The sequence below is a fragment of the Lytechinus pictus genome, chromosome 7 (assembly GCF_037042905.1).
Source record: "Lytechinus pictus isolate F3 Inbred chromosome 7, Lp3.0, whole genome shotgun sequence".
Classification (NCBI taxonomy): Eukaryota; Metazoa; Echinodermata; class Echinoidea; order Temnopleuroida; family Toxopneustidae; genus Lytechinus; species Lytechinus pictus.
In genome coordinates, this window is record NC_087251.1 from 5205422 (window position 1) to 5266369 (window position 60948).

General features: G+C 35.1%; 2 protein-coding genes across 7 annotated transcripts; one reads left to right on the forward strand and one right to left on the reverse strand.

Moving 5' to 3' along the window:
- The first annotated feature begins 6756 nt into the window (after nucleotides 1-6756).
- Nucleotides 6757-40221, forward strand: LOC129265103 (tyramine receptor Ser-2-like). 3 transcript variants are annotated; one of them, XM_064101735.1, is made up of 2 exons: nucleotides 6757-6918; nucleotides 36786-40221. In XM_064101735.1, exon 2 carries the CDS (start codon nucleotides 36878-36880, stop codon nucleotides 38246-38248), a length of 1371 nt encoding a protein of 456 aa, XP_063957805.1. In that variant the 5' UTR covers nucleotides 6757-6918; nucleotides 36786-36877; the 3' UTR covers nucleotides 38249-40221. The 3 variants fall into 3 exon arrangements, with proteins under 3 accessions (XP_063957805.1, XP_063957804.1, XP_054759068.1); XM_064101734.1 differs by lacking the exon at nucleotides 6757-6918 and adding an exon at nucleotides 22348-22514; XM_054903093.2 differs by lacking the exon at nucleotides 6757-6918 and adding an exon at nucleotides 31783-32110.
- A 3149-nt stretch (nucleotides 40222-43370) lies between these two features.
- Nucleotides 43371-53181, reverse strand: LOC129265102 (uncharacterized). 4 transcript variants are annotated; one of them, XM_054903092.2, is made up of 4 exons: nucleotides 52676-53181; nucleotides 48194-48390; nucleotides 47226-47292; nucleotides 43371-45293 (listed from the first exon to the last, which is right to left on the reverse strand). In XM_054903092.2, exons 3-4 carry the CDS (start codon nucleotides 47271-47273, stop codon nucleotides 44145-44147), a joined length of 1197 nt encoding a protein of 398 aa, XP_054759067.2. In that variant the 5' UTR covers nucleotides 47274-47292; nucleotides 48194-48390; nucleotides 52676-53181; the 3' UTR covers nucleotides 43371-44144. The 4 variants fall into 4 exon arrangements, with proteins under 4 accessions (XP_054759067.2, XP_063957807.1, XP_063957806.1 ...); XM_064101737.1 differs by having other exon boundaries at nucleotides 53081-53172; XM_064101736.1 differs by having other exon boundaries at nucleotides 52940-53172.
- Nucleotides 53182-60948: the final 7767 nt, after the last annotated feature.

Consider the following 60948-nt stretch of genomic DNA (forward strand, 5'->3'; position numbering starts at 1 on the left):
CTCCTTTCCCTATTTCCTCTTCCTTATTTGTCTCCTCCCTTTCCTTCTCCTCCCATTCCTTCTCCTCCCTTTCCTTCTCCTCCCTTTCCAACTCCACTTCCTGATCTTCCCTTCCATCCCATCTTCCATTCCACCCCTCTGCCCATTTTCCCTTCTTCTTCCTCATAATATTTATTGCATTACCCTTCCCACTTTCCCTTTCTATTTCCCTCTTTCTGATTTTCCCTAGAGCTCCCTCCCTTTCCCTCCAGATTCCAGTTCTTTCACTTATCTTTCTCCATCTTTTCTAATTTCTCCCATAGCATTTTCTCTCTACATGTAAAGTTATCTCTATTTTCTCTTTTATAATCAGTCACTAATATATATTTTGTGTGGTCACTCATCCTTGTTTTGTTTCTTATATCATGAAATCGTCTCCAATTCTGTGTTTATCCTTTGTAATTATACTTATTTATATCACATTTCTTCTTATAGCTTCACTGTCTGTCATTTAGCTGTGATTATGAATAGAATTTAAGAAGTATTTTTAGATTCTTAAAATATACATGCCACTTCATCTGCTAAAGCTGTCCATGACTTACATTTCACTTTTATACTATCTGACTCATGCTGTCTTTCATCAGAACATTCTAGATATGTTTAGAAGTACATGTATACGACATGGAAACATAATTTCTTGTAAGGAATACATTAATTCAGTCTTATCCTACCATATTTGATGAGGTGTGGTAACTCTTATAGAGCTAGGTAGGCTCAAGATCATGCAACCTGTGTCCTTTAGTGAAGACCCAGAGTTGTTGGTCCTCTGGTTGCCGACTAACAAGCATTTGTGCTTTCTTAGGGGGTGTTGCAAGAAAATATTTGCAATCAGTTGCCAATTTTCTGTTGCAATTTTGCAAGTGATATATCAATTATAGCTGAAGCAAATCGGATTTCACTTCTTGTCACAGGAAGTGTAATTGAATGGCAAGACATATGATTGACTTTGGGATCCAAAATAGACTTGCAATAGATCACAATTAATTTTCTTTCAACATCCTATTAGCCAGGTAAAACAATCACTAATCTACCACTGATAGAAGCAAAATACAGAGGCTTTGTTAATCTTAAGTAGATATCAAGCTATCTCACTCTGAATAATGAATTTTCTCTGCATAAAGGCCCGGTCCCACTGCACTGACGGATGCAAAGAGGATGTAAAACATACAAAAAATTTGCGACCTATTCATGAGACAAAACCATCATTGAGAAGGCAAACCCCTGTTACAAACCATAGAAAACCTAAATCACCCTGGGCCAGTTATTTAAGTATCTAAACATGAGTTTCTTGACCTCGATGGGTAAAAAAACACTAAACCGCAATTACATATGCAGCGTGCTGATTCGAGCAAACTCGCTCGCCATTGCATGCAGTCATTTTTAGCTCATCACGCCCGAAGGGCCAGATGAGCTTATGCCGTGGCGTGGCATCCGTCGTCTGTCGTCCGTCCACAATTTCAAAATGCTTCTTCTTCGCCATTTCAAGTCCGATTTCAATTCTGTTTGCTTTATATGATAGCACTAGGTGGGGGATTCAAAAATTCTACACAGAATTTTGAAACTCATTAAATATGCTAATTTATGCACATTTTTCAAAATTCACAAAAAATGCTTCTTCTTTATTTATTGACCGATTTTGAATTTTTTGCTTCTATCTGGTAGAGCTTTATGAGGTGCACCAAAGTTCTACACAGAATTTTGAAATTTTGACTAGAACAATTTTTTTGCTAATTTATGCAAAATTAATTTATGCATATTTTTAAAAATTCACACAAAATGCTTCTTCATTTGTTGACCGATTTTGATTTTTTTTCTTCCATCTGGTAGAGCTTCATGAGGTTCACCAAACTTATACACAGAATTTTTAAATTTGTAGTTGAGAATTATTTATGCTAATTAATGCAAAATTCATAAATCACAGAAAATGCCTCTTTATTTGTTGACTGAATTTCAAAATGCTTCTTCTTCGTCATTTCAAGTCTGATTTCAATTCTGTTTGCTTTATATGATAGCATTAGGTGGGGGATTCAAAACTTCTACACAGAATTTTGAAACTCATTAAATATGCTAATTTATGTGTATTTTTAAAAATTCACATAAAATGCTTCTTCTTGTTGACCGATTTTGATTTTTTTTTCTTTCATCTGGTAGAACTTAATGAGGTTCACCAAACTTCTACACAGAATTTTGAAATTTTCAGTAGAAAATTATTTATGCTAATTTATGCAAAATGTATTCATAAATCACAGAAAATGCCTCTTCTTCATTATTTCTTGACCGATTTTGATTTTCTTTCTTCCATCTGGTAGAGCTGCATGAGGTTCACCAAACTTGTACACAACATTTTGAAATCATGTCTAGAGGATTATTTATGCAAAGTTTATTCATAAATCACAAAAAATGTTTTTTTCTTCATTTATTGATCAATTTCAATTTTGTTTGCTTTATATGATAGCTTGAGGTGGAGATACAAAATTTCAATACAGACTTTTGAAACTCATTAAATATGCTAATTTATTCATATATTTTCAAAACTCACAAAAAATACTTATTTATTTCTTGATTTTGATTATTTTTATGAGGTTCACCAAGGTTCTACACAGAGTTTAGAAATTTTGACTAGAAAATTATTATGCTCAATTTATATGAAATTTATTCATAGATCACAAAGAAATGCATCTATGTCATTTCTTCATCAATTTCAATTCTATATCCTCAATTTATGTCACCAATGTAATTCACTTCAGTGTCAACTGGACTGAAATTAAAATTGTGTTAAATTTTGTTGCGAGATGCTGGATGAGCTCTACATCATTGATGTGCTAGTTATTTCTCTTTAATAGTTTCATTATTTTTGGGCTGATTTTCTTTGTTTAAAACTTAAAACAAATTAACATTGAATTTCAAAATACAATATGCCTTTAAAACTTGATTAAATAACAAATACAATAATTTAATTCCGAAAGGCCTACTACAGGCAGAGCTGCTCTTACGGAATATCCCAGCTGTTGTTTATGGTCTAACTCTCGGGCTTGGCCTGCAGAGGAGAAATGTTACATCAGAGGGATTATCAGGCAATTCAGGGTTGATAACGCTTGGGAATGAAATATCTTGGTTCCTCTGAGGATTTTGTTATCGGGGTATACGACAGCAGCAAAGCCCTGAGCTAGTGCGGTCCCCCTCCAACGAGGGTTTGACGTAATGGGAAAAACTTTATGCATCTGTTTTGTACTCACTGCATACGTGTTTCGTATGCTCTATCTATCGAGCATCTGTCCACTGTGATTTCATCCGCTCGAAATGTTTTGAGTTGCACAAAACTTATTCAACAGATGAATTTTCCACCGTGAACAATGTAAATCTGCAACATATACGAGCGACAAACTTCTAATGTTGGTTATTATCCATTAAACGTTTGCTGTATCCTCTCTGCACCCTCTTTGCATCCTCGCGACTCACATCCACTGCAGCTGAACAACGGAAAGAGGGAGGAAAGATAAGGTACATTCAACATTTATAAATCATTAATAGCACAGAAATAGAAAGGATGTAAGCGTATGCTTCTCGTATATAAAGTATTCAATCTCACAGTAACCCCTTCTGGGCTGTCATCTACTTCCATTCATCTGCTAGGTTTCCGATGAACATCCATTTATCATCCGCGCTACACACTGCCCACGTCCGTTCTTTTCCGTTATGTTTTGAACAATTTTGTCCATTTCTGGAGCGGATGAAAAGGGATGGAGTCACTCCAAAAATATTGCTTGTCCGCTGTGTCCGTTATGAATACGTTTTGCGTCTATCGGTCAGTGGGATGAGGCCTTTAAGAATTATGTTGTGCTTTATGTAATGTAGTTTCTGTGCAGTCTGCATAAAGAGTAGGCCTACTTATATTTATCAGCAATGTGCAAGGGGATGTTTTATAGTAAATGATAATGATTACCCACAATAATGATTAAATTCTATGTTTTTCTAATGCCCGATAATCATACAGTGCTCGATAGAAGGAGTGGATTAGCACTTTGAATAACAATACATGACGGATGTCTATGTGTGTAGTGGTGCTATTCCGGATGTAATTAATTCATCCTTGATTTTCCACATTGAAGCATTGTACAAACACAAAAAGTATCTTACTCTGATAACCCTTATTAAAAGTCATTGTAAGAGGCCCTTGGATGTCTTCCAAAATGGTCTTTGCTTTTCCATGAGTAAGTAAATATTGTGTAGTACTCATGTATGTAGTGATTGGATTGAATTTGGTGGATTCACAGTATGGTGCACCATCTATTGGTTGCAGTGAATACGCCAAATTTCTAACTTTGGGGTCGACATTGCGTGCAGGCATGGGCAGTGCACAGTGCGAGTGCTTCAAAAATGAAAACCATACGGCAAGCATTCACCAAAAACGGTCTAAATTTCGCAAAGATATATGGGGAAAAATATCCTACCTCCTGGACCCGAGTAAACAGAAAATCCGGTCGAGCCGCATCAGTGAATAATCGCATGCATGCATTCACTCTTATTACCAGCACGCGCACAGATGCTGACATTTTCTCATGATGCATTGCGAATTTCGGCCTATTCGCTGCAACCGATAGATGGCGCAACGTATTGTGAATTCACTTACTAAGCATCACTTACATAATACATATTGTTTATTTTTCCAATGATTACATGTATATAATTATAGTGAACATCTGTAACATCTCATATTAATTGTTGTTGGGGGAACAAGTTTAACATTATCATTATAACTTTATGGAAAGAAATGAAAAATGAGAATATGAAAGCTAAAAATAAGCAATCAGAAACAATTTTGATAAGCTTGTTTATAAAAATGAAATACAAGAAAGGGAATCAGAAATGGTTCAGTAGTTCTACTCACTTTGTACAGGGTTACAATTGAAAAAAAAAACACTTAAAAAAAAACTTAATTTCCTAAATGTATATCAGTTGAATCAATATTGTGTAGCATTAATGGTTTTTAAACATAAACAAAATAAAGTGCCGTATAATCTTGCCTCTAGGATCAAAGGTAAAATATTGATGCACAGTTATAACACTATAAATCCTGAAAATTATTATGTTGAAGAATGTAAAATGCAGCATCTTCCTTTTCTTTTAAATTCAAAGGACCTTGCATTTGGAATTCTCTTCCCCGTAACATCAAACAGATCTCATATTTAAATTCCTTTAAATCCAAGTTGAAAAACTTTCTTTTCAACTATCCAACATCTTAATTTAATTTATCCCATCATATTTCCTAATTATTATATGTTTATTTTATCAGTACAAGTCTTGAATTTTATATTTTACTGTCCATAGGCACTGCCTCGACAGAACATTTGCTTTGTTCTTTTGCAGCTTCCCATTTCATGTTCATTTTTATGCATGTACTGTAATTATCCTTATACAATCTTTGCCTTTTTTTAATCTTACTTGCATCTTACTATGTATCTTTGTTTCTTTGTTTCTTTATGTATTTTTGATGTTTTTTATATGCTCAATGTATTTTAATGGACTTGAATAAATAAATGAATGAATGAAATGCCAATATCCAGTTTTAAAAGCATAGAGAATTTACATCAGTTAACCGTTCATTCTATTGCAAGGAGAGAATTGTAGATCTTACAGAGATGCCACATCTTCCACTGACAAATCTTAATTTTGTGTTCTAACTAAGGATGTTCTTACCTGCTTTGTCTAAAAAAATGTTATTTAGGATGCTACCACAATTAGAAATACCAGGGCCCGCTGCATAAAAGTTGCTATTAATTTTATTATGAAATATAATTATAGCCATCCAATTCTCACTCCCATTGTAATGCTGATCACTTTCCAATTAGACTCAAGGACTCCATGCAAGTTACCATTGCATGGCAAAGTTACCATAGTGGTTGCCCCGGGAACCTCGACACGACGTCTTTAGACAGTGGTAACTTTAATGCAATGGGGCCCAGGTTGCCACTGTGATAGCACATTAGTTGTTACACATGGGTCTCTGAAAGAGAATATCAACAAAGTTATGTGTCCTTTACCAACTTTTTTCATCCAGGTTATGGGGATATTAATGTGAAAGCAATTTTTGATGAGAGGAAAAAAGGATTGCACATCTTTTATCATAGGAACATGATATATGCTTTTCACACTGCATTTCCTTAACCCATTACTATCTTTTTTGGTTTCACAATGTCTTTCTTAATCCCATACTATTTGCTTAGCCGGAGTTAACGCCCTTAACCACGGACTATCACACAGCTCATGAATATTGATGATTTTGCCACACAGAGCGTGATTAACGTGCAATTTCGATTTCTCTCATTGGCTAGTGCTTAGCCCCACTGTTCCTTAGCCTGGTTGGTTTCACGCTGCAGTTCTTAGCACCGCAAGTTGTGTGAAACCGAAGTGGGCTAAGCTTAACCCCGGGAAATTGGTGGGGCTAAGGCCCTCCCCCTTAGCCCTAGGGTTAAGGAAAATTTATGTAGTGTGAAAAGCATATGAGTCTGTACCAGAACCTATTTGGTTTAGTCAGGTGTGAATGCATTGCATATAAATTAGTTAATTATCACATATTTTCAGGCCTAAACACTTTCTCATAATTTATGGCATTTATTGCTGATCAGGAAGATGTGAATGTGCCTTGTGAGCAAGAGGTTTCTTGTCCATTTTATTGCTTTTATTTCAACTCTACCTTCTTTCAGGTAAAAGGTTTATGTCACAAGGGATTTGAATGAAAGCACACATCTTGTGCCAGTTAATCACTGAGCCAGTAAAAAGCATGGATTGTTGGGTAGTCATTAGTGCTTTGATCCATTGGGATTGATCAAGATGCTCTGGCTTCTGCCTAACATGGCTTGCTTTCTAATCGCCATTGTTGTAAGTGAATCTAGTTAATTAGTTTAAGATACGATATAATCTTTGCTAAACTATCCTGGGGGTTGAAGTTCTGGATCTGAGTGCACTTTACTGTTTCCTAGGTCAATTTGTAAAGCTTGTTCACGGTGCAACATGAATCAGAAACATTTTGTCTATGCATTATGATACAACGTAAAGAGTTGCAGAGACATATTTAGGGAGTCTTACTTTGCAAGAAAAAAAAATTGTGGACCAATCCCATTTAGCTCACAACTAATTTTGTTAAAACGTTGCAGGAATAGGTTCATGATATCATAGCCAGTATGCATGAGAGAGCTGATGTAATACACCTTATAATGTATATGTATGTCTATTATCTTTAGAGAGAGAGAGAGAGAGAGAGCTTCCTTCGATGCAAGAACTTCCTTAACACCACACTTAGCACATTGCATGCACACAAAAATGCCCTTAGCAGCACACATAATACATGTACTAGCAGAGCCCGTGGAAATTCCACGGGTTTTGGGGGTGTGATTAAGTTAAATAGAATTTGTTGTAGATTGACATGTTTATTCAAGATAGGGAAAGAAATAAACATTTGAATTTTTTAAGAGTTGTGGTTTGAAAGGAATGTGAAAGTTAGGTTTTTATTTGAAGTCGTAATTTGTTTTGAAAAATATATGATTGATTAAAGGTAATAGTGAGAGAGTAAAAAGTGATAGAGTATAGGATTATGGTTAATATAAGAAATACAGATAAGAGAATTAAAATGCTATTGAAGTCGGACGAATATGATATTTAGTTAAAGTAGCGTTTAAAAATATTGCCCCTAATTTTAACTATAAAAAGGGAAGTTTAAAAAGTATTTGGTTTTGGAGGATTTACATTAACCCTTTTATTTACTTGTTCAACGTATTTCATTGCTTTAGCTGATATTCATTTTATCGCCCCCGCTTTTTATTTATTTATTTTTTTACTCTTTTTTATTTCTATTGGTCCAAAAAAGTAAAGTAGGAAGAAAACATTTTAAAATGACGCAAGTTTATTTATTTTTATTTTATTTTTTATTTTTTGTCCCCTTTATCACTAAAAAAAAAGGATTAAAGAAAGAAAATAATAAGGAAATACAAAGGAAAGGAAGGACGAAAGAAAAGAAAGAAGTGAAAGGTAAAGAAAGGATAAATAAAAGGGAAAAAAGAAAGAACAAAGTGAAAGGAGTCAAAGGGAGAAATGTAAAATAAAAAGAAAAAAAGTATGAAAGCAATGGGGAAAAAACGAAGAAGCCGTAGTTGCGATATGGACTGAAGTTAGCGATCATAATGATGTGAACTTGCCGCGCGGACACACAGGCAGCGCAAACTGCCCCATCCTTCGCGAGGCAGGTTCACTTTAGGGCCGTCTGCACCATCCCGAGTTTTCAAATTAGCGCGCTATTTCTGATCCGGCAAATTATCCCGATCTGAAAAATCTCGAGATAGTTTGCAGTGGAGACGCAATTATCGCGCTAGTTCGTAGGATTAATCTCGAGATTGCAATCCCAAGTCAACTCGGGTTTATTTGCGAAATAGCGCGCTATTTTACGAATTATCCCGCTGGTGCAGACGCACTCGAGATTGGACTCGGGGTAATTTATTCATGACGTCAGTCCATAATGCAATTCGCGTTCCACTTCCGCCTTGGTCAAAACATAAACACGTGCGAAAGTCAACTTTATACATGCGAATAGATTTATCGCGAATATTAATAGCGTTCATCAATTGCCTAATCAGCAACGATGGTGTCCCACCAGTGAATGGATTTTGGGAGAGACCAGACCGAAGGGGGAGGCGCTCATCGACGATGGTCATATTCAATAACAACACTGACAGCAGTGTCGTCTTATTCCTTCGCAAAATGTGAGCAAATAGCATTTCTTTCCCCCTTCTCTCCCCCTCTCTCTCTCTCTGTCGTTGCCTCCTACTCCGCCATCATATTTAACGAAGAATACATCACTTCTTCACTCGCTGAGCTGAGAGGATTGTTGCATAACACTGGTCGAATTCGGCGAAAGTGCTAGTGAAAGGAGTACATTGCTTGCATATCGCGGGAAGTTATTCAAAAGCGCGGGCCGTTGAAACTCCAAGATCCGAAAGTGCGCATGCTCGGAATATCGGGTTTGTTGCCTCGCTCGAGCAGGAATCGCTGTCTTGCGATGGTGCAGACGGGGTTTCTTGAATCTCGAGATTAATCGCGAAGTGGGCCGATCGGGCTAAAATCTCGAGATTGAGCAAACTCGGGATGGTGCAGCACCGCCTATAGAATAAAATAAAATTATATTGTGCCAAAATTAATTGGCGAAAATTGCCCAGTGCGAAAATGCATTTCAGTTGTGACAGAATGCCAAAATCTCATTTCACGTTCACTTTAAATTCTACACATGATTCAAATCAAAGATCTCGCCATGTTTTATATATTTGTCCTTTTAAACGGTATTCGAATGTGGTTACGCCTTGTTTTTGTTTTCCACAGTAATTATTGCATGTATGAACAGAAGTGAAATATTTGTTGTGAAGCACTGTGTGAATGTTGTGTGATCATGGAGCTATGGTGTGATGGTATTCTAATTAATTCATCATTTTTGTTATGTGACTGTAAACCTGGTGGATGTGAGGGAGTGGCCTGGATGAAAGGAAAGTGAACATGTGTCCAATTACTGATTTGCATATGTGCATTCCCTACATTCCATGCAAAGAGTAAAGGAGAAGTCCACCCCACCAAAAAAATTAATTTGAATTTAAGGAAAAATAAAGTATTGCAGAAAATTTCATAAAAACTATGATTCAAAAGTTAAAAAATTACTATTTTGACATTGAGAAATTTGCCTAATTAAATTACAAAACAATTATATGCTCATCTTGGTCAATGTGCAAATTACAGAACCGATTATGTCACACACACACTCTAATTTCTTGTGTATTTTTTTTGTTTGATACATGTACATGACATGTATATTTCATTTTAATTTATTTATTTTCTTCAACAAATTTTGAGAGGGATTTTAATTCCTCCATTAACATTCGTAGTTTCCATGAATGTAATATATTGTGATTCGATGAGTTTTTATATCAAATTTGCTAAAATTGATATAATAAAATGCAACCAAAATTTAGAAAGTAATGTGATGTGAGTGACATAATCAACTCTATTTGCATACCATTGTTTTGTGTATATAACTGTTTTGTGTTAAAAAAGGGAAATTACTCTATTAATTCAAAGATTTTTTGTTGATGTGCACTTGACCTTTAACGCACTTCCCTTCCCACCCCTGCCCAAATAAGTGTAATCAAGAACTTGAAAATCAAAAGTGATTAAGAAGAAGTAAGATTTAATCATAGTTATTAATAGCTCCATGATTTAATAATACAGGCCTAAATAGAAATTCACATGAAAGTAAAAAGAGAATAAAGCTGGGTAGGAACGGGGAAGGAATATGATTTAAAGAAAAAGCAAAAAAAAATCCACATCACCCCCCGAAATTTTTTTTTTTTAAATACACGTTTCGGCGGATTCGATCCAGGGTCCCTGTACACGTCAAAACATTGTGCTTACGTAAGTCGCCACAGATCGCTTTCAAACTATTGTCGGGTTTTTAATGCTATATCAAATGTTGTAAGTCTGTGCGCCGCTGTTGACCAATCAGAACGCGGCGTTCGGAGCGAGACGACCCACGTGACGCGTCTGTCGTCTGCAACGGTCGAATGTTGGGCTACAACGCGCAAGTCTACGGGGATTTTTGGTGGAAGAATCGGACGACTATTTCGTCGTGCGAGGTCGTGATGGGCTTGGAGTGCGGCGAGTCCGTGAAGAGTGGCAGGCCTGACACGCGGTGCGATTTTGGAGCCTGGGCGTGGCGGATCCCGGGAGGAGATACGGTTCAATCGATCACCCCCCTCCGGGCTTAGAGTATTCATGTAATAGTTGGGCATTGGATAAGGGCATTTTTGGACCTATGTGGTGCACAAAAATGTTTCGCAAGAGAGTTCTTGCACCTGCATGATGAGTGTATGACATCTGCTCATCCAGTTGCATATATGATATTGGTTGTGTTGTGCCTATCACTTTTTATTTTCCAACCAAACAAATCTTCAAAATTTCATGCTTTTCTTACATCTAATTTTTGTGAAATCCTCAGATTTTATACGAGTTATTTTTTTATGATAATAAAGATGACAGAGGTTGAACAAGTTCTTCTTAAATTATGCACTATAGAATGATGGATACCACCACAAGACATTCTTTACACATCCAGGTGGGACAAGGAAATATGGCACCATGTCCGTGAGGCTTAGTTACAGATTTCTGTGAACTGTAAATGTATTCAATCAAGAGAATTGATCTAGCCAATTTACTTCAGTAAGGCTCCTTGCCAAACCCAACAGTATGTAAATCCTCATTGTAAATGAACTGATTGTATTTGTCATTAACCCTTCAGGTTCCAAAATCTTCATTCCCTATATGTTAAAAAGCAGGGTGTGCTTAACACTACCTTAGGCTAAAGTATGATTGGTGATTGGACTACTAGAAACTGAATAGGTGTCTAAAGCGTTGTGTGCATTTGCCGTTTGTATTTACATGTATTTGTATCATTTATTGCTGACCCTGTGAAACTATATTGTAAAAAAAAAATTATTGACCCCATTTTTACAACTTCTTCACACAATGAATGCTGCTTCAAATTAATAGTTATTGTAAATTCAGTGCTTATTGTACACTTCTGGATAACCTTTGTCACTTGCATTGAAAATCATATCAACCAACATTATTTATTTCTCTATGAGATATTGGTTGTCATGGTCATTCAATTTTCTTAAAGTTTATTTTAAGTTTTGGTAAATCCCCTCATGCATGTCATTATTCTATTTCATTACTAGATTATACTGATGCTTGCGCTTTAAAACAATTATGTGAAGAATATAAAATTAAAATAGGTTTTATTGGATAAAGTTTCTGATTTTACACAAAAATTTGATTTTTTCAGGTGCCTGATCAAATTAAAATATCTGCATTTTTTTGTCTGTTTTTATAAACACCAACACAAGAAATGGATTGGGCTGAGAATTTCAGGATATAATCCTTGTCAGTAGCTTTCTAGTGTACCATTACTAAACATAAAGAGTAAGTGCTCTAACTGCTATTTCAAATAAAAGTTTAATCATTACAGAGGGAGAGCTCTATATTTAAATTTAAATCCCAATTGGTGGTAAAATGCCATATTTAAATGGATGGTCCAGGCTGGAGATATTTATATCTAAATAAATAGAGTAAAATGCTGAAAATTTGATCAAAATCGGATAACAAATAACAAAGTTATTGAATTTTAAAGAATTTGCATTATTCTGGTTGAACAGTTCTAGGCATGTCTCATGAATATTCATTAGGTAGGCTGATGATGTCATATCCTCACTTGTTCTTTTGTATTTTATTATGTGAAATAAAGTTTATTCAAATTTTTTCTACCGAGAACTATAACAACTGGATTGACAACTGATTAAGTGCATTAGTTATTTATTACCCCAACTTATTTCATCATAATGGAGACACATCACTTACACATGTATGAAAAAATGAAACGATTATAATTTCATGTAATAACATTAGAAAAAGGAAAGTGGGGATGTGACATCATCAACCCACCTAATTAATATCCATGAAGACATGCCTAGAACTGTTCAACCAGAATAATGCAAATTCTTTAAAATTCAATAACTTTGTTATTTGTTATCCGATTTTGATCAAATTTTGAGCATTTTACTCTGTGAATTTTACTCTATTTATTTAGATATAAATATCTCCAGCCTGGACCATCCATTTAAATATGGCATTTTACCAACCATTGGGATTTAAATTTAAATATAAGTGTTTTCACAAAATGTTGGTAAACTTTAAAATTCAATAACTTTGTTATTTGTTATCCAATTTTTAATAAAATTTTCAGCATTTTGCTCTGTGAAAAATGCATTCAATGATGATTACGCTTTTGTGATATTGTAATATTTGATGATACTTTAGAAAATGTCATGATCAATTTGATGGAATTGTAAAGTTGGGCTTGAAAATTCCTTTAAAAGTTCCTCATTTAATTTTAGAAAATTTTATGTGATATTTTGGAAGCCATTCATAAGGCTTTGTATGATTTCTTCAAATATTGATGTGTGTGTGTGTATATATATGTATATTTGTACATATCTTCCTGGTGATGCTGGGATTGTATATGAACTTTTGTTGTAACGATGCAATTTTCATTAAATATCTGGAGTAAGTATGCAAGCTTCAAGGATTCAGTCTTTTATCAGTCATCATAATGAAGGTGGGAAAACTGTCAATTTCTCTGAAGCCATACAGTAGAATGTGTCGTATGAATTCCTCAAGAGATTCCTTGATTAATTTTCCAAGCCATACATTACTGCCTCCTTCAATATTTTTTATTCTTACAGTTTAGTGAAATTCATAACTCTCATCAACCAATTCACCACAAAATGGTGAACCAGACCAAGAAAGCAAAGTTTGATTCCGGTGCTGATTGGCATGTGGGTAGTGCCGGGTACAGAATATGTACATATTAATGACCTCATTCGCATATTGCTTCTGGTTGGTTGAAAAGGACCAAGGTGAACTTTACCCCCTTTTTATAGTTCGTTTTCGATGCTGGAGAGCGGCCCTCAGGTTTATATTTGTTTATAGTAAATAGTGGTAGTAAAATACGAGCTGTGATTGGCAAGATTGGTATCATGTGACCTCCCTTCAAAAAGTTATATTGTACCTCACTTTCGATTTTTGGAGGGTAAAACCTGTGATAATGAATGGGGAGAATAAAGATTAATGGCAAAAAAAAGCCCATTTAGCCAGTAAACCCTACGCGTCTACATTTACTGAGCGCATGCAATGCATTGAATCTTAATTTGTATTTGTCACTTTTTCCTGACACGTGCAAGGTACATTATGGACGGTACATTTTGGATGGTAAGTGTGCAAAGTTACAAACATTTGACATTCAGCCTCCCATTTTGCTCGCGTACAACAAGCTAAGTATGCGTTGTACAATTTACTATAATAATTAGTAAACGTTCTATCATACAATATTACTGGACTATATGAACTCCAAATATAATATCATGCCTCATGCAGGTTTATTTCACCTCAGACTTCGGCCTCGGTGAAATAAACCCCCACTCCGGATAATTTTATATTTGTTGTATATATAATCCAGTATGTTGTACAATACACTATTCATATAATATACTATAGCAAGCATGAAATTTCTTTTTTTTTTCATAGTGGCATTTAATTCATTTTATCAACTATTTCTTTCGTTAGCTGGTCAACAAATTTTTGATAAAGAAACTCACACTGTACTCAGGCTTACTCTTCCATCTTCGCTCATCTATGATAGATTAATAATAATATTATAGAGTGAATTTTCCTCAACTATAGCATTATTTACTGTTTGGCTGGTTGTTTATTTTCATATTGACAAGTAATGACATTTGTTTATTGCACAATCAATTTGTTTGTAGTGAATTTCTTGTGGTTTCATAGTAAAAATCAAGGAATGATTTAATCTTTTCTTGAAAACTTATAGAAAAAAATTAATGTCGAGTTGATTTAACACAAAATTTAAGAGAAAGTGCGCATAGATTCCAAGAAATGTCAAAGAATAGAATTGCATGTTTAAAATATAGATTTTAGGTAATACCAGCTTAGGGTATCATAATTGCATATACATGTATGGTCTTATCCTTAGAAAAGTGCTTGGTGGATTGGTGCTTGGTGGGGGCATACAACAGATATTTCTGGTGAATTATTATTTCTGTTTGGTTACTTTTTAATTGCTGAGCAACAATTATAAATGTGTATTGCTCTTGATGAGAATTGATCCTCTTTAATATATAAATTTGCTGTGCTCTAGAAGGAATGATTTGTATTCATGGCTTTGCCTACACATAAAGTAAAATGGTTTATCTCAGTTTATGTGGGTGTTTTCTCATGCATTTCATTTTCTTTCTGAAATATATTTATATATTGTGCAAATGACAGTGAAAGTTTTTGTACATTTTCATAATCCTCTTTGAAATAGAAAGCACTAATCCTCCTTGATGGCATAGCCAAATAGCAATTGAGCTGGGGTAGTGATATCCAAAGCCAATCGAAAGTGCTTCACGGATTTTTACTTTCTTGTTTGTTTAGGTTTTGATTTTCTTTCTTATAGGAGTTCATAAAATTGCATCAAAAGTCTGTCTAGAGCTGGGTTCAATAATGTGAGTTACTGGAGAATCATCTTAAATCCCAATATGTGTAGTGACTACTGAATACTTTTCCAATCTTTGATTCTATGTAAAAATTTGAATTGTACTTTTTGAAAATATCAAGTGCCGTCTATCTGTAATTCTTTTTTTTTTCTCTCTCTCTCTGATAAAGGGATCTTTTGAACATTTATTGTTATGGGCACCTGGGGGGGGGGGGGGTGTTCAAACATGGCTTGTTAAAAGGAATTTGAAATGTCCATGCTGCTGGTGTTCACACAGTGATGGAAAATGTCCTAGCCTCTATATACAGCTACCCCCCCCCCTTCTCAGATATATCTATCTCACAACATCCCTTAAGGGGTAACTAAAGTGCACCTGCTTCTGCTGCAGTTAAGTCTCTCTACCATTAAGAAATTCAAGGCTTCTTTGTTCAATCATTCCAATATCAATGTATAATCTTTCTCCTTCTCAATTTCCAGATAGCCATTTAGATAAGATGTATAAAGAATATAACAGCAAATTGTCTTTTATCTCAGAGAATTGGGGAAGGATTAAAAATAGCATCGACCTATAAATTTCACCCACTCTCTGGGAATATTGTTTGTCCACTACATTTTCACTTCCAAATGATATTTTAATTTTTTTTCAATAAATAATAGGTATTTTTATAGGACCTCGTTCTAAAATTATATCATTATACAGTATACATCCCCTCTTCAATCATTTATCCTTCATTTGGTAACTTTATTTCTACATGCAACTTCATTTTTAATTTGATACTCACATATCTTAATATAATCATTTTTTACAATTACTAGTATGCAGGTGTGGACATGAAAAGAAGCAAGAGCACCATATATTTTGTTTGTGATATGGTCTATTGAATGAGTTACAGTGTATAGCATTCATGTAAAGACTTTTACTTTCATTTTATGCAAAGAACTCTAAATAAATTTTTGACCAAAATTTATTGTCTGAAACGACGGTTTGGATGATTTGACAAGTGGCCTAAACAAGTGCACAGTCTATGTCATAGATTCAAGGTCTATTTAGAATATCCCTTTGTCTGAAATTCATTCTAATTCTGAACATTTTGAGTTGTTATTAGTATATGATATGTTATCCTGAAGCAATGCTTATTTTCTTCTTCTGGATAGGCCATGGAAATATGAAGTGTGTTGCCTGTGGCAAAATATGAGTAGTTTTGTCTTAGCTTGAATTTGCTATTTTAGTCTGAGGTATAAAATGAACTTCAAGGGAATTACATCCTATATTTTTGTGCGTGTCTATTGACTAACATGTAATGCTATAAACCCTTTCGCTTTTTTCATATCTGACAACATTGACAATTAGGCTGATTTGATAATATGATATGGTACCAGGAAAGCTGGGAATAAGGAACTTGGAAAATTACAAAACAGCGTGCAATAAAATTTACAACTTCATCTATTATTAGTTTTAAAAGCTCTTGTTTTTTCCTGTAAAAATGCAATTATTTCTTAGAATTTTATGGGAGTTATTAATGAAAGTATTCTTCCATAAACAAGAATGTCATCATGACATTTTCAATACAATACTCATATTTCAGATTTTCAAGGCTACTCTGAGATTACTATAAAAATAAATTAATCTATCCTGTTCCCATTTGATCACATGAACGCTTTGCTAGCGTTCCCATTTGATCACACGAAAGTGGTTTTCAAAATCACTTCACATAAAGCTATTGGAATGCTCTCAGTGGGGTGACACGTTTTACGCGAAATTCGAAACTGCAGCGTAGGCATTCTACACACAGTGCGTGGAGTAGCATGCTCAAAATGTGCGAAGATCGCTTCCCGAAGCACGGTTCTGTTCTCACTTACGCTAAAACCAGTTTAACGAGGCAAAGCGATCTTGAAAACTACATCTCGAGGTGGTTTTATAAACTGGTTCGGAAGATCGCTTCCAAGATCGCTTTGACCGTTCTCATTACACGTTAAATGAGTTTCCACTAAACTAGTTTCCAGTTTTAGGAAGGTAGTGAGAACGGTGCCTTACATCCTTTCTATTTCCGTGCTACTCTCCTGATTCAGCTCCTGGTCAAACTTCTTAAAACAGTTCTGTCTCCATTATGTTTGAGCTATCACAAAGTATAGGTGTACATACATTTCTTATAACTGGTCCATGATTGTTGACTTTCCCTATCAGGGATAGGAGGGACTACCTTTATAGTAATAAAGCATGTAAAAAAAAAGCATTTTAAGTTTGCAGACTAAGATAAAAATTACAATAAATTCAAGTTAAATGTTCAGGTTCACAGGATTTCTTATTATTAATAGAAAGTCATAACTTGCAAAATAGATATTATAATGGAATAATTTTATATTTGGTTTAGACTCATATGTACAAATCAAGAGATGAAGAGATGTTTAGTGTTGTCGACAGCTCAAGTTTATTCATTCTTTGTGGAGTTTAATACCTTCTCTCATTGCATTACATTATACTTCATTTGAATCTTCTTCAAGCAGAAATTTCAAAGGTTGTTGCTTGGCTGAACAACCTGTAATCAATACTTGGCACAATTCTGCACTCTGGCGGTGTAGGGAATAGGGGGGTTTCCCTCTTGCCTCCTAAAACACATCTCAAATGGCATCTGCAGATGTGGTTCAACATATGTGTCTGGCGAGAAAGGGAAATGAAAGATCTGCGGTTAATTGGTAGCTTTTAACAAAGGAGTCTATTAAACCTTTTGAAGTTTTGTTACCAGGAGTTGATTACAGAAGTCATGAAATTATTGGTTAGAGTACACTCTAAATTCCAAGGATTTAAAATAAATCCAGATCGGCTGTGAATAGTGACCAGCCAAATATTAGATTTAGTTTTAAACCTTGTACATTTGAATATAAATCTAAAAGATTTGAATTTGAATCTTCTGAGATTTAAAATAAATCCAACATTTGGTTGGTCACTATCCACAGCCGATTTGGATTTATTTTAAATCCTTGGAATTTAGAGTGTATGACTTGTTGCCTCTGAATTCCTAATTCATATCAGGTTTAGATGATGTAATTAAATTTAATGATATAATGATTTTCTTTAAGAACCTCTGAAAATTATAAACTAATGTTATTAATAAACTTCATGGTTTACAATTCACTCTGCCCCTTTTTATGGAGACAATACTGGGCACCTTGATGAAGATACAGAGTACCAAGGGGCTAAGAGGAAAGGAAATCTCCGGAAAGCTGTAAGCTGATACTAAAAATAGGCTGTAGAAATAGGCTCCCTAATGGGGAAGACATTGACAGATCTTTCGAGCCAGCTAACACTCTCTCTCTTTCTTTTGAGGTAATTTAGCTGAAACAAGGGATTTAAGCTTCTTTATCTTACTCTTAACCAGAATCGTCTTTAGTGTGCTGAGAGCCAGAAGGATACTAACCTTGGTACTTGCTGAAAAATAGAATTAATTGCCTTCTCAACAGAGTGTTTATACATGAGAGTTTACAAAATGAAACTGGCTTGTTTTATTGTTGTATGAATCTCCTGGGGGGGCCACTAACATTGACTAGTGGATACCATGCGCGACCAAAAAACACTTAAAAAGGATGTCTTTTTCAAGATAGGGCACGTTACGAATGTAACATGATAAGGGTGTCATAAACACTAAAATAATGAAAAAAGGGTATCTATTTTCGCTAGGAAAGCTATGTGTTAAGGGTCAAATTTGCGAGGGTGTAAAAATTAAGACTAAAATGTTTTATAAAGGATGTACTTTTGCCCCAAGAGTCAACACTACGTGTTTAGAGTACGATTTGGGTGAGATGTGGGAGGTGGGGCCAGTCAAATATATTGTTGTACACATGCGTGACCAAAAAAACGTGTTTAAAGGGGTGTTTTTTCAGTTTTGGACGCGGTCCACGCGTGGACTCGTTAAGGGTATCAAAAACACAGATTTTAAAGAAAAAGGGTGGTTTGGAAAGACTGGTCAATGGTCAATCGCAGGGTCAAACGTATTTAGGGTATGTTTTTCCCCCAAAGCTTTTTTTTTAAGACTAGCGAAACGTGTTTAGGGTATGTGTTTTTTTTCCAAGCTTTTTCCCCGGAGGTCATATTTTGGCGACAACTTGTTTAGGGGCCAAAATGTGTAAACAAGGCCCGCGAAAAACTTGTTTAGGGGGTTATTTTGCACACAGAGAAAAACTTGTTTAGGGGGTGTTTGGAAATTCCTTGGTCAGGCGTGTGTACAGCAATATATTTGACTGGCCCCCCCGGGCGTCTGTCGTCCGTCCACAATTTCAAAATGCTTCTTCTTTGCCATTTCAAGTCCGATTTCAATTCTGTTTGCTTTATATGATAGCACTAGGTGGGGGATTCAAAACTTTTAATCAGAATTTCGAAATTCATTAAATATGCTAATTTATGCGCATTTTTCGAAATTCACAAAAAATGCTTCTTCTTTATTTGTTGACCGATTTTGAATTTTTTGCTTCCATCTGGTAGAGCTTCATGAGGTTCACCAAACTTGTACACAAGCTTTTGAAATTTTCTCTAGAAAATTATTTATGCTAATTTATGCAAAATTTATTCATAAATCACAAAAAATGTTTTTTCTTCTTCATTTGTTGATCAATTTCAATTTTGTTTGCTTTGTATGATAGCTCGAGGTGATGATACAAAATTTCAACACAGACTTTTGAAATTCATTAAATATGCTAATTTATTCATATATTTTCAAAAAATATTTATTTATTTGTTGATTGATTTTGATTATTTTTGTTCCATCTGAGAGCTACATGAGGTTCACCAAGGTTCTACAGAGAGTTAAGAAATTTTGACTAGAAAATTACTATGCTTAATTTATATGAAATTCATAGATCACAAAAAAATGCTTCTTTGTCATTTCTTCATCAATTCCAATTCTATATCCTCAATTTATGTCACAAATCACTACAGTGTCATCGGGCTGAAATTAAAATTGTGTTAAATTTCGGTGCGAGATGCCGGAGGAGCTCCACATCATTGATGTGCTAGTTTTTGTTTTTTGTTCTTTGTTCTTTTTACCTTTTTTTGGTCAAGGGGTCAGATATATCATTTAGAAATACATGTAGATGTTTACATTTGATTTAGCCTCATCTACACATTCATTACATGATACATGTTTAATGGTTTGTGAATTTTATGTGACCTTTACCTTCATCAATTTTCAGACAATAATGGTGTAGCTTCCAATATTAGATATTTTGGCATGGACAATAAATTAACTAATTGACAAGTGTCTTTTTCATTCAGTGACAGAAATGCTTTCATCAATTAGTGAAGATATTTGCTCTTTTTTTATCTCTCATTTTTGTATAATTGTTCTTTTTGCAATGTATTGAAATAAAACAATATTTTTACTGTTGAACAAAATGAATGATACATTCCAATATACTTTTGTCAGTTGTCACTGCTTTGATAATTATGGTAGGCCTACATAAGATGATTACCTTAGCAAAATCAGGATAGAGAATATGAGCAATTTAACAAAATAATATATCTTTATAGTGCTTTTACCGTTAAAGTAAAATTCATTTGTAGTAAACAAATATAATAGTATTGAAATCACTCTAATGAATATATTACATTACCGTAAGGGCACTAGTATTCAACCCGTTTGGAGAGTTTCCTCAAATATATAGAAATATGGAATTTACCTTAATTTCAGACCTGTCTTATTTCCAAGAGCAAATGCTGGTTATTCTTTTTGCGTTATTTTTTTCTTCAACCCGTCGACTGTGTGCGCGGGCGATCGAATTATACGGCGATGGTTTTTGGCACTAGTATTCAACCCGTCGGCACTAGTATTCAACCTAGCGATGAAAGATGGCCCTGTCTCTCAATCTGCCCTTGTCCCATCTGACTATGGATTAGACCATTTGAGATGAGACCAAACATGGATTAGTCAAAGCCAGAGACTTACATAGATCTAGATCTAGTTTAGCAATCTAAACCATTTTGAGATTCGCTATCTATCATCACTAGGTTGAATACTAGTGCTATTCAGTGCAAAAGGTCATCGCCGCATAATTCGATCCTTCGCGCATACAGTCGACGGATTGATAAAGAAAATACCGACAACAGATTACCCTGGAAATAACAAAGGTATGAAATTAAGATAAATTCTCTATTTTTAAATATTTGGGGGAATCTGTCAAAATCTTTGAATTATGCTGGGTTGAATACTAGTGCCCATACGGTACTGGGTTAATTTTAGGCCCACGTGAAATATTTGCCTGGCAAATTCAGTATAGAGTTTTTAAGGCATTATTTATGTTTTCTATTTTTGTTTGCAACATGAACTGAATTGTTGTTTATATGCTTCCACATTGACACTAGACAAATAATGTGATGAAATCGAGTTAGAAATTGCATGACATACAATGTGAACATATTAGTTTTTGCATGTAATGATTGAGCACCTATTAGGCAGTGCAGCGAAAGCTTGGTAATAGCAGCGCTTTGTATCCTCAGGGAAAAAAGCGCTATATAAGCACAGCTATCATTATTATTTTTATTATTATTATTATTGTTATTATTTTTATTATTATTACTATTATTATTATTATTGTCATTATTAGTATTATTATTATCATTATCATTATTATCAATATTATTATTATCATTATTATTATTAGTAGTAGTAGTATTATCAGTATGTTAAACAATATATTCACTCTTACTGTGTAAAATTCAATTGAATCAGTTGTTAGCTATTGTGCAGTAACCAACTAACCATGATTTTTAAATGAATAAGTTAGTGATATAAAGATACAAATCTTGAACAAGTATTTCTGTTTGATTCACAAGGTGTCATCTGATCTTACTTTCTAAAGATACTGATTGAACAGCTTCTTATTTAAAAAAAAATATTAGGTTTATCAAAATGAGATAATATAATGTTTTAACTTCCTATTTTTTATTAAGCCTGGTTAAAGTATCTAGTTTCATTTAATGACTAGAATTGGAATGTAAAAGTGAAACTCTATTTGTGGGTCATTTCTCAACCAACTTGATTTTGTTTAACTACAGTAACACAAGAGAGAGAGAGAGAGATTGTTCTGAAGAAAACAAATTAACTGTATCTATTTGGAATAATGCATGTGAACATGTCTTCATGTGACATCAATATTGCTTTTATTATTAACTTTCTATTAACAGGTACACATGAATTATCAAACCTAGCAGAAGTCTTAGAAATAGAAGAAATAGCTGTGGTTCATGAAAATTGATGAGTGTATAAAGTTGAGATCCTTCCAGGGAAGAGAAAAGACTTCAGTTGGTGTTTGGCTTCACATTATCATATGAAGCTGGATTAGTGTAAGTAATGAGAGGAATATGTAATGGGTGTATGTTATTTATCTATTCAAACAAGAAATGGTACATATACATACAGATCATTATTCTCACGATTCATGTAGATGTCAGAATGTGCCTTTTTGATGGCCTTTCAATACAGTATTTTCAGTGTCTTTCCCTGTTTTGTTTTTAACATCCCATGAAGCCACCTTGTGTTAAGAAGAAGTATTACCATAGTATCAATGTGGAATCCATATTGTGGATTATTTTTTACTTTCTTTGTAACAGAACCATCAAATTGTGCTAAGTGAAAGAAAAGTATCAGCTCTCACAAACTGTTCCCCATCTCATATAACAGAAACATATAGTTCATGCTTATTCTTGAAATACAGGCATGTAACATAAATTTATAAGCATTATATACAATTTATAGATGCTATCCTGAAGCTATGGATGCACATAAACATTTAATTTAACTCTAGAGTATGCAAAATACTATAATTTTCAACCTCAGCATGCACTATATGTATGAAAGAATATTCTGGAATAAATTATATCCGATGAAGATATTAACTTACTGTTTATCCTCAGGGTATATACAGTGCGTCCCACAAAAAACGAAACCGAGATTTAGCGATGATTTATCATAACTTAATCATAAATACAATAGACAAATGACCTACCAATGTAAAGCTTAGAATCTCCTCTTTCACCTGATATTACTTAGATTATTCCTCATTCACGCATGACTGAGCAAAAACAATTTGAAGAAAGGATACCAAAAACCCATTTGGCGGGGGTATCTGAATTTTAAACAGAAAATCACATGCCTAAAAAGTTCAATATCTGCTCTTTTATTTGATAACTTAATCACAGAAAATGGTCAAGAAGTAAAAAAGTTATGTTCCCTCGAAACAATGCTTGTATTTCCATAATTTCATTAAATAAACATGTTTTCACTGGTTTCCCACAGAAGCTATCGCACGGTTAACAAAAGACTTAATGCATGGCTGATCGTCAACAAAACGGAGTGTCAAGTGAGTTTGAATGCTAGCCTGTAATAGCTCTTCATTTTATGAAATTGTTGAGATTCAAGCCTTATTTCAAATAACCAGAACTTTTTTATTTCTTTACCATTTTCTGTAATTGAGGTATCAAATTAAAGAGCAGATATTGAACTTTTTAAAAATGTGGTTTTCTTTTGGAAACCTTGATACAGCCCGCCAAGTGACTTTTTGGTATCCCCTCTTCAAATTGTTTTTGCTCACTCATGCGTGAATGAGAAATAATCTAAGTAATTTCAGATGAAAGAGGAGATCCTAAGCTTTACAATGGTAGGTCATTTGTCTATTGTATTTGTATTTAAGTTATGATAAATTATCGCTAAATCTCGGTTTCGTTTTTTTCTGGGACGCACTGTATATATATATATATATGCCTACATCCTACGAAAGGGCGAAGTCTATGAATGGTTTTATTCCATCATAATACACATAGACGTAAAGACGAAGGTAGAGGGTGCTAAGGCGCATTACGAACATTGAAAGAAGACAAAAAAATCGCCTTAAACACAGATGTAGAGAAATACATATATATATATATATATCTTTTATCTTGAGATGGTTTCCATGGTAATTTGGATAATATATAATATTCAGAATTAGGAGGAAGTATATATGTGATGCTATGGATATATTTGATAGCAATAAAAAAAGTCAAGTGTCATGAAGTATTTACAATACCTATCATCTGATGAAAATGAAAGTGAAACATGGATTTATAGAATCAAAATTTATATTGATTAGATAGTACAAAATATGCTGCAGAATGTATGAAATATACATGTAAATATGGAATATTGGGTATCAAGCAGAAGAAAAGGAGAATCATTTGTCTATGTGCTTTAGTTCTTGAAAATAACAGCTGTATATGTGATGTGATGGTGTCAGATGATGATTATGACATGGTTGGTCTACATTTATATCAGTATTCAATTTTGTATTTTTAATAAGGTGGATAAAGTCATGATTTGTGGAAGTCAAATCAGCTTTTTGAATAGTCATTTAGAATGTTCATTGATTTCAAATAATGTATTTGCAGCTCTCAGCAGGCCATATTTTTATTTTCTTCAACTTGAAAGTGGAATTATACTTCCTCAGAATTTCACACGTTCTTTTGTCTGCTTCTGGCTAGTTGGTTGTTTGCTCCAAGTAGTGTTCTCTGCAAGAGAAATACTTTGTTTAAAAAGAAATAAATTGAAGTGAGGTATCAGATGTTGACTGATTTCCAGGAAACAGGGCTCATTGATGATGAGGAGGCTCCATCCTAATGACAGCATCCCTGTGTTTGTGATGGTACTCCCTGATTGGATGGTCATACTCTGGAATATCATTAAACCAGAAAAAAAAACCACTGGAAAGAAGGAACTGTAAGCCGAGCTAGTAATTGACTGCTCTGTGATCCCCAGTACTCTGGGTTTTGTTTATTACTTAAAGGTCGTTCAGACTGTTTCCCGTCACTCGGGGAAGGGGGAGAGAAATCTTATCTCTTTACGACTGACCATCCATACATCCCCCGGTGTCCGGGAGATTGGCACCGCGGGATGAGTGGGCTAGGTCATCGGCATGGTTACGTAAGGCGCGCCCGCACATGATAACGCGGGAAATGCAATTACTTGCAGCTAGCCGAGCACTAGCACAGTACCTGAGCGGAAGCAGTTCTCTTGACACCACATTTCGCGCATGCGCACTTATGATTAAAACAGGTGCGCGATCTCGGATTACGAGCCAAGGTCGCTCTTCCTTCGAAAAACCCGGGGATAGAATCGGGAGACGGGGGACAATCCTCCAGGCCGTCCAGACTGTCGATTCTCCGGGGGATGTCCCGTGGGACAGTCTGAACAGGGTGTTAGAGATAAGAACAAACCAGGCTTGCTTGTCAGAGCTCTATATGTACATGAGCCGGTGAGATGCTTCAACATCTGACATACAAAAAAACATATATATATATATGTATGTATATATAAATGACAGGTATATTGCCACATGCACCAGTGTGAAAGTAAACTACTCAATATTCTCCTTGAACAAAAAGCATGCAAGTTTATATCGGGTGATTTTCAAAATTGCAAGAACTTGGATTTTCTAAGGTTTCAGTGAATTTCGTATCGTGAAAGCATAGTATGAGAATATTTATTGAGTCAAAACAGTGCACATGTTTTGCATAGGACTGTTAGAGTATTTTAGCAAGCTCATTATTCAACAAGTTTTATGCAGGTATGAATTTGCTAAATATTTGAGACTTGACTGTTTTTGTCTAATTTTTTAGTATATTTATGCATCATGGGTGAAAATACATCTAGTCAGATTAAGGCGTGAAGTCAAAACCCAATCTGCTCCCATTGTGAAACTGCTTCGAGAATATTTAACCTCAATTTTTTTTTAAAGCCCGTACAAAGCGTTAATAAAGGGTCAGAATGTGAATTAGACTCAAGTCTCATCTAACATTCCAATATCAAGATTTCACATCACTGTCCTGTTTTTATTCATATTTATCATTACCTCTACCTCAGAAAAAGAAATTATTTTCACAATATAGATTCATAACGTATATAAAATAGAAAGTATTCAACAAATCATGCTGCATGCATATTTTTATCCTTGTTATTTTAAAAGACACTAGCTCTTAATAGAAAGCCTTTCTATTTAAAGAATAATTATGTATTAAAGTCTGTTTCTATTTTTAGTATAAACATGAACAAAAATATACTTACTCTGTAGTTGGGAGGTTTGAAAAGACATTATCTTGCAGTTACTGAAGGATTGAGTTATTTTTGGCACAGTGTAGCTAAATAAAGGTATGTTATGTGTATAGCATTACATGCATGAGTGATATGATTCTTAGGTTGGTGTCTGTGACTTACAACTTTCTAAAGATACTCTTATACATAGAAATTAGACAAGAGAGTTTTTATGGAGTGGGTATACTTGCAAAGTGGGAGATATAAATGAGTTTAATGGATTTCAAAGGGTGAAGGCATTCAGAAGATATAAGAAAGGGTTACTGAATAGGAGACACAAACAAATAGGATCTCTGAGGTGAGAGGGTTAGTCCAGAGGCTTAAGAAATCCTTTGTATTTTGGATGATTGCAGTTATGGATTAGTACTAAAATAGCTCTTTGAGTGAACTTGACCATTGTAGCTGTTACAAAACAAAGGACAAGGGAGGTCCCAGGGAGGTGGGTGGTTTACCTAGATTATATGAACATAACTGTAGGTAGACAAATTAATGAGCTCTTCTTCAGTGTAGCTTTATTTTTTGAGGATCATATCCTTTTATGCAAACACACTCAGCTTGGTAACATATGCTGTGGATGTTTCCGGGGGGGGGGGGCACTTCCATTAACGAGTAGATACCATGCATGACCAAAAAAACATGTAAAAAGGATCTCTTTTTCAAGATATGGCACGTTACGTACTGTTACGTACGTAACGTGATAAGGGTGTCAAAAATAATGAAAAAAGGGTATATATTTCACGGTCCAATTTGTGAGGGTATAAACATACTTTATAGATGTACTTTTTGCCCCAACACTACATGTTTAGGGTCCGATTTGAGCGAGGTGTGTGGGGTGGTACTAAACCCAATGAAAGTAAAGGTAAGGACAATGTCCATGACATAACAATTAAGATATCGTACTTGTTTAGGGGGTCAATAGGGAATGTTTCAATGTAGTAACTCCATCTCTTGCTATTTGGTGAGTCTGTCATTTTCCAATGATATCATATTTCTGACCAGAGGTAACATACCTGTATGTCTGCAGTAAATGCTCTGGATTTCTCTTTGCCAAACGGGTATGTAGGTCTATGATTTTTCTGTTTCTTGTTGGCTTGGCAGGAAGAAATAGGAAAGAAATGTGCTATATAAGCATAGCTGTTCTGATTCCCTTCAATCTTTTTTAATTCTAAAAGTCAAGCTTTGAAAAACTTTGTAAACCATAATTTTTTAAACAAATTGTTGATTTCTCTGAATGATTATCAAGATAAATTAAGACTTGTCATTGCAAGGTTAATGTCCCCAGATAGACAAGCTACTGTACCATTAACTGGTAATTGGATTATTATTGAGGGGCGAACTATCAGAGATGATTTCTTTTGAATATACAAACTATTTCTAGGAAGATCTCTTAACAAGAACAACCTACATTCTACTTCTATGTAATCTTAACAGTAGTAGTCGTCCTTAATCATCAGACTTGTTAATATAAGCCCTGTTGATTTGATTGCCGAGATGTGCTCAGGACACCGATGAGTGAATGCACAGGCAAGTGCAACCCCTATTATCCCCTGTTTATCTTAATTTGGAATTTATTTCTGCCTTTTGTCTCTTTAACTGAGAATACGTACATGGTATTTAGTGATGGCTCATTCATGATTCTTTACTAATCCAGATAATTTTATATAAACCATATTTTACAATAATCTGATATTAGCATCTTTTCCTGCATGCATATACTGTTCCAACAGTACTCCTCTTTTAGATCTTTTTGTCTTCATTTTGTTATGGTCCATATCATCGCCAAGTTGTATTTATTTTGTTAAACGAATCATATACAAATCAATGTATTATTAAAATTGTTGAATGCTAACCTACACATACACTACAATGTGATAGCAAAATAAAAAATCATTTGATTAATGTGATTGATTTTGGGTAGATTTTTAAATACATATTTTTGTTTCATGGATCTACATAAGTCCTTGGTTGTATACAGGTGAAATGACATTGGTGCATTTTACAAATTATAAATCTTTAATTTGTACGTGAGGACATTACACTTGAGGATACCCTTTTCCTACCCTACACATGAATTCCAGGAATCTTCTCCACTAGATGTAATCCCCTTGGAAATTTGCTCTGGTTTTTCCTAAACAATAATTTGTAACCTTTACCATAGCAAATGATTTTTGACATTTTGTGAAGATAATTCTAGGAAAGTTCTCTTGTTTCTACCCTTTTGATACCCTGAAGTACGAGTATCTATATCGAAAACAGGTATGAACAGCTTTGGTTACATGTCAATGATGGTAGGTGTCCAAGCAAGTTGACTAACCCACCCTCTATGACATCATCTCCTAAATAAGTACTCTACTGATAGTATCATGGTGCCCCTCTCCAGATTTGGATCAGATCTTTCAGGGCAAAGAGATGGAGGGAAACAATATTCCAGGAAGTTTTATTACTGTATCTGTTATGACTGGCAGGGGAGAGAGAGTGGCGATGAAAGAGTCCCATGGGAATAATAGTCTAAACAGCAGACATTAATTGACTTTGTCAAGAATTTGCAAAAAAATTTGTTCAGATCAAACAGGACCTTCCTGTCAAAAAAATTAGAATGGTAGTAAACCAAAGAGATATTCACTGGATGCACATCTAAAAGAAAATACATCGTATGTCTTATTTGATCAGTGATCATCACTGCCTAAACTGTATCTTTATTTAAAAAAAACATGATTGTTGCCAAGATAGAATATGTAATAAAGTAGGAAAAATCTGATAGTTGTCCTCAAAATTTGATCTTGCTTTGAAACATTGATAACATTTTATTTTTTCCTGATTGTCTTTCAAGCTACATGTAATCCTGCTTTTCTTATCTTTAAATCATTTAATTACATTCTTTCATTGCCTTTGAACGTTCATTCTATGCAAGTGATGATGAGGATCAGTATAGCCCTAAAGTTACCTTGTAACCTGACCTTAACAAATATATTCATCCTGCCTTCTAAGAAGTACATCAGGTATAATCTAAATCAAATTATATAAAGGATATACCCGACCTTCGTCATAGCTTGTATTGCTTTAACCTGCAAAGGAAATGTTACATGCGACAACACCTCTAAAAACACACGTTGGCACTGGGTGATTCGCCCTCTAAAATGTTTTCTCAAAAGAGCTTTTTTTTTTTGGGGGGGGTGGGAATAAGTGACAAAATAACCCCCAGAGGATTTTATTTCCCCCTGTCAAGCACATGGGCCTGTTTGGATATTTACATGTACGATGGTTAACAATTTATTTCTTTGCAACATTTCTCCTCTAATGAATCCCAACAAATCTTACAGAGTGAAAATTCTCACCTTTGCCAAGTTTGGAGTAATTCATATGGTTTCTGATTTAGAGAAACTTGTTTTATTTTTTTCTGTCCTTGAGATAATTGTTTCTATTAAAGTACAGGGTCCATTTTAAAGCCATAAATGTATTTATTAGATGGGGGAATTTGGTTTCATGTTTACACTAACAGCACATGGTTTTGAAATAAAATTCAAGATAATTAAAGCAGGTATTCAATGTATCCATCAGTATGATGTCGTGTTTGTTCTTCGAGGAGGACAATTTTCTAGGCCAATCATTCTTGTTCTACAAATCTCACATGATGACAATTTCTATTTTTCATTAACTTTATTTTGGACGATATCCCCTATCTCACTTTCCCCCATGAATTTTTATATTCACAAGTTGAAGCTTACACACTTGTATTTGTCACAGAATGTAAATATAGTGGTATATTTCAGTCTCTGACATTTGAATATGATGTTCTCCCTCCACCTTATACCTTTTGTTCAGGCATGTACATGTTCAGGTATACATTGTAGATCTTTATTCTTCACATATGGAGTTTGAGAGTGAGTGAACTGAAATCATTGTTTCCTATACTGGAGGTTGCATGCAATGTACGCCTAATTTATGTTCTTTTTATAAAAAATGTTTTAATGTTATTGTAACAGGATGATATATTACTCTATTATTACGTAGTAATATATAGTACGTTCATTAAACATGCATGGTCAGCACAACGGGGGGGGGGGGGGGGGTTGCTGAAATCAAAACTATTCAAGAAATGATGATGAGGTTGCTGTCTCATGTACATTGTAAAGTTCTACAAATATACCAACTGTTCCTTTTATAGGTTTTTTTTTTAAATCATATTGTGCAAATTGCTATTACGGGAATTATAATTCAATTCAAAGTTTATTTCAATCATTCAGTCATAGAAATACAAATATATACAAATTTGAGGAAAAACATGGGATTGGGAGCCCCGGAAGTTTTTTTTTTTTTAAACATATGGGTGGGGCACCACCAGACCTGCCAACCAGTACGTTTTTTTTTTTTTTTTTAACTAAATCGTAATTTATTGAGAAAAATAATCTCTATATGTCTCTATTTCATAAAACGTGCACAAATATGGTTATTAGATCAATGTAATTTCAGGTAACTTGTTTTTTTTTTCAATCATTTGGTTCAAACCAGGGTGCAGATATACACATGTTTTAATGTTTTTTTTTTCATCTGCAAGAGCAGTGCGCATTTGAGCTTGCATGCAGCTTGAGTGCCGCGATGAGCGAGTGAGCCAAGCATTTTATTATGAAATACACTTTTTTTGGGAAAAATACAGTTTTTTTAATCACAGAATACAATTTTTCATTCCCAGAGGTTGGCAGGTCTGCACCACCATGATACAATTTAATACTTATCAATACAAAACATACAGAAAGAGTGAACAAGTAACAGCATTGAAATACAATGCAAAAGCAATATGGACTAATATAGAGGAAATAAACAAACAAATACGAAATAATAATTATGAATTCATAGTGACCTATAGTGTGCTATACATTACCTAGTTTGGCAAGATTTTCATACTTAGAGAAATTTCCATCTTTCAGAAGTTTTTTTTAAACTGATTTTCATCCCCAGATAACCTTTTTCCATCCCTCAAAATACGTTCTTTGATATAAAAAGAAATAAAACAAGTCACCTATGGGTAATCACCTCTCCATCAAAAGGCCTTGCCGCTAGCTTCAACATGCATCTTGCAACAAGTTAACCAATATTGTGAATGAATTACACTAGATGTATTTGAAAAGAATAACAAAAAGTGTATTATCATAAATTATGACAAATCCTTAGGCAAGATATACATATCAGAGCATGTTGTTTTGGGATTAATGCATGAAAATATTTTTCATAAGTAACAGACTAGCAGACCTTCATGAAATCACGGCTCTCCATTTCTGTGCAAACAATGTGTCAGCAGCGGTTTAGAGATTTGATTGGTTTCTGTCTCATCTACTGTGGCAAGCCTTCGATCGAAATGCTAATGGAGTTCCACGATGAAGAAAACCGCTTCTAAAAATAGCACACCTTCTATAACAGGAAACTAGTGGGTGGAGCTTAAGTCTGGGCAGGCAGCCAGTCACTAGCCAATCATGAAGCAGGATTCCTTTCTATAGTGACAGTGTGTGTGTGCTTGCATGAGATTGCTCCATAGTGGCTAGTGAAAGTGACTTGCGTTACATACTCAGATGCTGACTTCTAGGTATTGGACAGTGTTATCTAGCTTGGTGATTTTCAAACCAAAAGACATTATTTATGTAGTTCCCTGGATCATATTTTATCACTTGCCAACTATCATGGAGTAATCTAGTATGGTATTTCCTGCTGAAGAAAACGGTTCTTTGGGATTTTTCTATTAAGGTGTTTTTTATAATCTTAAATGATTATATAGAATATACTGAGTGGAATATTTTCTTGAGTTGACGTATTTTACACCTTTGTGGTAAGTTTATATTTCGTTCTTGTTTATTATTACTGTTTTAAAGTTGTGTCTCACTCTTTTCGTAATGTCTTTATATCGTGTATGTCTTGTATAATGCAATCAGTATAAGATTTAACATTGCTTTATAATGTTTCATCATAAAGTGTTGGTGTAGATCTTCCTTTATCCTTCTAAATTAAATTTGTGTACAAAGATTGTAATTTGAGCTACGTTTGGAGATTTCCGTAAATCCTTCAATCAAAAGAGAAATGTTTCGCTTCAGCCAGAAACTAATTTGTATCTTAGTCTTTAGTGGATATAGATGCAGCTGTTAAAGCTCTCTTCTTTCCCAGAGGCTTGTTGGAGTTATTGGAAGTTAGGAACATGAATCAAAATCACATCGCCTTACGATATCAATTTCTTTAAGTTTGTTGATGTGGAATGATCCATCATTAGGTTACAAAGCGAGTTAGGGCAGAATGAGATCCGAAAGAAAAGAATATTTGAACATTTTGATTCTGAATAGAAGAGTACATTTAGTATGTTATTGCACTAAAACGATCTGCATTTAAAGTAGATTAATTATCTACTGTATATTTTAGTACACCTCCATTCTTTAGTAATTCCAGACAAATATTTATTGAGTAAGCGAAATTTGTACAGAAAAATGTGTTATTAGTTGGCTACACCCCCCCCCCCCACACACACACGATTATTCCTCCCCTTTTGGATTCCCTTCAAGACATTTTGATATTAATTCACACATTCCCATTCTCCACATGTATGTCTTTGGGGTCCCCATTGTTGCACATTCTTACATAACATTTCCTAAAGAAGACAATCATTGCCTTGAATTAACAAATTATTGAATTCGTCAACTCTGTATCACTAGTATCACTTGTACTTGCACATGTAATTAGATACTTTGTACAAATATTGCGATCTGTTTTATGTGGTTTTTGTATTGCAGAAATCTTAGCCCAAATCATTATATAAATGTATGTGGATACTAACAATATTTGTAAATTATTTAGATTATGATTTACTGTATAAAGAATGATAGGAATATGTTTATATTGTAAATGTGAAAAATGACCTTGGCATTCAGTGCAAGCTACTTGTACCTAACCTAAATATTTCAAAATTTTCAATCCCCTCCCCCCCACAAAAAAAAAACTAAAATAAAAGCCTATGGATGTTTGCCATATCAGGCATTGCTGCATTGTCAATAATTATTAGTCTTATGTACAGTACATTGCACAGAGGATATCATGTAAACAATCAGTGCTTTTTCAATTATCCCCCACACTATTCAGGTCACGTCACATTGATATTATAGACAAACATAACCATACGGCAAGAGATATCCAAACTATAACTATGTGATATAGTTTCTAACTTGGGGCCCTGTTGCACAAGATAACTCTTGTAACTTTGACATCACATGTTATCTGCCTACCATAGTTACTAAGCTCAACAGCCAATAAAAAATCTAGAATTCCAGAGAAGTAACCATGATTATAGTTACCTTTTTAGCAATTGGCTCCTGGACTGCAATTGTCCCAAAATGTACTGATAACTTTTTTGTGTGTTTGTTTCTAGTCATGTTTTGTCTGTTTCCGTTTGTTTGTTCTGTATGTTAGTGTTGTTTTGTTTTGGGTTTTCAAGGAATCATAAGGTGGCTATGTAGTATAGACTAAACATTTTTCTTTTCTTGTTTTGAAAATTTCCATTCATTCTATTTAGGCATCATAGATTATTCAATTTTGATTGAATAATTTATATTGTGTGTGTATAGTTGTCATTTTGAAATAAAAACATAAACCTTTATTTGTATATTTTGTCTATTATCATGTCTAATTATTTTTTTATTTAAATGCCAAAAATTTCAACATCTGATGAGCAAATTATATGTGTATAGATATAGTTAGCTTGCCTGAGTTTGAGTGATTTCAGCCTTTTTTAAAACCTAGAGAAACAAGTTTACAGGAGCTATGTCACTTAAAATGTTCAAATGGCTTATGTTAGGACACCCATAATATGTTAGTTAGCTGTTTATTCCTTTAGAATCCATTTAAGGGAATCAAATAACTTATTTGGCATTTACAGTTTTACACCCATATGTGTACTGTAGTCTGTATAAAAAGGTGTTATGAATGACTAATACAACAGTTATTAAAGAATACACACAAAACCTGATAGAGAACTTTGATTGTTTGCCATGTTGGCACGCGTGGCATTTAATAATGAATAGTATCAATTAGTGATGCTCTCTTTAAATGAAGCTACAATAATATGACAAGTAATTAACGTCTATGATATACTCCGCAACCTCAGATCTTGTAGATATCTACACACACACACACACACTCCCATATACAGACGTGCAAAACTTCTTAATAAAAATATATGTCATCTACTCTGGCGATGATATTTCCTCTCTAAATATATTCTTCCAGGGTTTGTTTTGTTGTCATTGTAACTGTCCTTGTCGATCAATTTAGATCGCAACTAAATTTTGCTATAAATAGATCCTATTCATCCTCAAAGACTACATTGGATAGTACAGTACTTTAGTGGTAATTTGGTGGTAATTTCATTGGATTCTGTTCGAACTCATTTTGAGATCATTACCGCAACTGGTATTTATGTTCAATCAGGTTACATGGTCTTTTAGGAAGTCGCAGCTGGATACTTAACATTAATGAGGAACTGATTTATTTCCACTGTTTTGAAGGAAAGAAAGCATAAGATTGTATATTTCCATCATGCATTTTATGCAATGAACAAATCCTACTATGGACCTGACTTGCAGTGGCTGCATCTTTAATTTTTAAACTTCACAAATGTATAATGTTGGTTGAGAGGGCATACATACCATATTGTACAGTAATGGAATATACTACTAGAGAGAGTGAGTTCAGCTTGAACTGTGGTATATCTGTACTCTCCTGGGTCATTGGAAGAAATGATGACCCTTTGATGACCTCTTCTTATCTACCCTCTGGCAAGGCCAGTCTATATATAGACACACCATCTGAGGTCACTCAGGACAAGGATGACACTAGTCTTGACCATCACACCCTTTTGGATATTAGTTATAAGATAATTACAAAACTTTTTGGCTTTGACTGTTTGCATGTGTGCATGTTTTTATCTTCCAGAAAAAAAATGCAAGCTAGATATCTATGAATTGTGGACTGAAGAGCTTATATTTACATTATATTCTCAGTATAAACCACATCAACTATGTGTGGTTTAAGTTCAGGCTTCCTTGATAATTGTGAGTGGTAACAGACATGTACTCTTAAAACTAACAACCATCCCTCGCATTTCATGGTACACTTTCAAGTGTTTAGCTGATATACCAATCATCATATCTAATGAATTGTACAAGGGGCACGGGAAATACACTGTAGTAGGCTCAGCTGTGACACTGATTAATTCTATGAAGGGCTGAACAATCAAGACTATTAACTGCCCATAGCATTCAGTGCAGATTGATGGAAAGAGTCCACAAATAACTAGAAAAATCCACACCTTCCTTTTGACTCAGTTCTATATTTATCCATTCCTATATCTGCCCAATACTATTTTTGTTTCAAGCAGATTTTCTCTAAAAATACAGTTGAATCCATTCATTTATCTTTAGCCCGTTTTAGATATCAGTTGAGCAGCTGCAGTGCTTTTCTCTTTCAATTTCTTAGGATTGTTTTGTATTGATAGCTGCTATTAACGTTCCTAGGTGATTTGTTTTTCAATTTGTTAAAAATGTGTAATTTTATTGATGTCCTCTCCATGTCTTTAGAATTATGATGTATTTTCTCCTGTAAGGGATGGACAAAGATTGTGCATCTGAAAACAATTTGTCTTGTATAAAAGTAGAATTTGTAACTAGACTAAAAACAATGAGAATAAAAAAAAGTTGGAAATTGACAAACTTACAGTAATTCTAGTTGTGCTTATTACATAGATGATGCATGTGGTATTATTGATTATACTGAATTAAAGCCATGGGATTGATTTAATGTATGATACTGTGATCAAGTCTCAAGTTTATTCTTCTACTCAAATAGAAATTTGAAGTCAAGTCATTGTTCATTTTGCCACATTCAGGTATCATCAACGAACGATTATTTCTTGGGTTGAATCAGATCTTTTCTATTTGGGGAATTCGATGCGTTTATAGGGCTCAATGCCAAGTTCAAAATAATTCCCCCTTGTATTACAGGCCCTTTTCTTACACCCATTGTAAAAAGCAGTCTGTTGCTCAGACATGACACCTAATGAAAGGTCATGACACCCAAAGTTATTTTCATCCTGCTAATGTAACCCAAAGCCTGTCTCTTGGTTACTATCCTTGGACCAACTAATTAGATTTGATGAAAGATATGTACAATTCAACCTGTGTGCTTAGAACAATGCAATGTTGAGACTAGAACCAAGACTATATCTGAATAGGAAATGTGAGAGGAAGAGCAGTTAAATGAGCATTGTTGAACTATGATTAGTCCAAGACATGACTCATGATATCTCAGAGATACTGTAATTGTTTTATCTCCATGATCAGTTAAAGTATGAATTGGTTTGTTTGATTTTTTTCTACCTCATGTAGATTTTGTAATGGGCATCCTAAAATCGTTCAACATTTTCAAAAATTTTATCAAGCTCAATCACCCTATTTTTGTTCTTTCAGATCCCTGTCTTACTTCTTTTTGAGCAACTGGACTCTTGTTGACCATCTACTTCTTTGAAGAGTGCAATGAGAGAAATAAGGAATGACTCGAAATGAAGCAGTTACATCTATCTTCATTATACACTAACCTCAGTGAGGATCGGGCCATTGTTATCATCATGCAAGAATCAACAGTCACACCAACGTCTCATCTCCTTCCTAGCAATAGCACCAGTCAGGATATTCCAACTACACTTTTCACAGAGAGTGATGATTCTGAGTGGAGCTTCCAGTCTTACATCGCCCTGGGCATCATCTTTGTCCTCATGACCGTAACCTTCATTGGAAATATCCTCATAATCGTTTCAGTTGCCAAGTTCAAGAGGCTGCAGATACCACCCAACTACATCTTGGTGAACCTTGCAGTGGCTGATCTAGGCGTGGCTGTCATGACCCTTCTCCTCTTTGCATTCAACTTCTTGAGCGAGACAGGAGGGGTACTTTGTTTGTTGCCATACTGCTTCATGTCACTCTTCAGTGGTGTCTCTGTGCTCAATCTCAGCATCATCGCCTACGACCGCTACTCTGCTCTGGTTGAGCCTCTGAAGTACTCTGCACGCATTACATCGTTCCATATTGCAGTAATCTGCCTTGTGGTATGGATCTATGTTACTATTATATCTGTTATCCCTATGATTGGATGGTTCATTCCTCTACCAGGGACCAGTATGGACATGCTCTGCTCACTCAACTTCTACCACAACTACACCTCCCTTGCTCAGGTCATAGCCATCTTCTTACCTGCTTTGGTGTGTATGTTTTTTTGCTACTGCCGTGTAATGCTTGTTGCTAGACACCACACCAGGGCTATTTCAGCCGTCCAGTTCTCTCTGTTCCCTGGTGCCATTAAAAACTATAACACTTTTAAAGGAAGCAAGTACTGGAAGACACTTGCTCTCATCCTAGGTGTATTTACTTTAACATGGGGTACGTTCATCACTACAGTCATAGTTGAAGTCTTCTGCAAAGCATGTGCTCAATTCCTGACCATGCACAACTACTCAGGATTATTGCTTTTGCTGAATAGTTGTCTCAATCCATGGATCTATGCGTTCCGCAATCAGGACTTCCGAGCAGCATTCAGGCGAATTTTAAGGTGCTTTTGGAGGCCATGCAAAAAGGGATCAAAGCGGTCCAACTCGAGTTCAGTCAATGAGCGAAGGAACTCACGCATGTCTGTTGCCTTGAGCAGGACAAACAGTCTCTGTGGAAATCTTCAGACACTTCAAATGCTCTATGAACAAGAAATGGCTCTCAAAAACAATAATCAGCCAAACTTTAAAGATGGTGAAGTAGAAACCAGACACACCTCCATTGGAAATAGCAAGAGCTCTGTTGAGAAGGAGGAGGTGACTGAACCACATGTTCCTTCCAGAGAAGACCAAGTTTCATCCAGAGAACCAATGCAAATTGAAGAAGCTTAAACTCTTTATTCAGTGATCAATGGTCTTCAGATCATTAGAAAAATGAAATAATGCAAACTGTCCAGAGCAAAGAAAATTTGTCCATTAATTTTTTCATGTTCAGTACTTGGTTTGTAATGCCATTTTTTTTTCTTCAGAGAAAGGTACATGTTACCATAAACAATATTAAATTTGTAATTTACCCATAGAATATTCATTCACAGGTTTGCAATTGTGGATATTTTATTAATTGGAAGACAGATTCAATTTAGGATCTTATCCTATCCTGCAAAGAAATTTGCTGATATTCCTGTTCTTATGGATTTAATGAAGCAACCAGAAGGAATTAAAAGGAACATATGTACATTTTTTGAAAGTACAACTCCGTTCTGAGAAAGCTAATTACTAGGGCGAATTTACGGGGTAAAGAACAGATTGGGTTGAACCATTGAAAGGGGATTTGAGAGATGTTGCGTTCTTGAAAGTAAATAATGAAATAAAACTTTAAAAAATTGAATTGAATATTTTGCACTATGGTTTGAATGGCACCTTGCCTTTGTATGAATGCTTTATTTAAGGTTTGACAGAAGAAAAAAATGGTCAAATGTATAGCTGATTGAGGTTAATGGAAGACTTCTGACATGGTGCTAATTTGCATGTAGGAGATACATGTACTGTATTTTCTAGTAAGACTAGATTTTAGGTGATTAGAATGTTCTTATCACATGACATCATGGAGACTGATTTATTTGTAGCAAGATATGGAATATTTTTGTGCAATCTTGTTTTTCATATGTGTGTACCAAAGAGATGTCTGAATTGCTAGGGAAAATTGATTTACTTAACAGTCTACCTTTGTTCTATGATGTGATGTCATGCATTATCTTGTCTATGTATGTACGTACCTATACCAAAAAACATTTTTAATGTTCCAGAGCAGTCAACACTGGGCAAGAAGCAATTTCATTTGTACATGAGAATGTAATTTTATGAATGAAATGTTAATAACAGTTCTGTTATTTACGTGAAAGAAATATGACATGTGTGCAATTTTTTAACATGGAACTTGAAACAGAACTTTTTCTTTGTCAGTGTTAAACTAAAGCTCTGATCAGAGAATTGAAAAAAAGTTTCAGTCATGGGGAAGAAAATTAATTACAAGTTATACTGAGTGGAAAAAACAATGTACAGAAAAGTCTTGTCCCTGTATTTAATTCAATATTTTAATATACTTCTTACATCATCATTTGTAAAGAACAATTATTTAGGATAGTGTAAGCTGTTTTATATGCTCAAATTTGTACATTGAAGTTGTATTTATTCTTGCAATGATGGTTTTTATACTTTTTCAAAGCATGCAAATGTTACATTTGCATTTTTTTGTACTACTTGTTCTATCTCGTGCATTTATATGAACATATAAAGATTTAAACCACTTGTACTCTTAAGAATCGTGTGCCAAGAATCACATTTATTTGTTGGTCAATTACATTAGAATCAGGGGTCAACAAAATCTACTTTATGATGTTTGTTTACGATACTGTGAGTTTTTGAATGAGATGCTTTTATTTGGGGTAATAGATAAGTGAGCTTGGTAAAAAAAGAAGCTGTTTAAAAATATACCTTTCAAAGAAAAGGCTATTTTTTATAGATTTGTCAAACATCAAAAAAAAAGTACACACAAATCACATTATGTTCTGCCGAAGTAATTATAGATTTCTTCAGTTACAAGTGGATTGAAGAGTACATACACATTAAAAAAAAATATTAATTAGAGATTAATCAAGTATTTTGGAGATTTGTGTTTAAATGATTCTATGGAACAATCCACCGCTATTTACTTTTTGCTTAGTCGTTAATCGAGTGTTATTGGCCTGGGAAGGGGGTTCAATTCCTTACTGCTTATGTCAAGCCATCACACACTTCAAACAGTCTGTCACAGCACTTGTTTTACAGACAAGGCAGAGGTTAGATTAAACTTTCAGCCAATAAGACTTCAATTTTTTAATACAGTTGATGCCTTGAGTAGAAGTCAAGTTGAGAGGGTGTGCAATGATGTTATTGACATAGAGAGAGGTGTGCTTTCCATAAAATATGCCATTTTCAGGCTTTTGATTGCCATACAATTCATACCCTTCCTCTCCATCTCAGAACAGTTTTACAAGGTGTGTGTTGGCTTGGTACAGTTGATAGTCTGCCAAGATTTTCACCCAATTTTTATCAGTTGTGCAATTTCATTCATATTAATTTTTCATTTATTTATCTGATTTCTGGTCATTTATTTTACACTGCATTTGACCATTGCTTGTCAAACTTGTCAATAAAATGATGCACTTAAGTTTTGATTATCCTCTTGAGTGTAAATTTAATGAGGAGAGAGAGTGGTAGCTGATAGAGGATGAAGAGTTAAATAAGAGGGAATGATGGCGGAGGGAGGGGACAGAGAGAGCAAGGAAGAGATAAAAGAAAGTAGAAAATGAGAGCAAGAAAGGAAGAGACATGGCAGGGGGGGGGCACTTGGATTTGGAAAGGTTAGGGGTGTGTGGCCACAAAATCTGAAACCATACCTAAGAGTGGAAGTTGCTTCTGGAATTAGGGGCTTAAGAACTCAAAAGTTAGATGGCCCTCTATGAATAGAAATGTTTGGGAACTGGAATTTAACATGAAATGTTGGCCTTTAGAACCGAGGCCTGAAATGAAGGGGTGGACAGGTTGGTGAATGAAAAAGGGTGAAAATTATGATTGGGAACGGCTGGCAAGGTTTGAAAAGGGGATCTTAAGGGCCACACATAACCATACTGCCATTATATGTGAGTGCCCCCCCCCCCCCCCCCCGGGACAGGTGTAAGAGAGGGAGAGAGATGGAGGGAAAGGGAATAGGGAGAGTGGGGGTGGGAGACTAAGCAAGAGCGAGAGAATTGGAAGTGGTGAAATTGGAGGAAAAGGAAAGGAAGCAAGAAAGAATAGAGGGGGATGTAAATGGAGGAAGAGAGGTTGATGCGAGTGGAGAAAAGAAATAGATGGGTTTGAGAAACAGAAAACAGGAGAAAGATTAATGGAGAGAGAAGCACACACAGAAGGGGATGGTGGGAGGGAAACAAGAAAAAGTCATGATTCTAGTCATGATTAAGATAAATGCAAGTACTTAGTATGCTATATCAACATGGAACAGAAAATGAGAAAGCCAAGATGACAAAGGGGTAGTGAGAAAGGGTATTAGGATTTAAAATAACATGTGGAATGCCTCTGGCAGTCTCGCCTGCATTACGCGATTCAATATAGCAGCAGTGCCGACTTTGAAAACAGCTATTGAATAATTATTAACAAAAGAAAACACTCATAATAATAAAATACTATGTCCATTGACCCAACATGACCTTTGACTATGATCATGTGACCTAAGACGTGTGGAAAAACAATCATTCATACTTGATTAACCTTATATCTATGTTTCATGAACTACATGTGTAGATCCATAAACTTTTTAAAGTTCTGATGACAAATATCCCCAACACCGCCAAAGTTCATTGACCTTAAATGACCTTTGATCTTGGTCATGTGACCTGAAACACGCTCAGGATATTCAGGGATAAATGGTTACTCTTATGTCCAAGTTTCATGAACTAGATCTATAAACTTTTTAAGTTATGACAATTCCACACATACCCCAACATGATCAAAGTTCGTTGACCCTAGATGACATTTGACCTTGGTCATGTGACCTTAAACTCAGGCAGGATCGTCGTCGTAAAAGCGGTGCCTATAGCCTTGCTCTGCTATGCAGGGGAGACAAAAATTGACAGAGGAAGAGATAAATGGTATATAACAACTTGAACAAGAATATATTGGAAACTGAACCAAGGGAAACCATATATAGTCTGAGAAAAGAATGAGTTCCTCTTTCAAATCCGGAGATAGAATGATGAACATTTTCATAGCATGTGCCTACATGAATGATGATGAATTAATGAGTCATAAATGGGATACTACAGATTGATATCATTGGTTAATGAAAAATAAGTTATCTGAGAATATTCTAAAACAGAGTTAAATAAAATTTTCTACTCTCTCTCTCCCTTCACTCTCATAGGACCCCATTGGAAATAAGCCTTTCGGCTTTCATGGGCTATCCTGTCAAGGTATTTCCTCAATTTCATTGTAATCTCCTGTGATATTCTTGACGAATAAAATCAATCAATCAATCAATCATTTCTGTCCTCATGATTTCTCTCTCTCTTGTACCTCCCTCTCACTATCTCTCTCTTCTCCCCTTTCTTTCTCTTCTTTCATAAATCTACATGTATTTAATTTGTCTTCACATCATACTAAACCACTCTCCCCCTTCCAACAAAAGCAATGGATAAGATACAAATTTGATCCCAATGTACGGTACTTTGAATGTTCATGAATACACTTTAACATTCTCTCTCTCTATTTCCACAAAGATTTAAGTATGACTTTAAGTCCTGCTTGGGTAGGCATATCTTTTTAGAATGCACAATCATATGCAAGGGCCGCGGAAGCGGGCGGGCTTCAGCCCCCCCCCCCCCACTTTTTTCCAAAACCATGTAAAAAACGTACAAATGACCATATGATTGTGATTTTTTGCATGGTCAGCCCCCCCCCCCACTTTGAAAACCGTTCCGCGCCCCCTGATATGGAAGGATAGTGCACATCTTCTGTGCATGATCTAACCAATGCTGTGACCCATTAAACATTACATAAAAGTAGGCAAGTAATAATACTATATATAGCATTTATGAGGCGCCAATTTATCTAGTTGCCATTCCAATGGCGCACTATTTGGTGCATTCAAGGAATTAATCCTGCCAGGTACCCATTCACTTCACCTGGGTCGAGTGCAGCACAGTGTGGATAAATTTCTTGCTTAAGGAAAACATGCCATGGTAAGGATTCGAACCTACAACCGTTTGAAAGGCAAGAATCAGAATCACTAGACCACGACGCACCCATGATATTTCGTCAGACTTGAATATTCGTGAAACATCCCAGCATTACAAGAACAGGATGAAACATTCCCTCTTTATATTCTTGATAAGTACTTCATTAAATTCACACTGTTTCAGTTGCCAATGTTATGTTTATTTAGACAAACATGTGAGAAAAAAAATAACACGCAAAATCAGGGGAAAATTAAATTTTATTATCTTCTGAGTACAGAATAAACTGTGATCCATGATGAAGAAGGAGGAATTGATCAATGGTTTCAACCAAAAGTTTAAGTGTACACTGTATGTTTTGTAAAATGTTATATAAATCTTTAATATTATAAGATGCTTTCATTATTTAAGGGTGTTGTTTTTTATTGAACTATTGCCAGAAACTAAAAGTGTAATAGTTTCCTACCTGTTCAAACAGAAAGGATTGAATTAGAATCTAAAAGTGAATAAATAATGTGTGTGGGGGATGTCTTCTACTCGTCTTTATTTTTTAACCCGTTTCTGTTTAGATACCAGCTACCTATCATTAAACCACATAAGTTATATGACACTTTAAAAAATGAACACAAGATGGCAGTATGCACAAATGAAACAGAGAAGGCATTAAGTTCATACATTGCAATCTCTTTCAAATTTGAATCCAATTCTTTACAGAAATACAGACATCATGGAAAAGTTCTGAAGAAGCTGAAATACTGTCTCAAATGCCAAGGTCATTTAAATATCTTTTTTTTTGGCCAGGTAAAGTTAAAACAAATATTGCACAAAGGACCAAACATTCAATACTAATGTTCAGCAGAGTGCTTATTATCATAGTAGATATTCAGAAATACCTGCAGTATGGGATGATAGTTCCTAATATTATCATTACATGATAGCCATCAATGGGTTTTGGTGTTTTTACTATGCCAATGATATGTCTTGTAGGGTAATAATGATTCAATGTTTCCAAAATGCTAACTTGGTTTTTGAACTGATATCACTTCTTCAACATGCCTCACATTGAGAGAGTTTGCTTCTTGATGACAGAGAGACAGCATGCCTTCCAGATTACCCATCACATAAGGCAACATAGATTTTCTAATGTTCTCATTCTCCATCAGTACCAGTATATCACTTAGCAATCCTTGAAGCCTAGATACATAATCAGGAGGAATGGTAGTTTCACCAAGAGGATTAGCCATAGGTTGTGATAATAGTACTTCCTGTGCAATGTTACCTCTTTCAGTATTTATATCCAATGGGGTAGTTTGTTGCAAAGATGTTTGTTCATCATGATTTTCTCTTCTGACTTTGGTATTACAAGTATCAGCCATTTGGAGGACCTCTACCACAACATTGTATGCAGTATCAGATGGAGGTTGGACTGGTTTACTCTTTTGAAGCTGACGCTGAATGGCACGAATTTGAGATTTGTTTATAAGCTTTAGTCTGTGGTCATAAATGGTGGATGAAGATTGAAGGCCAGGGCTTGGGTTTTGAAATTCCTGGTAGATTTGGTTGACAGTAGAGCCAGACTCAAGCTTGCTTCTGATGTCCTTCCGCACTGATTCTGGGAGAGGATGGTGCACAAGGTCACTGGGTGAGATAGCATGAGAGTGTGACTTGTAATATGAAACATCCACTCTTCCTGTCTTTTTGCACTGCCGAAGCAACATTCTAGCTGGACACACCAAATCTGTTTTGATAACACCTTTCTGAAGTTTCCTTCTCGTTTTTCTGCCTGGTTGATTCTTGGATGTGTGGCTCCTTGAACTTCCATCTCTTTGGCAGATATAGTGTTGGTGAGTAACAGAACTATGAGTCACACATCCTCGCTGTTTTGTGAAACAAACAAAATTTTGTGCTTCCTCCTGCATCTTCCACATGAAAAACTTGTCCATTGATGAAAAGGTTAACTCTGTCTTGTCTATATGTTTACCATGAACCACTTCAAGATGAGACAATAATTTGGTTTGATGATAGAACTTTGCAGTGCATCCAGGAATGGTGCAGGAGGTCCTCTCTCTCTTTGTCTCCTTTTTATGGATTGTTCGTTTATGGCGATTCAGGTTTGTTCGGAAACTGAATTTCATCTTGCATGCAGGGCATTCAAACCCTTTATCCTGTGAAGAAATGAATCAAACAAACAATATATTTCAATATTGTACAAGTTTGTTTAAAGGGAAGCATATTTTCCAAGCATTCTAAGTTTTCTACTACCCTGAAAGACAAATGACCAAGTAGGAGAACACTGTCTTAATACATGTATAACATATCAGGGGTGAGAACATTCCAGAAGTACTTATACCTTCTCCTTCATATTAAAACTACATTCCTACTCACAAAATCATCTTTTAAATGGATCTTCTACAATGAAAAGTATAAAGACTAAAATGCTTGAATATATGCATTAGCATCCAGAAGATCATCACCATCTCTCTGATAACTTTCAAGACAAAAGAATGAATACCCAACAAAAGAAAATGTAAGTGTATTCCTTTTGACCAGACCTATCTCTATATTCTTAGATTTTCTATGACAAAAAAAATGTTGCCTTTCAAATTAAAAGTATCAAAAGGCTTCAGCAGTTAGAAATTTACTGACAATTACAAGGACAGTCTTTTAAAAGGGAACTTCTAAATAGAGCACTGTACTGTTGGGTAGTCTTTGTATTTATACCTGCTGATTGATAAAATGAAGTAGGTCTATTGAGAAGTTTGACACCTGTGACTTTGATCTGAAGTCATCAGTCAAAAGGAATTCCTATATAATAGGGTACTTTGATCCTTTATTCCTTGGCAATATTGTTTGTTGTGAAGAGTAAAGTGGATTTCTAGTAAGATTAAGAATACATGAAACAATAAAGGAAAACACAGTGCTTGTAGTTATAGGAGATTAATTAATTCAATGAGGCTGCGGTGCTTTACCTTTATATTAGTGTACCAACTAGTGTTGAAGATGAATATTGTGAATAAAATATAGACATGGGGCCCGTTTCTCAACACATGGACAAGTTAGTCATATCTTTATCCACCAACCACGGAGTTAGTTCCAATCTTACTAAACCTGTTTCTCAAAAGGCTTCCTAACTAGAATACCTTGATATCGATACTATCGGTAAAAAGAGCAGACGAGACGTAGCCTTAGTCACAAAATAGCATAAAATTCAAAAAGAAAAATTATTACAAAATTGCAAATATTACGATGAATTGGGAAATAAATCTTTTCAAAATAATAGCACAGGTGAATTATGCATCATACATACTTAGACCATGAAGACTGGAGCATTCAATTGCAGAGAAAATTAGATTATGAATAATTCATTTTATGACTAAAAAATCACTTGTGGACGCTGAGATGGGTACCCCCGGGAGACCCAATTTTAATAGTTTACGAAAGTAAACCATAACGGTTTTCTTTGTAAAATGATGATAATTATACGGACTTTTACGATTCCAAACGTCATCAAAATATAGTTTAACGAAACATTTTTAATCATTGATACCGAAAGATACGATATTGGACAAATTATATGCATAAATTATAGATAGAATTCATCCAACTGTTAATAGGGGTCTGAAAACAACAAATACGAGTTCAGTTATGAATGGCCTGACGTGGTAGAATCTTTATCGATTAAATCATTTTACTATTTCAAAATTAATGGTTTTGTGGCGTTTACCAACAGTTTTTATAGTTTCTTTGTATTACAATTATCATTGAATGCATTAACCCACTTGTTTTGTGATGTATATTTCAACCTCTACCATTGATTACGTAAGTTTATAATTTTAAAATTTCTAGGCACTTTCGCATGTCAGTCTACCCACGTGATGCCACTACGTCATTAAGAAAGAAGTTAAGACAGGTTCGGAGGTGTCATAAATATTTAGTGAGGTTGTTGTACCCGATCTTGGTAAAGAGGGCTTCGTGAAACGGTTAGCGGACAAGTAGCTCACTATCTCCGATTTAGTCAAGAAGTTAGACTTATGACGGTGTTGAGAAATGGGCCCATGGTGTCTTCTCTAGACTTGATTTGATTAATTCCTAATTACCTGCCCATGTTGTTTGCCACTACCATAATCTGCCATCTTGAAGTACATGTAACCAAACGGCTAATACCTGTCAAGATTGTAAAAAGGGAGAGTATCCATTATTCTTATAGGAGTGGGCTATACAGGGGTCAAAATGATTTTTTTTTACCTTAACATCTCATCATTAAATGACAATATTTTTGGTGTTGGGTCAAAAGAAAAAAGTATGTCAGCCAAAAACCAAAGATAGCTGCCATTTTCCCAGACAATCGCATTTTTGCCATAATATTGTAATTTTGTAGAATTCCATATGCATGTCTTGATAAATATCACAGCATTCAGTAAAGCAATGGTGACATTGCAAACCAAAAATCTGACCTTTTTTGTTATAAAATGCTGAGTTGTTGGAAAATTTAGGAATAAGCATGTTATTTATTTATACTAGAACTTACAAGATGAATTTGTTTTTAATGATTCTTTCAGCCTGATGAATTAATTTGAAATTTCAAATTGCTTTGAAAATTAGATGACATTAACATCAAGTGACATTAAAGGGGTTACAGTATCTTTTTCCCCTTTTAAGTTTATTTCCCCCCGTTTTGGTGCATTTCAGGCCAAAACGGAATAATAATCTTTATTTTGGTTCAGTAAATTTTTTATATTTTTATGAAATAAAGACAAAAATCGATGAGCCCAGTCGGGGGGATTTTGCATTGTTAACCCCTTAATGGTGGCTGCACGATTACGAGCCGTCTGTGTACGAGGAGAAATTAAAAAATAAAAAAAATGTTTAAAAACTCCTCGAAACAGACGTATGGCTGCCAGCTGTCTAGATGCCAGCCGGCAGCCAGCCGTCTGTCTGGTACGGTACCGTACCGTGGTATCTTACAACATGTCTAATGTTAGTCTAGGACTAGGTACATGTACCCTAGGTAGGTCTATTCTTAATTTGGATTCTTAAATGATTGAGTAAAATGAACTGAACTTACATTCAACAGGTAAAGTGCAGTGGCCAACTCGAGCCCGGCCCCAGGCCCAGCGCGGCCGCCCCGATCAATCCCGCCTAGCCGTAGGGCTACAGACACAGCTCTCTCTCTCTCTGAGTCTGAGACTCTGTATCTGTTAGGTGATCCCCGGCCCTCCACTGTTTTGGAGATTCTCAGAAACAAATAGAACAATTCCCAGTCTGGTAAGTTAGAGATTCAACATCAAGTTGGAGCGGTGTTCATGAATTTTATGTAGAAAAAGAGAGATTTGAGGAGCAGACTATTATTCACTTCGGAAGGGAGACCAGGTTGATGGGTTAAATTAAAATTGGTGTGGATCACCATGGACGTACGTACAACAACACCAAACTATCGGACTCGCAGTCGCTCCAAATCTCTATCAGGCTAGCTCGATCTTGAAAGCAAGCAAGCGCAAGCGAGCTGGCTGTATCACCTGACTTTCTTAATTTTGATCATGTGACTCAATTATACGCTCATCACACACGTACATAGAGATATATACTTAGTATACATCTCTATGCACACGTACACCGCACTGTCATCATCATCCAGGGGCCCGTTTCTCAACACCGTCATAAGTCTAACTTCTTGACTAAATCGGAGATAGTGAGCTACTTGTCCGCTAACCGTTTCACAAAGCCCTCTTTACCAAGATCGGGTACAACAACCTCACTAAATATTTATGACACCTCCGAACCTGTCTTAACTTCTTTCTTGATGACGTAGTGGCATCACGTGGGTAGACTATGACATGCGAAAGTGCCTAGAAATTTTAAAATTATAATCTTACGTAATCAATCATAGTGGTTGAAATTACATCACAAAACAAGTGGGTTAATGCATTCAATGATAATTGTAATACAAAGAAACTATAAAAACTGTTGGTAAACGCCACAAAACCATTCATTTTGAAATAAGTAAAATGATTTAATCTAAAAAGATTCTACCACGTGAGGCCATCCAATATTGTACTCGTATTTGTTGTTTTCAGACCCCTATTAACAGTTGGATGAATTATATCTCTAATTTATGCATATAATTTGTCCAATATCGTATTTTCGGTATCAATGATTAAAAATGTTCCGTTAAACTATATTTTGATGACGTTTGGAATCGTAAAAGTCCGTATAGTTATCGTCATTTACAAAGAAAACCATCATGGTTTACTTTCGTAAACTATTAAAATTGGGTCTCCCGGGGGTACCCATCTCAACGTCCACAAGCGATTTTTTAGTCATGAAATGAATTATTCATAATTTAATTTTCTCTGCAATTGAATGCTCCAGTCTTCATGGTCTAAGTATGTATGATGCATAATTAACCTGTGCTATTATTTTGAAAAGATTTATTTCCCAATTTATCATAGTATTTGCAATTTTGTCATAATTTTTCTTTTTGAAAATTATGCTATTTTGTGACTAAGGCTCGTCTGCTCTTTTTACCGATAGTATCGATATCAAGGTATTCTAGTTAGGAAGCCTTTCGAGAAACAGGTTTAGTAAGATTGGAACTAACTCCGTGGTTGGTGGATAAAGATATGACTAACTTGTCCATGTGTTGAGAAACGGGCCCCTGGGGCCTGTTGCATGACGAGATGCGCGATACGTAGGAACGTCCTAGGACCATTCTTTCGAGATAGGAAGATTGGCGACAAATCAGCGCTTTCCGTTTCACGAAGGCAATTTTGTCTTCCAAGTCCGCGACATCGTTTGATATCGATAGTATCGGAAAAATATTTAGTCTTCATCGTCACCTGAACCTTTTATTTCTGAATGACGACTTTACATAAAATCCGATATTTCAATAAAAGGAGATCAAATAATGTTTTATTTATTACTGATAGTAGAATTGATGTATGGAGCTTACTTTATGAGGTTAAAAGAGAAAAAACTTTAAAGATTCACAAACATAACTAAATAAAATCGAAATTTTCATTATTTCCCTTATTTAGGACACGGTGTCCTTTTAGAGACACCTTTCTTTGATATTTCAACGAAAGAGACCCTTGTCCGACATAAAAATTGATTTAACTAAGTAATTTCGACATTTATTAGTTCAATATTCTGTATTTTTATAGAATACTTGTATATAATGATAATTTTGCAAATTATGCGTTAATATGTTATTTGTTGAGGTAAATATAGGGTTTGAATGGAGTAAACAAAATCAACAGTGTCTGATTGTATGAGACTAAAAACGAAAATATGAGAGGCTGCGTGTGAAAAATCTAATTTATTTATTTTATTTGTCAGATATAACGCAAGAAATACAAATGTGAGTGTTTAGAGTATAAACATACCTCAGTTGCATGATGAGTAACAGAAGAAAATGAAAATATGAAAATTGCTGCAAACATGTCCAAGTGGATAAAGTAGTACTTTGCAATAATAAATAAAAAATAGAAAAGGTGTGAATCAATCCGCAATGGAAAAAAATACTTTTACAGAAATAATGCTAAATATGACAACGATCATAAACGCTGGTCATATTTAAAGATGATCACTTAATTTATGGAAGCTTATATAAGAATATAAGGTTTAAGAAATAACATAAAAAATATATATGTTCAACATTTCAAAGTCAAGGAGTATAGAGATTATATGCTATGACATAAGGGCCGAAAGGGGCCTACCCTAAGATTTAAAATGCGCCTCTTCGTATGGACTTTCCATAATCTTTTCTTTAATGAACTTATCTTCATTTGTAATGATTGTGATGGATTCGTAAGCTATAGGCTTAATCTGTATCTTAAATTCAATATTAGCTGCAGGTTTTTTGTTTTGTTTCACTGTTTCAAATCCAACAATTAATTTTCTTTGATTAAAATAAATCTCAGCAAAAAAAATAATTATAATGAAAATAAAATAAATAAATGATTTAGCATGTTTAACATCTTAGTTTTGTTTGTCTTGTTTTTTTTTTTGCTGAATGTTATTGAACACGTTTCATTTACCTTACATAATTTCTTTTAAAGAAATTTGTTGTTTATCTATAATAAGAAAGAATGAGGGGTCGGCTAAAGAGATATAGTGCCGCCCATTTCAAGTATTTCAAGTTTATTTTTTTAATAGAAAAGGGGTAGGGATAAGACGGAGGGAGAATAGAAGAAAACATATTTTAAAAAAATATTTGGCCCTATACATTACCCCCGGGAATAATACATGTACCCTGGAGAAGTTAAAATGACATCCGTTTTTGGTCGTCCTGTCGTGCAAAAAGACGACCTGAAATTGATGACAACTAGCCCCATATAAAAAATAACTTGGCGCCATCCCAGATAAAATGCATCAGAGTGCAACCAAAAAAATGTTTAGAGGTTATATGTCAGTGTGGCTTGCCGTAAATGCATTTTCTCTCAATGCCGACGGTGGCGAGCGGTGTGCAAAGAAGATCATGCCTACGTAGGACATGTCTGGAGGTGTCTTTCCAAGGACCATTCTTCATATCGCCCAAATCGGCTTTGTGAAACAGTTGAGCGATATCTCGTTCTTACGTAGAATGGTTCTACGAAAGACCCTTTCATGCAACAGGCCCCTGGAGGTGTCTTTCCAAGGACCATTCTTCGTATCGCCCAAACCGGCTTTGTGAAACAGTTGAGCGATATCTCGTTCGTACGTAGAATGGTTCTACGAAAGACCCTTTCATGCAACAGGCCCCAGTGTCAGATCACACATGCACACTGCACTTGGCTCTTTTGAGACAGCCTACGTAAAACTAAAAGGTCATAAGTTTTGATCTGTAATTCAACTAATTATATGAATTATTGGTGAGCATATAAACGATGGCTGAATCAAAGAATTGTCTGCCAGCTGAAGAAGTAGATGCTTGCTGCTCTGAACCTGATGCTTCAACAAAGGTAATCTCAAAATATGCGATAAACAGATAAAACGAGTACCGGTACCGGTCATGCCGTTACTGACTAATTAAATGTGTAAATGCAGTCTTGACCACTCGTTATCCCCGACCATTTGCCATACAGCAAAAGGTAGGGGATGGGACTAGAGGTATGTGAGGCGTAGTCACATACACAAAATTTGTTTTAAAAATGTAAGACTAAGAGTAATAGAGTTTGACTTGAATTAATTCAAATCTTCAATTCAAAATCACAAGAGGTATTGATCGGATAGATCTGAGTTAGTAATAGTAGCCTGTTCCATCTTGATGATAATAAAAGGACCAGAGATCATAGTATGAAATTCAGGAAATACAGATATAGATTACAGACACGGCAATATGCTTTTACAGTTAGAAGCATTAATAACTGGAATGCTTTGCCTGAAGTAGCAGTTTCTGCTACTACATGTAGTGTAAATGCATTTAAATCTGCAATCGAGAGGCACTGGAAATCCCATCCATTAAAATATTCACCATACCAGAGACAACCCTACGTGACGAGGGACAAATTAGCTTTATAGCTTTATGTCTCTACATCCAAGTAAATCCAAGTAAGTAAGGAAGACTTACCAGTCTTTCCCCCATAACAAAAGTTGATCTTCCTTCCGTTGTTGCTGTAATTTATCTTGGAATCAACGATATATTGTCATTTATCGAAAATTCGAAAGACACTAAAATATCGTCGGAATGTATCGGGAAATTTGTCATTTTCAGCAGCAACGCATAGACTTGTACGTAGAGGATGTAACGCGCCCTCTTGTGCTCAATTAAAGAAAGCTAACGGAAGCGACCACACCAATGACCTCTACAGAGCTGTACAAAGATGCTTCTCACCACAGATACCAGTTTCCGGTGATGCTTCTATTTCGAAGCTCCGAGATCCAGCGATAGTAGTGTGGGGTTGTAAAATGATACAGTTTATGGGGGAAAATAAATGTTCAACTGAAGAAGGGAATAACATAAGCTCAATCATACATCTAACAGAAGCAAACGGAGAGGAGAAGAGGGAACTAAACTCGATGACACAGGAACAAAATGGAACTTAACTCTAAGTCTGGTAGTGCACTGTTTTATTTGCTGGGCTAATTTGCCTCAGCTAAACTCATAATGGCAATACCAAAATTAGCATATATTTAAATTACACAAAATCAACCAATGAAAATCAAGAGAATGGAGGAGCCAACTGAAAGTGGAAAAGTCTAATTCATAAAAATAACCAATAAGAGATAGATGATGGAGATGAATAAGATGTTGGGATGATTACATAATAAGAATGTTGAACAAAAGAATCAGATGTGGGAATGTAATGAATGAACACATCTGAATAGGAAAGGAATGACGGGAGAAGTAGGTTGAAAGTCAAATGTAAATGGATGACAACAGAAGCATGGAGAATTTAAACAAAGCTGAACTAAATACCAAAGCTTGAACTACAAATAACTAAACTATTACAGGAAACCAAATGTCAAAATAACAGTCCTACAGTAGTCTCTTTCTCCCCTGACACTCAGTATTTTTTTTGAATATTTTATACACAAGAATAATTGTTTTAGCGCCATCAGCTTTGTTTATTCTGTAATGAACAGTATCTTGTCGTACGGTGAAAGGAAATATGATACTTTTTGGGGGGGTTATTGCTTCTTCTCTCGATCCCTCTCTTTTTGTTGAGTACTATCATTGAGGGTTATTTTGGTTTTTCTATTATTTTTCATATTGTTGTTGAATAGTAATTTTCATCATCATATCACTTTTGTAAGCCCCCATTTTGTACCGCCCTGAAATTAATATGGGTGAAGGGTGGAATATGAAAAGGGGCAAGGACCTCAAGTGATAAAACAGATCATAATTACGTTCCAATTTTTTTTTTCTTTCTTTTATTTATCCCCTTGAAAGCCATAGAACAGATTTGTTATAAATGTTCATTTTATGTGATAATTTGTAAAAAAAATAATAATTTCATTTGATTGTAATCCTTTTTTTTTATTTGAAATAAATAACATTAACTTGAAACTTTCCCGCCCTCCCCCTTGAAAATTTGGATCTGCCCCTAAATAGGCCTTTGTGGTAAGAGATTTTTCATTTCATTTATTTTTTAATGAAAATCCTATAGGTTTGGCTTTTATATCAATTTGTATCGATACGAAACAAAATTGCAAATTTGTCTTGATTGAGGCTACCAAGACTTCCTTACCAGAATGCATTACGAGCAAAGTTTCGTCGAAACCTCAACGGTCAGTGGTCCAAACGGGTTGATGAGCCTCTATGGTTTCGTGAGATCTTTTTTCTTTTTCGATTTGTCACTGTCGAACACCATAGACGTAATGGAGGCAGCTGGAAGAGGTTCACATAGAGAAATCGGTGAGTTTTTATTCATTTTTTGTATTGTATTGATGACTTTAATGTTATTTCCGTCAGAATAACGTTTTGAATCAACGGATCAGTTCAAGTATGAATTGATTCGCAATGCTTTGGGCAACGGATGGAGGGAAAATGAGCAATGTATATTTCTACAAATGGAAGGCATACAGGCTAACAGCCGAGAACGAGGTTATATTATAACCTCGTTCGTAGGATGAGTGGTCTTGACCATTGTTGACTCTACTTGTCTTGACTCTTCAGTCTAAAAGGTTGGTCACATTTGCTCTACGACTACGGCGGCCGTACGGCGAGTCAAAAACAGCCGTTTTAGCATTTTATTTTAGTTACCGTACTGTTACATTAGACAGCTGGCAGCTGTCTGTTTCGAGGAGTTTTTTAACATTTTATTTTTTATTTTTTTCTCCTCGTACACAGACGGCTCGCAGCCACCATTAGGGGGTTAACAATGCAAAATCCCCCCGTCCGGGCTCATCGATTTTTGTCTTTATTCCATAAAAATATTTAAAAAGAACTTGTCCAAAATAAAGATTATTATTCCATTTTGGCCTGAAATGCACCAAATGGGAAAAAAATAAAAGGGGGAAAAAACAGTGACTTACTTCAGCTGTCACGCAACTCCCACTTCCTGGTTTGGTTTATCCGAACTTAATACATAAACATATGGCCATTGAGTCCCTGTACAGATCGAGATAGAACTTCGGTCTCTGTATTTGGTGATGGAGCCAACAGAGTTCAGCGGAACAACCAACATAACAGAGATCGATGCTTTTGGTCTAGAGCTACATATTTTGTATAAAAATGAATAAAACGGCTGTTTTCAACTCGCCGTACAGCCGCCGTAGAGCAAATGTGACTGAGGTATTAGTCTTGTCATGTCATCCACACTAACAGGCACAGGCAGGTTAAAAAATGAAGGGGGGGGGGCCAACTGCGCACCTAACAATTTAATGGCATTTTAATATCCTGGTTTAATTCACCAGTCAATTCACTGCCGTTTATTTCGTCAGTGCTGGTGACTTCTTTCAGTTCAGTTCAGTTCAACTATTCAATTCCCATATTCTAAACATTTTACAATACATTGCCTTGGGTAAAACATGCAATTCAAGATGAAATATAGCACTTCAATAGTATGAACATACAAATTGGTATTGAAATTAGGTATACCGGTAGCTGTAAAAAACCATGAAGGTCTTAATAACATAAGATTTGATCAATTAATAAAAACGGAGAACAAGTTCAGTGAATATTCAGTAAATAAAAATGAATTGCGTCTTGCACCAAGACAAACCCCAGAACAAACATACATGAAAAGGGTAGGAGAGAATGAAAAGCAGAGGGGGGGGGGACTGAGAGTAGAAAGATGAAAAAACATTTAAAATTCAACGAGAGTCACGTTTGAAAATATAGCTTTAGATTGTGCTTAAATCTGTTATAAAATGAAATTGAGGTTGTACATGTAGGGAGTGAATTCCAGAAAGGCTGTATTTTGATGCCCTCACATGAAATTCCTGATTTTCAATACTTGAGGTTTTCCACCATTCTGATTCAGGGTTTTTTTAATGTATATCTGTCTATATATACAAGTATTATAGGTGTAAAATTTGTGGCCTTTGCCTATTAGAATCGTGCTGATACTCGCATGTCCAGAGAAAGGGGCACTGCTCAGAAATGGGGCACTAACAGCGGTGGATCCAGGTAGGGACACATCTGACCCGTGCCCCCCCCCCCCCTTTGAGAGTAACAGCAAATATTTGTCAGGGGATGAGGGATATGTATACACAAGTGAGGATCTTTTTTCTCAAAATTTTCTTTGACATAATTTTTCATTATTTGGGAGTGAAGACCTTTTTTTTTTTTTTTTTTGCTTGTCAAATTATTCCTCACATAAATCCCCATTAATTAGGAGCAAAGATCCTTTTTTTGGGGGGGGTCTTTTTAATTTTTTGTCAGTAAAAAATGCCCCCTTCTTTTGGGCGGGTTAGACTGATGTGACTGAAGGCTTCAGTCTCTGTTTGTCGGTTCCACTGGACTACGTCTTGTTTAGGAGGAGGAATAAAACAAGGCATAAGCGATGTTGTGTCTCACCCACTTTTTGAAATAATCAGAATTATCGCGATTTGCGACGGCATGCAACAGAATTGTATCAGAAGTTTATTGTGAAATAAGTGGGATGTAATAACCTTATAAAATATGGAAAGGGCTTTTTTATAAAATGCCACTGCATTTTCACCTGCATCTATTGTCGTTTTTTATATGGATTATACTAGCATTGATATTTTTCATTTGTGAAGGTGAAAAGTGTTTGTGGTTGTAGTCTAGCTGAGAGGTTTAGATGATATAGTCCAGACCTTTCGTTGGACAATGCGAACGCTTATTTGCGATGGTAGTTGATTTTGGAAGAGACTTTTGTGCCCGTCGTCATGGTCGTAAAACTCTGTCCTGCAATGCAAATTGTGTGACATGAGATTTTTTTTTTGTTTCGCATCTGGAACGGAAACATTCAATCTGCTTTTCGTGTGCAAAATTCTGAGTTGCTACTATGGTAACAGCAATATATCCGATTTAGGATGACTTTCCAAAGCCACATTTGGTTCCTCCCAGAGCTCGAGAGGCCGCCCGGGGGGCCCACTTCCATTGAAGAGTGGATACCAAGCGCGACCACGCGTAAAAAGGGAAAGAGTGGGCAAGTACGTTACGTATAGGCCTATGTAACGTTATAAGGGTGTCAAAAACGTTAAAAATGTTTAAAATACTGAAAAAGGAGGATATGTTTTCAATACTTGTAGGGTTTCACAAGCTAAATACTTGTTAAGAGATGCTTTTTCATAATCTGGAAAAGCCTTGTTTCCCTTGTTTAGGGTGCTTTTCGAAACCGCATGGTCGTGCCTGGTATCCACTCATCAATGGAAGTGGTCCCCCCGGGAATTCGAATCTAATCCCCCATTTCTGGGGAAAGTAAAGCATAATGCCCAGTACATTGTGTGCAAGAGGCATATCGTTTGTGTAGGAGTAATCAAAAGAAAAAAAAACCCACACGTATACATGCTGTGTACATAATCAACGCATGCAAAATGGTTTTCGGCTGGAGAGGTGATTTGACCCATGGAATCAATTGCCAGAGATCCACCAATAATCCACATTAAATGCAATATCGATTCGATGAACTGTAATGATCTATATCTAAGCCTTAATTCAGTAACTTTTTCCTCACTCAATATGTACTCGATTTGTTTGAAAAACCACTTTCTTATCCATGTCATAATCTATTTTAGGTCCTGCATTTCCAATATCTCAAGCCATCAGTGGTAATGTACATGCATGTATGGTGCGGGTGTCGCGGGAAAGAATTTTGCACACGAAAAGCAGATCTGTAGGGCCTGTAACCCCCCTGTAACACAAAGCTTAGCATTGATTGTAGAGCAGTTCTCTACGTTTGATTCTATTGACTATAATGTACAATCAATCTTAAAAATCAAGTGTATGATTAAGCACTCATTATCTTGTGAGTTTGCTCCACAAAATGTATGAGAATGGCGAAAAAAGCAAGAGTCTATCCACGGTTGTGTGTACTGATTTCACAAAGGCTTTTGATAGGCTGGATCATAACATCCTCGTTAGGAAGTTGATCAAACTCAATGTACGACCTTGTATCATTAAATGGATTATAAGTTTTTTGGAAAATCGTCAACAATGTGTAAAATATCAAGGCACTTTGTCTAATTACTTACCCAATCACGCTGGAGTGCCCCAAGGGACTAAATTAGGTCCTATCTTCTTCCTGATTATGATTAATGATGCTTGTGAAAACACATCAGTCGATTGCTATAAATATGTAGACGATCTTACTTTGTTGGAATGTCGTAAAGAAAATTATCCTTCTGACATACAATCTACATTATACAATCTGGATCAGTGGTCCTCCCTAAACCACATGAAATTGAACCCTTCAAAATGTTCTTCACTAGTTGTGACATTCTCCAAATATCCTCCTGCTGAGCCAAGATTTTATATTGATAACTTACCTCTACAAAAACTTCAATCTGTTAAAATTCTCGGTGTAATCGTCCAATCCAATCTAAAATGGGACCTACATATCATGGAAATCATCAAAAAATGTAACAGGAAGTTGTACATGTTTAGGCTTTTGAAGCGTTATGGGCTGTCTCTATCGGATCTGAAATTGGTATACATGGGCTACATTCGTCCTGTTATGGAATATTGCACCCCAGTTTTTAATGGTGGGCTTACAAAGAAACAGGTAAGAAGTTTAGAGCAAATTCAAAAGAGAGCTTGTAGAATCATGTTGGGCCCAAACTACACAGATTATGCCAGTGCTTGCCTATCATGTGAAATTCCTACTCTGGAATACAGAAGGGAGAAACTCAGCCTGGATTTCGCAATGTCTTTAACCAAACATCCAACATTCAGTACCTGGTTACCTCCTCCAAAAAACTTAACCATCAATCTCCGACATACTCCTAGATATCAGCAATACAAATGTAAGACAAATCGATTTCGCAATAGCCCCATACCATATTTCATAGATCTCCTGAATAAAGACATGCCCAATCAATAAACCCATTGCTCATTTGAAAGAAATACCAGCCCACTTACAATATCAAGTTTTTTCATGAATGAGGAAATCAACTCTTTTATTTAACACCATATATTTTTATTGATCTTTTACAGCTTACTTATTTGGTTTTTATTATTCTTAATTTACCTTTTCCTCATTATCTTATGTACATGTATGTAAATTTTCATTGCCTAAGTATTCTTGCCTAAACACATATTTCTCATGTCAGTTTTTACAAAGGTGTACTGCTTTTTAATGTTTGAAATATGTAATGAGTCTTTTAATTGTTTTTACTTTGTATACATGACCAATTCAGCCATTTGGCTGCGACTCATGTTTTTAATAAACCTTGAATTGAAAGCATTAACTTATGTGTTAGGGGACCCTAATATTAACGTCCGTGAGGATTGCGAAAGGTGGCAAGTGTCACAATGAGGTTAGTAACTAGAGGTGGAAAAATATGAGAACAGTAATGATGTTTTGTTAAGAAGAAGATTTAGTGATTAAAATCTGTTATGGAAACTAAATACTGAATGTAACAATAACAATCATGCATAATATTGAAGAGAACACAAAACATTGTGATCCCTCAACCACTTTGCACTGAGTATTTATGTCTAGTTTTAATATTCTTTCAAGTGCAAAATGTTTCCTGGCACCCTCAACATGGACGCGGATCACAAATCATATTATTCACAACAGTTGTTTAGTAATGAATCTTTATACTTTATTCAAGGATAATTTAAGGAAATTTGTTTATTGTTGTAGAGGTGTTTAAGGCAATATTTTTACATGTTTTGAATGATAATCAATGACAATCAATGGATAGATAGTAGGATTGAAGTAGATATGAAAGTTAGTAAAGTTGGGATATGAAATATTGCTGTGAAGTATATGATGGGTGCAATGTGGCTCTAACTTTGAGCCTGTTTTACACTTGAAACACAAAGTAGAAATTAAACTTAAACACCATTTAAGAAAAAAAAGCCCATGGTGAGTTAGAGTGGTTTGAATGTCATATGTTCATTTCTTTCTAACATCTATACATAGTATATAATTAAAAAAAAACAAATACAGCACAAAGTATGTTGGCTGTGACAGTATATTATGAGTTTAAATGTAGCGAAGTTTAAGTATTATAAAAATAAATGAATTGTTTTTGTATGGCTGTTCACCTGGAAAGAAGAATAAAGTTATATATTTATATTTTTTGGAGTAAAAAATGTTCCCAGGCACATTGAAAAGGTTGTGGATGACAAATCATATTGTCAGAAGTTATGTTTACGTTTGCACTTTACACATGAATATTGTATGGAAATGTGCCTTGTTGCTGTAACTTTGAGTGTGTTGTTAGAACACTTGAAACACAACATAGAAATTTAACATTAGTCAAGGAAAAATAGATATGTTGTATCTTATATTTCTTTGAAACATGATACATGCATAGACTATAATAAATTTTCATGTTAAAAAAAATAGATACAGCTCAAAATATGCTGCCAAATACATTATATCATCAGTTTAAATGTTGTGAACTATAAGTAATAAATGTAAATGAACTGTAGAAAATAAACATCAGTGAAGACAGAAAAACATATTTAGAGTGCTTTAAAACTCTATACATAGTACATTGACCACTGTATATCTTATTAACACAAAGTTTTGTTGTTTAATGACTTGAGATCACACAACAATTTAAGGAGAATATAAGCAAGAAAGAAACCAGCACATATTTAAATATATATACATATTCATTTGTTGCACTTTGCATATACATTATATACAGTATCTTTGGAAGTTATGTAGAGAAGTTGTTTGTATGGCTGTTACCTACACTACAGTTATTAAAACCAATAGGAAAGATGAAAACAGTTGAGGATGACACATC

Bases quoted from the DNA above. Each gene is read 5' to 3' on its own strand.
- LOC129265103 (XM_064101735.1), top strand. From the start codon at position 36,878: ATGAAGCAGTTACATCTATCTTCATTATACACTAACCTCAGTGAGGAT.
- LOC129265102 (XM_054903092.2), bottom strand. From the start codon at position 47,273: ATGTACTTCAAGATGGCAGATTATGGTAGTGGCAAACAACATGGGCAG. The intron at 45,294-47,225 runs GTAATTAGGAAT...ATTTCTTCACAG, and splicing joins GTGGCAAACAACATGGGCAG to GATAAAGGGTTTGAATGCCC.